This window comes from Diadema antillarum, unplaced genomic scaffold (assembly GCF_040938485.1).
Source record: "Diadema antillarum isolate AM-2024a unplaced genomic scaffold, OU_Dant_1.0 seq00000463_RagTag, whole genome shotgun sequence".
NCBI lineage: Eukaryota > Metazoa > Echinodermata > Echinoidea > Diadematoida > Diadematidae > Diadema > Diadema antillarum.
In genome coordinates this window covers 355,416-427,504 of record NW_027271434.1, presented here as the reverse complement: position 1 = coordinate 427,504, position 72,089 = coordinate 355,416, and the positions used below count along the sequence as shown (strand labels likewise).

Here is a 72,089-nt window from a genome sequence, read left to right as displayed (position 1 = left end):
TTTATCACAAATGTTGTTCCTGACAAGTATAGAATTTGCCAGAGTCTTGCCCAACATAGCGACACTTAATCAGTGTAGACTGGATACAATGTACCTGTCGTACTGGAATGCGCAGTAAGTGGAAGGGGGGGGGGGGTCCATAAATTGGAATACTTTGTTAGTAATCCAGGATATTACATACTTATGTTGTGTGAAGGTTTGTTTGTTTATAAGAGATCATGCGTATGGTGTGTGTGTGTGTGTGTGTGCATGTCTGTGTGAATGTTTGCATGCATGTAGAGAAGTAGGAAGACAAGTCCTGCATACAGTACGTGCAATTGGTGTGATGAGGAATAAAGCTTAACAGAAGGAATGACAAAAGTTTATGAATATTGAGTCGTAAGAGCATGATAGGGAGAGGGGAGACAATAATAATGGTTACATAGAATGCTACAGTTGTATATTCGCAGAAGTGCTCAAAGTGCTTAAAAGAAGAGACTACAGAGACAGTTGCAGAGAGATAAAGGAAAGAGAGAGAAAGAGGCAATACACAGACACACAAACACAGAAACACACAGACACACAGACACACAGACACACACACACACACACACACACACACACACACACACACACACACACACACACAAGCACATGCAATCACGTGCTCACCAATGCACAGAATGTGAAGCACACGTTCCAGGCATTCTGGTGCAGCCTCCAGCGCAATGCTCGAGTGCCCTTCGAGGTAGTGTCATGACAACTGATTGCTTCTCCAATCAAGATGTCACCATGGTAACCTCATCCATCCCCCCACCCTTCCCCCATCCATCAACAGGAAACTAGCAATTCTGCAAGTAATGACCACAAACTAGCTTACGAGCACACGATCACATACATACGTGCCAGCTATCGCCCCTACAAAGCATCAGTGGTATTGCCTCAATTTCCTGCTGCTGAAATACAATGATGCCTTTTCTTCCTCCCTATCTCTCTCTCTCCCTCTCTTTCTCTTTCTTTCCCTCTGTCTACCTCCCCCCCCCCCCCCCATTTCACCTGTGCAACAATATGAGGTTCTACCTGTACACCTGTCCTGGGGGGTGTTTCATAAAGCTGTTCTTAAAGTTACGAATGACTTAAGAACGACTGGAACACGTTCGGATGTGCTATACTTATCAGAATTTCAATAATTCAGCACAAGAACTGATCACCGGTCGTTCTTAGGTTGTTTGTAACTTTAAGAACAGCTTTATGAAACCACCCCCAGCTATATGTTAAAGGATTGTCATTTTGTATACGCCATATATTTAGCGAGTCTAAATTTTCGGCAATCAGAGGACTTCGTGATATGTCCCCGCTGTTTACTTAAGGAAGTCTTGTGAGTCATTGACATTCTGATATATCACAGGTTTTAATGTCAAATCAGAGGATTTCATGAGTGGTTAAATTCACAATCTTGGAGGACTGTACCAAACGGAGAAATTAATTTATGTATGTCACATTTATATTGGGATCAGAGACAATATTTTTGCGCGTCTTTAATTTTGTGAATACATGTAGCACCCGACTCGTGAAATTTGTGAAAATAAAAACCTCGCGAAATATTTGGCGTATACAGTATCATATCGGAGCCCCAAGCAGGCAAGCAGGCTCATGGCAGAGAATTTCATGGCATCTCCAACACACGAGGGCAGTCCTCACTCACCAGATATCCTTGGCTAATGATTCTAATACAAAGGAAACTCTAAAAACACAGGGATAGAGATGTATATGTAAACTTTGTTTGTTCTCTGCTGACAGAAATGTAGATTTATTATTTACAAACACTTTTTTTCTGAGACACTGGCTTTCAGACTGTGAATGCATGCCTAAACATTCCACAGTACATACATACAATGCTCATTTGTGTGTGTGCATGTGTGTAATAAGACTTACAACAGACACCTTAGGGATAGGGAGAGCAGTAACAGAATATACGTCATGTAGAGTACAGTGTAACTGCTAAAAACTGAATGTGAGTAACATGTATACACAGGGACACCTATCGTTATTTGATTTCATTTGAACCTCTGCCAAGGAAGTTATGTTTTTTCTGGCATGGGTTGGTTTGTCTGTTTGAAAAATAACTCGAAAAGTTGTACACAGATTTGGATGAAATTCACATGAAAAGTTGACAATGACACAAAGAAAAGATGTTTTAATTTTGGTAGTACAGATCACAGTCTAGATCCAGGATTTTTAAAATTTTTTGTATTATTATTTTTTTAAGGATTCTTACCATGTTTCAAATAGGGCCAACAAACAAGGGAATTCAAGCTGCGTGTATTTCACATGCATGTATATCAGAGATGCCAAGTTCCCCAAATGTTTATGCGTGAGATTTTCATGACTCGGCGTCCTCGGTGCGGGCGCATAGGCGAGAGAGAGGGAGCGAAGCGACCGAGCCGGGGGATCAGGAGCACGGTACGGAGCTTTTTCATTTTTTAGCTCTTAGTGGTGCGATCTGGTGCATACTTAAGTGACTATTTTTTACTTATTTTGAAAGACACAAGGAATATATACCTTCAATTGCAACTATTACGTTAATCCTTTGACCTATGCTCCCGATGCGTGAGAAAAATGGGTGTCATGCGTGAGATCGTGAGACGGCCCCCAAATGCGTGGGTCTCATGCAGAATGCGTGAGACTTGGTAGCTCTAGTCTGGTATATGCTCTGAGCAAGAGGAAGCTACACTATATTGGTACATGTAGAGACATTGGAAAAGATTCTTTATCGTTGGAAAATGGGGGCATTTTCAGCATATCATGTGTATATATGGGTGGGTAGGAGCTGCTTGGCAGAGGTCTACACTCTCCAAGTGCTTTTCTAATGTTTTGAATGAGAAGTACACCATGTTGGAATTCAAACCTGTGATATATCAGAATGTCAATGACTCACAACACTTCCTTAAGTAAACAGCGGGGACATATCACGGACAACTCGTCATCCAACGTGCCCAAAGACACTTGAAGAAAGTAAACAATCAATTTGGTACGAGAATTAATGGCAAAAAAAAGGACTTTATTTGTACTCTTTTCTTCCAGACAGTTGTCAAAATAGAGATGGTTTACAAAAGTGTACAAGACAATATAAATATCTTCCTAATTTACAACACATGATTACAATTGCATTCAGTCACACTGAGATTTCAGATTATTTCATACAAGAGTTCAACTTACGGAGCCACCATCATCACACTTTAAAAACAACAACAACAAAATAGTGGTCATTGATGGTTTCTTCTTGGTAATCTGATCTAAGGAGAGAAAATTTGCAGTTTTATTCCTAAATCAGAAAACACCACCTATCAGGCAACTTGGTACATGTACATCACAAGAAGGATATCTAGTCAGTTTTACTATGCATCTTTCAGTTAGATATCATCACAAAAGACATACGGGTGCAAAATCGCAGATGTGTAAACATTTTACATAACAGATTGTATAAGTTTTTTAAAGCCTAGCTCTCAACATGTAGACAACATACAAGCTTTCCCCAGAATGTGATCATGCAATGGCAACATTTATAGGTAAGAAAAGACTTCTTCATTTTGTAACCCTGTGGTCCCAATTTAGTTAACTGAAATGGACATTTCATTCTGCTGGAATATTACAAAACAAGATGGGTACAAGATCAGCTATGACACAAGATTACAAGAGATTATTCTATGGGAGGCATTACATCACAGCACTGGTAAATAAAGACTGAAATCCCTGTAAATCAAAGTGAATCTGAACTTACTACATGTAGGTATGTGACATTTGCCAAACCTTAATTCAAATGACTGTGAAGTAATCTGACATGGTGTTCAGTAGGGACCTTGAAATAGCTGCCTTGCTTTGGTCAAATATCTGGCAGTGTTGCCAGTGTATTAAACAAACTTCATTTATTTTGTACCAAAAAAAAAAGATGACCAAAATATGATATTTGTAAAATTATTCTACACACTAAACTTTGATGCCTTGGAATATACAGTAGGTAACGTCATATCTAGTTGTATCCTGAGAAGAGTAGTATTGGGGAAGGAAACACGTCTTTGGTGAAAAATATGAAACTTTAGAAACTTCAGGCACACATTGAATGAAGAGTATTACAACTGCCAAGTCACAGCCATGTGGAAAACACCTGTAGACATACTTTTCAGGAACAGGTTGAACAATGCATACAGTATTGGGGAAATGTATTGACATGTACAACAGATACACTAGATGATACACTGTGTTTCTCTTTTTAGAGATGTTCTTGTCATACAATATTTCATCTGCAGTATATAAATCTTGCCATGGGGTACAGTTTCCTTTACACTCACGTGATATCTACAATGTAGATAAATCTCTTTCAAAGTTTTATTTCTGGCTGACACAGCACAAACATGCTATTTTGTTGGGTTTTTTTCCACAAGTGTAAGACAAATTAGAAAAAGTAGTTGTTACTTGCACTGATGTAAGAACATTCTGTTTGACACACATCTGCAAAATACAAAACTACATTACATCGTGTATATATTCTTTAAAGTTATTACATTGATGTGAATAGTTTCTGATTTGGGAAAAAGAAACTATGGCTTTTAACTCACAAGCTGTGTGGCTGAACTTGGAAAGAGCGCACTGCTCATCTATCATACTTGTTAAATAGATCGGCATTGTTCACATTGTTTGAATTCCTCAATGACAATGAACACTCAAATAAACCTCCAGATGACCTCTTCCAAAACATCAAACCGCTATAAATACTGCACACATCATGTGTGTGTGTGTGTGTGTGTGTGTGTACAATTTGTACAATTGTATGGGGGCAGTTCACATGGGAGGACATACATGATGGGAGGCGTTACTAATCCTGTCTGTCAATTTGATTAATCTTATGTGAAGAGGGGTGGGGTCAGTCCAATCTGCTCTGCTCAGACGCAGTACAGATACCAAGCGTGACGGCTGCACCAGCATTCATTAAAGGTCGTACATTGAAAAGTCATTTCCAGCACTAATACATTCAACATGCCCTTCTACGCAGAAAACCCCTGACAAAACCTTTTCCCTGATCTTTCCTCCATTATCAACTTGTACGCATTAGTTTGACGTGCATGGCATTATGGTTGCGCTGAGGAGGTAGTGCTACTTCACATTTTGTCAAGACAATTCGAACGACATGTGTGATAGCAATCAGATCACAATGAACGGCACTGCAATTTCATCTAGGGTACAACTTGTAGCATACTCCACTCCCTAAATGCAGCTCACAGGAAATTTATCATATCCATAAAGTTGGAGGCATTGTGTTGCCAGGAAAACAAACATATATCCATTGTGTCTATCTCACGGAAATACTCCTTACGAAGTCTGACATATGCTACTTCATATTGCTCCCAAGCTAATGGTCATTTTGCCATAGATTTATATCAATGGGATACTATGTTTTCATAAGTAAAAGAGTAATAGTAAATGTTGGGCCTCCAAAACATGTCATTGACTTTATTTTCTGCTATCAAAACAACACACAAACATGCAAGATTTGTATCAAAAGTGGTCACCTAAAATGATGAAAAAAAAAATCCAACAACCCAGAGTATATAGGCCTGTGCCTAATGTGAGTGGAGATATTACATGAATTATACATCTTTGCTTTTGGAATCATCCTCACTTGTTCAAAAATCTTGATTTACATGTCTTTCTTTTTTTCTTTATTTATATCAAATACCGGTATTTAACTGAGTACCCTGGTACCAGTACTTTCAAATGAAATGTTGTTTGTGATAGATTTGGTATAATGATATTTTGTTCAAGACTTCAGAATACCCTTTTGTAACATTTTTATCTCATACTGTGCAATACATCATAAGAAATCATCTCTTTTAAAGGGAGGGTTGGAATGCAGAAGCTCTTCTCAAAAATATAAACAGCAAATATGTATAGATTATTTGTCATCTATACACAATTTTTTTTTTAACATCAGAGGAAATCAAAATCCAAAGAGCAATGTGTATTGAGTGAAAGCAGTAACATTAGTAGAACACATGAGTGAAAGTTTGAGGAAAATCGGACATTGTACTTCCAATGGCAGGATGCTACATGTAGCTTGAGATCTGATGTCTTGTACAACTGTATAAGCTATGCAATCTTGTGACATAATCACTCCATGGCAACAAAAGCAATGCATAAAAACACGGCCCTGGTTAGACATCACGTGATGTGATATAATCTAGACATCCAGCAATATGAACACTATACCATCCTTCTGCTTCAACTTCAAGGGTTATTCACTCTATGTGTATGTGTGTGCATGTGCATGGCATTAAAACAAAATGATAATAAATAAAAGGAACAAAAAAGCCTAAATGGATATTCCTAGTCTGATTTCCAGACCCTGCATAGGCTGCTACAATTGTATTTGGCAACAATGGTGGCTGAAACCCACATCCTGATGGTTTGGTATCATGGTAACCGATTCTGCTTTGTTGACAGCTGGATAGTTTCTTGGGTAATTTTGTCAACTGAAACTACATTGTAGGGTTGACTACTTTTGAAAACAATTAAACATCTTCTCCTACATACACGTGTGGGATATGCCCTAAGAACATCTTACAGCATGACATTACAGGAGAGAAAGTAAAAAAAAAGATTCGCTACACTGTTCTTCAAACACGAAGTTAATACAGTGCATATAACTGCAATACCATTTCCATTGTTTCTAACGCACTGCTTTCTGATTAATGCACGAACAGTTTCAGTTGCCAAATCTTACAAACACCTTTAACAAAGACTATCATGCAAGATGCACTGTGAACTATAAATATGCAAGAGATGTGTAGCATGAGAAATGTTTACACCTCCAAGATGGGCAAAATATACAAATTTTGTGTGTCTGCACTGCAGCATTGTCTCAAATGTAATCTACACTCCATTCACGCTGTTTGATTGGTACGGCTAGAGAAGAACTACATGTACATGTATATTATAGTCAACACATAGCGTATGCCTTTCATAAACCCTTTAAATACAGGAAAACCATATACACATCATATGCTTACTGTATGTTGCATGGCAAACCATCAATGTGTAACCAGGATCATACATTGCACATAGACTACCAGGAAATCTTTGGGGGGACTTCATAACAAGCACATGATTTCAACGTACTATATTTTATACCTACAGCATTAAACCATTATAGTGCAGTTTTATTTCCACATAAGGCAAATGGCTGAGGTGAATTCTGAATTGTATGAGGATTGAATTGTACATCTAGAGTTCATGATAATGGTTCGGAACAGTGCATCTGACAGAACATATAGCATTTACCATACATAGTAGCACAGTGAAGTGTATTAAGTAATAAATACTTATACCCTCAATTTCCCTCTCAAGCATTCATAAAATCATAGGGCACAGCTGTACATCATGCAGAAAGCAGGGAGTGTCACATGGTGCAAATTCTACCAATCACAAATATTAAATTTGCGTTAAAATAAATACATGTAGGCTTACACTATGTAGTATTATAACCATCACAGTACAATGCAGTGGCTAAAATGCTGATGTATACCAATGAAATGTACATGCGTATGATCTAGCACCATGATGCTGTGCATGTCTACAACCAAATAAGATAGACAGAAAAAAAAAATGGAGTTCACAGACAAATCACTCATGAAGCTTGAGTCTCTATAAATAGCCTCTGAAGCGCAAGGGAAAAAGAGACATCTATTCAACCATGGAGAGCTACCGTGGCTCTATGATTCAACAGTGCTAGACTATGGAACCAGGTACCAGAATGTTGTGTCTCAGAATCCTGGTAAAATTCCATTGGGCGTTAAAGGCATCATTCCATTGTATTCCGAGGCCAGCTTTATTCAAATCGGGGAGGGGGTGGGTGGGGGAGGTGAGATGGCTGGAGAGCAATAATGAACCATGGTGAAAATTACTCAGGCCCAAACCGGAATCCATTCACATGACAATCCAAGCATAGAAACCCCTTACTGTGCAAGCTCTTCCTACAAGTACTTTCAATGCAATTTGAAATGAAGCGCACTCGAAATGGTGTCAACAAACTTTTGGACGAAAACAGCCATCAATCCTTCCGTTGGGCCAAGATTTCTTATTTTGGGAAATGTTTACAAACATACGTCTTCTTTCCGCATTCATTTCTTGGAATGTTAGAATCATCTTCCAGTCAACTCTACATTAACACGCTCATGTCCAATAATAATGTAGAAGTGCTGTATAGAAATCAACATGTACAAAAAAATCAATCTTGAGTGTGGGTGTCTTCTTATCACTTATGACAACAATTGAAGAGTTTGTTCGCAAAAGCCGATAAGTCCATATTTGCCAAGTGGAGATATTTGCGATTAAAGGCCAAGAAAAATAAAGAGAATAATAAGAAAATTTTTGCTTCTTTTGACCATAACTTCAAAAATGTACCTTTATATGTAGTGACCAATATATCATTTAAAAGGTATTATTTTGTACTCTGTGACAAAGACCGTACTTCAAAATCTTTAAAAATGGACTTATCGGTTTTTGCAAACAAACTCTTCAACTATACATACTGTCTCATAGCCATACATGTATCTTTGGTCACATTTGTTTCTTTTTTCTGAAACACTGCAAGTCACTCAATTAAAAGAAATGGACCATGACAGATTAATCTTTTGGTGCCGGCAGGGGCGGATCCAGGAATTCCGTTAAGGGGGGGGGGGACGTGCCCCCCCCCCCCCATTTCTTTTCATGTTCTTTTATTTGAACAAAAAATAAAGAGGGGATATGCACCCAGTGCGCCCCCTTCTGAATCTGCCACTGGCCTGCGTCGCAAAACTTCTACCCTAGCATTTGTGCAGAAGGGTGTGAAGAGAAATGATTCCAAAAGTTTTCTTTCAATTCATTTTTTTTTAAAGAATTAAAAAGCATGGTTCTTCAACAGTTATTCATCTGGTTCACTAGGTTTAAACAAAGATACATATATACACTGTTAGTGTATAGAACCACGCGCCTCGACAAAGACAGTCCTTCAGACAATGTAAGTATGGAATAAGAATCACATCTTCCAGGACACACCTGCAATCTGGCATTCACAGAGAAGATTCCAGTTCACGGGTTAACATTTCAAAACTTAGCCATGAATTCAGCCTTGATTATTTCACCACCACCTGGGGTATAAAGCCAATTAACACAGCACCATCAGTTCATTGTGTAGCAGCGACTCAGGCAATGCTATGCACACAATGATTAATAACCTGTTTCTGGTGGAAATTTACGGACATGCTGTGAGTAACTGGATACCAGCAAAGACAAAGATGGCTAAAAAGGTGTGACGTTCCATCAAACTTTAATGGCTCACCATACTATTAGTGCACAAAGTGTAACACAACCAATAGTTTACTAACGTCACGCAATGCCTATACCATGGTTAAATCTTTGCCTCCTGAAAATGCACTGTATCCAGATATAATGAAAATAATAAGGTATTTTCCCCACTACATCACCAACTGTGAAGGCAATGACGCAGACTAAATGCACGATCAACTTCCTTTTACACAAGACTGACTCCCACTTCACTCAAGTCCTGCAAAACGTATGCATGAACTCCTACATTACAGGTTCACATGACCAAATTAGAAAATCCATTTTATTAATTGCAACACGGATGGAAGCCATGCCAACTCACAAAATCTTCCAGTCACATGCAAATGTAGAAGCATCTGAATGTCAGTCGGCTGCTAGCTTTTACTGGTTTGATTTCATCATAACTCATCCAAGAAACATTCACGAAAATGTAACATTGAATCAAAATTCAGAGTCAATACCACTCTCGGGCAACTTGATGAAAAAAGAAGTGAGTTCATATTCATTGTGAAGGAAATTATCTCTTTTTTTTTTTTGGGGGGGGGGGGAGTAATCACCTCTTCACAAGTTGTTGTCCTTTCAATATCATCAATGTTTTGACCTTACTTCCTTATTTGAAGCAGTTTGTTCAGATGCATTAATGTTTATTAACTGTCTTGCAAGTGGCTGGGTGTTGTTGGTTTTGTTTTTGACGTCCCTGTGAGAGAGGAGAAAACACCAGTTTACTAAGTACTGCATGTCATCTTGATGGTTTGTAATTTATAAAGTCCACTCAATGAATCAATGTTGTTAGTCATGAGTAGCAACTTTTGGTTTCGATTTCCTGCGTATCTCCTCCTGGAAGTGAGAGCTCACATCCTTCACTAAACACAGCTCTAGAGAAAGAGGGGATTCAAGAAGCATACTGCAGCCATGTGTCGGTATTAATTTGATACGCATCAAGAGCACAATTCTGCCATCCACACTTCATGTCTTCCACATAACACATGAATCGCGGGGGGGGGGGGGGGGGGATTATGTCGCCTAGAAATTTTGTGCACACCTTCAACACGGTTTGGTGGTTTTATGTACGAGACATGCGTAACACACTAAAGAAAAAAGAGGGGGTAAAAAAAAAAGAATTTTGATAGCCAAGTGATAAGATTGAGCTTCATGTGCATCCATTATGGTACTCAATCACATGACTAACATGCTATGCACTGCACCATGGCCTGCAGGGCGGGGTGGTATTAGAAGTGGGGGCTGGGGGTAACCCTGGATGTGCACGTAGACAGAGCAGGCATGAAAATGAAGAGTGCTCCAGGTAGGTGAGAGCACCTGTGATATCAATGTCCATTTCATTGATATGCCCAGGGGTAATGAAATAGCTACAGTACAGTGGATACACTCTCCGCTGGTGCCACTGGCAAACTGCATTTCATTAGCTGTGCTACAGCATTGCTAAGGCATGGGTGCTAAATTGGTTCATTTTGTGATTAATCTGTCAGAAAGCAGTACAAGTTATGGCTAAAGGTATACTTTCTTGAATCTAACTTTCATGATGAAGATCAGAAGAATTCAATACCAGAGGCAGATATTTGCAAAAACAACAACTCACAACTATGATTGGCTTATGAAACACAGCTAGATGCGTGTCAAGTCATGTCTAACTGCTAACTTTTCTCTTGAAAAGGGAAACTAGTATAATGTAATCATTTCTTGTTTGCAAATTCAACAACATGTGAATTGTCCTATAAAGCCCTTTTTACACTTGTCTTTCTTAACCCCGGACTTTCTCTGACCCAGGACTATCGTTAGTCCCGTACCAATTTTTTCAGCTTTTTACACTGGCCAATTAGTCCCGTACTATCTCTTGTCCCGGGCTAAGGAGAAAACTGACCTTTTTACACTCATACATGTATTTCTTAGCCCCGGACTTTCCAAACCACATGAATATTCATGATTACGCTGTGTACTGTACACGTACACGCACGCACCGGCAGCACTTGATTACCTCATTTCTGATTGGTCAGTGAGGGTCGGACTTCGTCTCCGTCGCTTAGCCCAGGATTATTTTTTCGTTCTGTTTACACTCACTTGCTTGGAACCGCAATTGCGGTGCTAACCCTGCTATTTTGCAGGGCCAGATAGTACAGGATTATCGGTGGGGCTAGCCCACTTTGGCAAAAACGAGTGTAAACAGAAAGTGGGCTAAGGATAGTCCCGTACCAACGGTGGGGCTAAGGCCCCCCCCCCCCCCCCCTTAGCCCCACCGTTGGTATGGGACTAAGCAAAAATTTACAAGTGTAAAAAGCCCTTTAGTCTAAATTTGCGAAATATACATTTGCAAAATACAATGTATATGACATACATGTATAAAGTCCTTGACATGCTTTTTCAAAATAGACTGTTAATGTTCCCCAATCTGAGAGTTAATTTAAGCCTTAACAACCATTTCTCAACTTGATCACTATTCTCTCTTTGCTGATATCCTGCAGTTTCAGGGGGGGGGGGGGATAAAAAAAAAAGCAAAGGTGATGAATGATATCGTTCAAACACATTGGGCAGCAAATACCACACAACTCTAGATAATTATTAATCAATTGATGAGCCTACTCCACGTACCACCAATGACTGTCAATACCAAATTTGAACGAAATCAAACCGCAATTCATTCACTGCTCATACATTGTACGTGTATGGCCCACAGGATTTCCTGCTGTAATATCCTGCACACAGTTTTTTTTTTCTGTTGTTTTGTTTTTGTTTTTTATAGCTTCAACTAAGGACCCTACGATCTGCATCATTCTAGTTGACAGCAGTGTATATCTTATCCATCTGCACAATACCAAACATCCATTACCCTGCTAGAACCCCAACTGAAAAAAAAACAACTCAACACAACAACAGATCAACCCATCTGTCCTATCCCTAGTGTTTCCAGTACTACAGCTTTACTGTAGCTCATGTGTATTGGGCTGTTGTCTTATACATTTGTATGAGAGACAAATGGAAATTTGGTGCATTCTATTCTACGTTTCATTGTCACTAACTAGTTTTTAAAGATACCACAGAATTTGTATGTTTACTATAAAAAAAAGTTCCCCGTGGTAATCCCAAATAGAGCGATATAATCCCAAATGGAGCGATATAATCCATTTTATTCCTCCTTGAAGAGCTCTGAAAAGGATAGGACACATTTGTATAAAAAAAGACTCACATAAGTGACTTGCTGTAAATGGATAATCTGCATTGTCATTTCCAGAATCAGCTTTTGCATCATGACGTACAACACATATAAATGCTGACAACGTGCATTTTCTCAACTCTTCTGGTTTAACCTTTGACATGTGGGGCTCTATTTGTGGCAATCAATTACTGCGTCTATTTATCAGTGCTAAGTATTTCAAGCTTGTTTATCTCTTCACATTTTTTTCCCCCTTACTGACAATTTTTTTAGCATTTTCTACAACAGTGCAGGAAACAATGCTATGACGAGAGTGAAATTAATTTGGTGAGCCTATAAACCACATCCTGTCATAAAATAGGTTCTCCACTATTAAAATCTAGCCAATGTAGCTCCTCTAAAAAAACAAAACAAAACAACAGCAAAACGATTTAATCCTTTATAGTACATCATTTCTATAGATGGATTGACGTGCCAAGACAGGAAGGAAAGAAAATCTGGAACGAAAACAACCCTGCTCACTCTTGAAAACAAGAAAAAAAAAAAAAAAAGAGAAATCCCCTCTCAAAGTCGCAGGCTGTTAGAGGAAGTACTCATTGACAGCAATCAGAAAGTGACAGACAGTCAACCCTTTCACAGCCAGAGGGACAGCAATTGTATGCAACAGCAGTGGAATCTTATCAACAGAGGCTAGCTGAGGGTTAAAGTGGAAGGGCTCTCTTTCTTAAACACTCATTCTTGCCATGATGTCATATCATGTACAATGGTACTTTCAATTCAAGATTTAATGAGACATAATACAGTATGAACATCCTGGGCTTGTTTTGCAATGAGTATGTGCATTTTTTGTACATTACTGTAAGTTGCAATAATTGTAGTTACTGCAGCAGAACATAAATACTCACAGTTAATTGTTTTGTTTTGCTTTGTTTTTTCTTTGCTACTATCACAGTTACAGGAATTATTGCAGCTTACATTTATGCCTGTGAATGAACTAAGTTTGAAGGTGGTCTAGTTGAAGAAAAAAAGAAGAAAATTATTCCATAAACTGAAATCCCTTGGTACACTATGGAAAATCACAAAAAATCTTCTTCATTTCTTTAATGTGGATCCTTCAGACTGCCCTGATCAAAAAATCTGACACAATATCATTGCTGCCACAATAGTATACCATCTTTGCAGATATTTATACACAAAAATCAGGGAGCTACAAATGTGTACTTGTATGTTGAAGTGTACGCTTGATAAACCTAAAGGAACAATACATTTTGTATGATGTGATTATGGCAAATTCTTATTGGCAGAGGGATTTGGTTTTCCTGCTAAAATGATAATTAATTTCAGTCTCACATTTTCGTTCTTTCTTTCATCTCCCTACCCTGGTGTCTGTGATTATATGTTGTATTTGTTTGTTAATTGTTTGTTTTTACTCACGATACAATTGATTATTCACAGGACACACACAATCTGATACACCATTGTGTATTGATCATGTCTTATGAATCACTGTAAGTGCGAAGAAAAGAAAAACAGTTTGCAGTTTTGGCATATTTGTCACAAAATTCTGTTTTGTAAAGGCATGGTCACAATGGTTCTTTAGAAATTCCCAACCATAGCTGCATCATGCACTGGTACTACGCAGTGTTAGCAGCAATCAGATAGCTACTGAACGCAATACCGTACATTAAACCCAGTATTTACCCAAGCCCCTTCGACTGTCATTACAGTTGCTTTAAACAAATACTGTCATTTCGGGTGGACTTATGGTGTGAGACAGAGAGCTTTGTGAGCAGAGGCAATTATACTTCTCCATTACAAGATAAATAATTGGTTGCATGAAATGCATAATTGATTGAGAATGTACATATTTGGCTTCCTGAATGTTTACCTCAAGCCCTCCCATCCCCCACCCCACCCCCACCCCCCCCCAAAAAAAAAAAAAAATGGAAGCCATCGTAAAAAAAGAAATGTACTTTTTGGTTTGCAGGCATTGCTATTCACTTTACGCAAATTAGTAAATGGCTGTTATCTTCACATTCCGTAACTTCGCGGTTATAAAATGCCATCTCCATGTACAGGAGAAGAGAAGGCCGTGGTTGTATTGGTCTGCATCATTCATCACTATGGGTGGGGACAAAGACTCCGGTTATGAAACCAGATTGGGATGAAATTGGTTGGGCGAAATATGGAAGCTGAATTGGGCCTTGATTGACTGGCTCATAGGATGTCGTCTCGCATGATGGACCTGCCTGTACTCGGCCGATCATTAAACCCTAAACCAATCAAGGCGAGAGCATGATATTAGACCCTAAACCAAGTCGGTTCAGGGCATGGAATCGATTCTACGGCAGATATACCTCACTGCCCTTTATATGGTATTTGTCTGCCTTTATTTGAAGTTTGCGACATCAACCATGCTTACATTGCAATCATGAACTTTCAGTCCTACAGTGTGACAACCCTTCAGAAACTAATGGACAAAATATGGCAAGCTTTGCGGGCTCAAACTAATTTTTTCTTTCATGTGAACTGAATATCAACAGTAGGCTGTTTTGTGTAACATATTACAGATATCAGCGGAACAGAGTGCACATGGGAATAACATCAGTATGTTTGCCCCATGATGCAAAATCAATATTTCATCACAGTAGCATACATGTACAGCTGTACATACAAACTGTATGATGTATATCTGCATGCCGTAAGACTTGTGCAATATATGTCAGCACCATACAGTCAAATATGATGCATGTCTGTTCATGAACAATATTTTACATCTGCTAAAATGTCAAGCTCACTTGAGCACTGCCAAATGCTGCACTTCAACTGAGCCTGCATGCCTTCACTGTTGACTATGTAAAAGTCAGCTGAATGCCTTCACAAAGCAAAATCAAATGCAGCGGTCAGCACCTAAAAGGAGATATTATTTGCGCTCCACGTAACACAAGAATAAGACTAATTTGCTCATCACAATGCACGCAGCAGCTACTTGCGAGTACCTAATACTTACATGACATATAATGCAAATAATACACTGTCTGTGCCAACAGTGTTCAATGGCCCCTTGGTTTTTTGTTTTTTTTTAACACTGCCTTAAAAGTGACTAAGTGTGCATGTTGGCATAAGGATGCAGCAATAAACAATGTATATTGTGACTTTGCTCACTGAATACACAAGCGCCACCTACAATGTAAGCAGGTGAAAATCACAGTCCTCACTGTACTCAAGATTTCTTAACCCGTTGGTGGCTAGTCGCATGAATACTTGTAGGGTAGGTATCTAACAATGAGAAAGGTGTCACATAGCAAAATCAGCATCCTCGATGGGTTAAAATCGGTTCATGTCTGGAGTTGCTGCTCCTGCTGTGATGATGCAGGGGGGGGGGGGGGGGGCAGGAAACCTCTCTTTTCAAGGCAAGCCACAACATGACAACTACAAGTACATGGTATCAATATTATGATTACTTTACAGATATGACTGGAAAGTGTCATGATAGTTTATAGTGTATACATGCAGCATAGCAGTTGTGATAATCACTACGTAACATCAGCTTCACCGATGTTAATCTTTAAATAAATTAAGATTTTTTCCTCAGGACTTTTTTCAAATCTTTATTTCCTTCCCTTTAAAAATACATATTAACTGTTTTGGTCCTCACATCTTGAAATGTTACCATTAGCATTATCTAGCATCAAATTTTTCACCAGTCATTTGTGTCTGTCATTCCACTTTAAAAGCTTCCATTTGAAAATCAGCAGTGAAAATCAGAAAACTTTAATGTCCCCCGACCATTTTAATCGTCTGCTATTCCCGGCATTATAAAATGAATATTTTACAATATCATCAAGGACATAGCATTTTATCTATTAAACTAATTTTCATTTTTGGGTTGTCAGTTCACAATAGACTTACTCTGTACTGTACTTTTGACCCCATTCTTCCTGTGCAGCTGCTGGGATAGGAATCAGGAGAAACTGTCTGAAGGATATAAATATCATGTAGACAGAATACTCCAGCTTACAATGAATGGGTCAGATTTATTGCATGCTTCTGTCACAAAGGTTGCCATGACAACCCTGGCTATAGCTTGCCTAGAGTTTGTGGTTCCTGCGTGGGTTGTCTATGAACACACTGCATGGCATGAAGCAACGCATAAAATATCCCCCCTCCCCAAAGAAAAAAAAAAATCATTCACACAAATCAAATCGAAAGAGGCAAGATGTTACGCTGCATTGCGGCGCAGCGCATCCCTACATCATTTTAACCTCCAACAATTTTAAATGCACCGTGAAAATATACACTATAAGTGCAGCCCCTTCCACACAAGTCTTGAACGAAGAAACAATGAAATCTACAATTGTAGTGCAAAACGTTACTGTAAAAGTGGAAATTTTCAAGGTGTTGAAATTTTGGCGCATCTCGCGCAACCAGAAGCTAGCGCAAAAATAAAAGCACACAAATATTTCTGCATGCCACATGTTCCAGTACTTGATGTCTTGATTCCGCGGAATTAAAAACATGCGAAAGTCTTCTTACACGGCCAAGCACGAAAAATTGGTCACGTGAAAATATCCACTTTTACAGTTAGTTGAAAAGAGGGTAATTGGACCAATTTGTTTCATGCGTGTCCAAACTGCTTCAATGCTATGTGTACGCTGTATGTCCATAACACTGGCTCCCGTAGAAAAAGATAAACCCGAAGATAAATTGTACCATTATACAAAAGATGCAAATCAAGTAAAATAACAACCCCGTCAAAGGTTGAGCAACAAGACAAAATGCATGAATGTCACTACTTACTGTATAGATCTACTGGATCATGCTCAATGTTTACTACAAATGAAAATTGACTTGAATCAAAAGAAGCCCTTTTCCTTGTACCTATCTCTTGAGAATTGTACCATGTTCTTACATACCTCTGAAGACTGAGGTGGGCCTATATACAAATGTACAGTATACTTGTATAACTGTAATATGTTGATATCTTTAATGCATTCCATCTCACAAAGTTTACTAACATGACACTTATGCTTACTACAGCACAAGATAGATGAGCATTCAAGATTGAAATGTCACTGTCACAAGAAACAAAGCTGGTTATTATGCACTGTTTGTAGGACAGCAACTTACTGTACTGTATATGCAGAAACATTACAAGATCAACTCTTTCTCAACAATGAATCTTCCCATACCACACAGATATTCAACAATCTGCTTCTATTCAATACTTGTATTCTCATGGCACAGCTTTCTTTTGAGGGGAAATTCTCCCTCAGACTTGAAACAGTTTGATGATCGATCATGCTACAAAATGTCGAAAGAACAAAAGGACAGAGGATCTAATTGCATCGCATATTCATTTGTGCATCTTTCACCACACAATTGCATGTGCATGCACAAAGGTCAAGATCAAAAATATCAAGTGTTTATCAGTCTTTTTGATCAAATCCGTTTCTCATGAAAAAGGCCAGTCAGCACACGAGCAGAGTGTAAAAATAGACATATTGTATTGCCATCGTTTCAACTACAAGTAGTAATGTGGTAGGCAGGAAATGACAAAGGCACTGAACTACAAGTCACAAAACTAGTCTTATGTCGGGACTGTGGGCTTTTTTAATCCTACATTGAATGGCATGACTGTCTGTTCACTTTGAATTGCATTCTGTGAACACTTCTTTAGAATCACAGACATTAAATTGTACAGTCATGCCAGACAGCCTACAGATGGCTGCATAACAAGAGACTAGACATAACTTAAAAATATACCGGGACTGTGATGTTTCTTTCTCCTAATGAGTCTGCATATATCAAATATAGTTCTATTCATATAAAAATAGTTCCACCCTCTCCCTAATATTCCATCTCTTTCATTCTACTCTTTTTTGTGGCTGCGCATCTAATATATTATGCTACTGTGATGCAATTTAAAGTGAGTCTGGGACTTCCCAACAATTTCATGAGTGGTGAAATTTGCAATTGGGGAGTACAGTAATGAATGGAGCAATGTGTGCTCGTCACATTATGATTACCCGGTAGGTTCTGAGTTGATATTTTTGTGCATTGTTAAATTCATGAATAGCACGGGGCTTGCAAAATTTGCAAGAATCAAAACCTCAAGAATATACAGTTGTATGCCGTATGCATTGTACAGTACTTATATAATGAACATACGCTTGTATGCCTGGTACATGTGTGACTGAGCAAGTGGGGTTTACAAATGTATCCCTCTATACACTAGGATCTATGCCCTGCTCTGCATTACATGGTGTACTTTGGAAAATGTTTTCATCTGCATGAATAAAACCATTATATCAATTAGTTTAATAGGATTCAAAGAGCCCACAGCCCCAGAACTGGATGTGTAAAAGAGAAGACCACGACTAGATTTTTATCACAGGCATGATTAGACCATTTTGACCATTGTCAACAGGAGACGGAAGTTGCAATATTTCCTATGGAATACAGGGCACTCCTATCTCTCAAAGTGTGGTTGGTACAATGTACATTAAACATGGAGGCACGCTGCTGAAGTACCACTGATAAGAAAATACAGTTCAACGACAGTTCAACAGGCAAAAAATAGCGCAGAGTCTGTGCCTGATAAATTACGACTTTGACACACATTCAAAATGTCTACTGTAAGTCAACATCACTGTTCAAGCTTTTAAAGCAAAGCTCCCTCAACGGTCATAAATATTCTGAATGTTCTGTTGTTGTTTTTTTTACACCAAAGAATGCTCCCATTTTTAGGAGCCCAGTATTATCCTTGCCAATGCATATCAAACACAAATAGCAGTAGATCATTCCAAAACAAAAATAAAGATCTCTCCCCTCTACTTTTGTTGCTGTGCTTTTGTGTTTTGAATTTTTTTTTTTTTTTTGCTTTGCTTTTTAGTCTTGCTATATAACTATCATCACTACTACAACAAGAATATCTGTATACTGGTAAACTTAATCCATGGGTAACATCTAATCATATGAGTTGAAATTTGATGATGAACAAAAGGGATGAAGAAATAAACAACAGCTCTGGTCTGCATCAGTTTTCCTTCACACAGTGTGTCCAGTATGAAGCAGTCAAATGAAATGAGAACAATATAGAAAACAATCTCAAATGCATACAGCATGTGGATCGTGATATTACGATGAAGTGTACATTGTATGAACAATGAGCTTTTGGCACAGATGCAGTGTATCACAAATGTTCTGGACTGCAGCATTAGAATTCTGCTCTAATTTCCTCAGACAATTTTTAGGTGAAGGGTGAAGTCTTCATGAAGTTGACTACACATCTTTACACATCACAGTACTATGGTACACTCTCTCCCTTTTACACTCTTTCTGTTGTTTAGTTTTAAAAGGTACATGTACCATGTCATTTTGGATGAATCATATAATCCAGCTATAAAAGCTCTGGAAAACTGACAAATTTTTCCACTCATGCTGTGGTATCTGTATGAACCGTAAACAAGTTGGACACCTCAATGAACTTTGAGCACCTGCCTGCGCCAATCTATATCTGAATTAATCATCTCCTCTCCGGCAGATGTTGCTATAGTCAACAGCCTAAAATCTTAACAGTAGGTCCCCCCTTCAGCTCTGATGTACGCACGTCCTACAATGTATGTCGACGGATGACTTTACACGTGACCTGCCACAGAATAACAACCAGCCATATGTGTGGACAACCGCACAAAAGAAACCATCGACAGGGCTGTCAGTCTGCCCCCATTCACACTGCAGATTTAAGACTTACCTAAAGCAATTCAGATTTAACAACACCTGTACCATTGTGCAAATTTGTGAGAATCCATTTCAGATACCTCCAACTAGGTACATGCATACAAAAGCCATTTAAAAAAAATGAAATCCAGTACCACACATCAGGTGTAAGAATATCCAGGCAGTGCTTTTAAGGCCATAGTAAATATTATATATATATTTTTAAAGACAATTTCTGTCCTTTTTTCACTCTTCTCGACAATATATGTCTGTTCTGATTCAGCCATTATTATCTATAAGTCCTTCTCTTGAGTTCTGTTAAAAAAATTACACTTCTCTTTTAACTCTATACTTTTCATCATGAATTGAATACTTTATTTCCTTTTCTATTCCAATGCTCTTTTGTATTGCCATTGCTGATATCACACAAAAATCACCTTATCCCATAATGATACCAAAGAGCTTCAAACACCAAGCTCCTTGATGATACATGTGTACCCATGTACATGTGAACAGGATGGGCAAATTGACAGTAACATGAGAATTCTATCACAGCTAGCATTGCACCCACAATGGTCTATGAGACATCACATCTACTCTCTTTACTAATTAATCATGAAAATCTACATCAGCAGCTTGGCTCAATGTTAAAAAAAAAGTGGGCTATTGAACGAATGGGAAATTACAATGTCATAATGCTTTTTTAAAAAAAATTGGTGGGTACATTGTACAACAAAACATCAATAATGCTACAAGTTTTCTGCCAAGTATTCCAACTCCCTGTAGAAATTTACTTGCCAGCAGGATCGTCTGAAGCATTTAAACTCTCTTTCGCTGTACAAGCTGTGGTAAAGCCTGCTGTGAATATGCCATAGAGACATACCAACAAAATATCACACTGGAGAAAGTTCGATGTGATTCTTCTCCGCGTCATGACAAGAACATGCCGGTATATTCACGTCCGCAGATGCATTCCTAATTCATCCACGATTTCCAGCACATCCAGAGCACATGCAGAATTCCGCACAAATCTCAAGGACAAGGGTGAAGTGTGGCTGCCACTGAGTTGTAACAAAATGACTTCAATGCTTGACAACACATTGAATTACTCCACATGTTGGTTCCTTACGGCGCCACTTCATTTCACACAGGATACTTTTATTTCCTGTTCATATGACAGCGGTGTAGGCTTGTTCTTATCAAGCTCATGGTTATAATATTTTATCCTTGTCGAACACGTGGATTCCCTCCAAAGTGAAATCCTCACTGAACGACGCACGACTGCGACTTGTCCGGCTGTTGGCATGCCGCCTTGGCAAAACAAATGGCCGACATCCATTCCAGCTGGTCAGCATCATTCGATGCCTGCAAGAAAAATGTCCGGTTATTGTTCTCTGGCTGGAGTTTGAACACATGTGACTTCTGGTCCACACAGGAGTCCGAGAGCGCTGTTCCATCCAGTGGTATTCTCTTGTTCAGTGTCTGTGAAGGTAAAAATTTAATGGCAACAGGTTGTTTGAATTATTGTGTTGATTATTGGTGGTAATGTATGGATGAAAAAAAATAAGAATACGCTCCCCCTCCCCACCACCATAAAACATTATTACATGTACACGATGTACCTACTTGGTATCAACTGTAGTTACGACATTAAAACTAGATATCAAATGGAAGGAAGTCTGATCAAGCACAAACATATAAAGTAAGAGACAACCAAGAACTACAGTCAGTGTGACAAAACTTTGCATTTTTTTTCCTTTACTGCTACTTACAACACAAGCTCTGAGAACGTTTCTCATTTCCCCGTTGATGGATTTATTGCAAGTTGACATGCTCACGAATAAAACAAAGTCTACTCTGGGAATTTATACAGCTGTAGATCAATGATGAAGACAAACAGTATTTCAAGGCATTTGTACTCAAAATAAACTTAAGTTTTAAAACTGTCAGGAGGATGATTCATATTCACTGGATTTACATTTGGCATTGGGGCAATACATTTGTCTTGTTTATGAATTATGATATAATCTGAATCAACTTTAGGCTACTACACATTTATGTTTATTGACATGTCAAATCGGTCATGTTTTCCATATGATAAACAGAACTTGCCATCTATTAACCGCAGCAGCGACCCCATACGGACAAATACGTACTGTGTTACAGCGCCCCGCGACGGGGTTAGCCATCTATGTGATCTAGCAGTCTACAACAAGGTACATGATGTTTTTGTCATCCTTGCAAAAATGAGTAGCAATTATTATATTAAATTGTGTGATTGAGGATTGTAGAAGACTGTGCTTTCAAGCGATCCATGTTTTGATTCTGGATTCCTTCCTCTTTAGTCTTGTTGCTGTTTCTGACTGACTCAGCTCAGGATTCAAGCTGAGCTGAGGAGGGTAGCGAAAAAAAAATTGACATGACTTTTCTACAGAGAACTAAGTAAAGCATGTAACATTACATGTAAGCAATATACGAAATGATTTTTGCCAGAATTTCATCATACATATTTGTCCCAATTGGTGTGTAAAACAGCATTCTTCAGCATTGAATAAGGGAATGTCCCGAGTTTACCTCAGCATCGTGCCCATACATCAGCTCCGCTCGACGTAGCGTAAACCAGCGCTTCTTCCACTTCTTGGATACGCGCGATCGCTTCCATAACCAGCCAGATTTCGTATCGTCCGTGTCGTAGATATCATAGCTGCTTCTCGTACTGAGCGTATTGCTCTTGGATTCCGATGAATTCGACGACGAGGCAGACGATGACATGGTACTGGTGTCTGTCGACGAACAGGAGCCGTTTCTTTCAGATTTGTCAGCCATGGCTGCATCAGCTCATCACGAGACTGAACGCGTTCTCTCTACCCTTTTCTGCTGCTAGTGTGTTTGTCCTTGTGTGTTAAACGTGCAGTACCCGACCTTTACACTGATCCTCCTGGGCTAACTGGGCGCGGGCATGCACACGCCTCGCAGGCTAACGAGGCAGGTAATGTGTGGTACAGGTGCGTCGTACCCACCCGTAGCTAGCTAGCTGTACACTGTACACCAACGCCTAGTGCTCTTTTTGTTTACGTATGTAGCGCCATCTACGAGCAAGGTATTTCGAGGTCTGTGCGATATGCATATGGCATGGGCAGTATGCACAAAATAATACACATACGTAATGTAGCTGTACGTACACATGTGGCTGTTACATGTGCTGCATGGACCTCCGACGGGTGAGGAGTGGGAGCGAACGAAGTCGAAAAAGAAAATGTTTCCGTCGATGTTGAGACTTGTTAGCACTTGCACAAGGGCTCTTTCCTGTTTGACAATATCTTGCAAGGTAATGCACAGACATTTACGAGCGTATTATGTGAGCATGGTTCACACAACGTTCACTTAGCTCACCGGCGATGTGGTGCCGCCGGTGCGGTGGTGCGGTGTTGCTTTGACTGTAGACACTACTTGGATGTAATACCCGTATGCACGCATGCTGTGAATCTAATTTTGTGTGGTCCCATTCATTCATTTTTCTGAGAGTGACCCCGTTTGAGCGCACCGTTTGCTTCTTTTTCTTCTTCCGATAAAGTGCTGCTTCATTCCTTAAGATTACGCTCTATGTGAGTGTCCGTGCGCGTGTGAGCATTATGTATGTGGCCCATATTGTGGGTTCTTGGCAGAAGGATTTCATTAATTTAACTAGAAAAGCACTCTGCTGAGAGCGCAGACCTCCACCAAGGGCAAGGCAAGCAGCTAAATTTAAATTTACTTCATTTCCACCAATCGATGATCTTGCTCTTCCACAGAGATCAGTGATTTCCACCCATACGTACAAGTATGCATGCTGAAAATTGCCCTATTTCCCAATATACAAGCCTTTGTTGTGTCATAAACCTTCAGCTGCGCGGCGTGCCTTGCCTTAACAGAAACTAGAGCATGCACGTGCACTTTAGTGCGCATGCCTATAAAAACCTCAAAAATGTGCAGCTTGAACTCCGAAGTTCATTGACCCTACCAGACAAAATATCAGAGATTTCCACCCATACGTACAAGTATGCATGCTGAAAATTGCCCTATTTCCCAATATACAAGCCTTTGTTGTGTCATAAACCTTCAGCTGCGCGGCGTGCCTTGCCTTAACAGAAACTAGAGCATGCACGTGCACTTTAGTGCGCATGCCTATAAAAACCTCAAAAATGTGCAGCTTGAACTCCGAAGTTCATTGACCCTACCAGACAAAATATCAAAAATCCTTCATAAAATCCATTAAAATTTCCGGATCACTACCAAAATTGAATCATTTGTTCCTTGTGTCATTCTCAACCTTTCCTGCAAGTTTCATCTAAATCTGTGCATAAATTTTTGAGTTATTTTGCACACAGACAAACCATCGGTCATGAAAACATAATCTCCTCCCTTGGCGGAGGTAAAGCAAGTGTATGATAGTAGGCCAAGATGTCTACACATGTTTTAATTTTACTGACAAATTGTGCTGCTAACGTTCGTAAAATTTAACAGATAAATTCAGTCTAAAGACATCAATCCTCTTGACAGTGATTGAATAGGCCTTTCATTCATAGGGTGCTTGCCATGTTAATACTGCACTACCACTGGAACATATACATTGTGGCAATACAATAGAATCTAGATTAACTGCAGAATACCTGGTGACTTGCTGAATATACGTACATGGATCCATGTGTACTAGCAACAAGCATGACAAGGGGTATTGTATTTATGTAGAGTGATACTAGAATTAGTATTTGATGCCAGAGATATTGTGACATATTACTAGAGTTGTCTTTATCTGAGGCATGATGTGAAGCAGTGGTGAAAAAATGAGCCAAAATGCATGTCTTTGTTTCCCCTGCAGAGCCCTGGGATAGTTGCAGGAAGAATATCCCATCAACATTTGCATCAAGATTGGCCAAAGCTGTCAGGATTTCATAGCGCGCAACCAGCATGGTCCGCCTACAGACGTGAGTTTGTGTTTTGTTTTGTTATTTGTCTTCTGAAGATGTGGAATTCTTGCTAAGTTCTTGGTTCCCGATAACCTAGGATACATGTAACATACTAATTCAGGTTTTCTCCTGATCAATGAACCAATGTGCACACTGAATCTCCAGGAAGAAGACTACTCGTTCAATTTCCCCAGTATGTGCTTATTGAATGTGCCTCATCTACCAAATTTACTGCTAACTCATAAATTGCTAGTAAATTGATGTGCCCTGTATTGTGTACTTAAGTATAAACTATTTAAGCCAAGGTTTGACACAAAGCCAGTGGTCACGTCTGCCTTCTTTATGCAGAAAGTTTAAATACTAACATAAATGTCCGGTGCAATTATGGCCGTGACATTAAAGGTAGTTTTCATCACATGGGTTTGGATGCTGGGTATTCATACTTGTGTTTCTGCTGATATTGTAGAATACTCGGATGAGCATACACCACAGCTACCAGTCATCACCCATCGTCCACTGACGCACTTTGACCCTGACCCCTGGACAGAGATCCCTCAGGCATGGCTGGAGACCCTGAGGTCAGTGGAGGACACCAAGCTCGGTCTAGTCGATCTTCATCCCGACGTATTTGCCACGTTTCCCAGGTAGGTCACTGAAGCAGAAAGTGCAGAACATGCTTCACTATATGACTTCTGTGAAACATAAAGGCCCGAATTCACGAAGGTGATACAATCTTGTCCATGGATTAAACCATGGACAAAGGCAGTAGTTTTTTATGGGGCGCCAACTGTCGCATGGCCTGTTTCGTTACGAAATTAGTCATTTTGTCGGCGAAATGACCATTTCATTAACAAGATGATAATTTCTTCAACGGAATGTTCATTTCGTTACGAAATGTTGTCATTTCGTTACGAAACTGATTTTGTAACAAAAATGGGCCGTGGTTCAAACCATGGACAAGATTGTACCACCTTCGTGAATTCAGGCCAAAGTGTGAGCTGCAACCAAAACATTGATATGAGCACAAAAGTTGAGAGTTAAGGAGAAACTACCAGCCAAACACAGTAAATAAGACTCACAGTATTAGCAACAGTGGACGAATTATCACAAAATTTCTACCCTTTGATTCTATTTAGATTGCTGTGCCAAAGAAACTGCTGATAGGCTCTTTGTCATATGGTATAAAACATTGAATGTTTTCACTTCTTTCATGAAGAACAAGTTATAGGTAGTGGAAATCTCTCTCTTAATCCACACAAGATTATTGTGATTCATTGTATCAAAAATGCTAGCTTTTATTCAGCACTTTTTTTTTTTTAAATGATATCTCCATTTTGTTCAGAGTTTTCCTCAAAGGTAGAGACAAATCTTTTGCCTATGGATCTTCAACCTAAATTCTTGTATTTAACCCTTTTTTGTGTTAAAGCTTTCGACTGATGTTGGTGATAAATTGATTTTATTTTCTTCTCATTTTGCAGGGTAGACATCTTACACCAAAATGTTGTGTGGCAGAAAACTTACAAGCGAATTGTAAGTAGCAATTTCTTCTGAGTATGTTCATCATGTTCATGATGAGTGCTTTTTTGAAGTGTTTTTTTTTTGGAAGTACTTATGATAGACACAAATTGAAATGCAATGTTAAGCAACATTTTGTGTAGATGTTTTATACCAGATTACTGATATTGCTGCTCTCTTTCTCAGAGACCTCTTTATCACTTTCCTCTTATACATTTTCCTGAGTAAGTTTCTGTGCTAATTATAAAATGCAAGTTTCCTCATAAAAAAAGCACTGTAGTCTAAACTGCTACATTGTATGTGTGTGTTTCATATCTTTAGTGGTGTTATCTTGTGATAATACTGCCACCTCAAAAGTGGGCTTCCAGATCAAAGCCAGTTTAGTCACTGGAGTATGATTATTATACCCCCGCCAAACGAAGTTTGAAGGGGGTATATAGGAATCAGCGGACGGTCGGGCGGTCGGTCGGGCGGTCGGGCGGTCGGTCGGGCGGTCGGTCCGTTGCAAATCTTGCGTCGCGAACTACTTCCTCAGTTTTCAACCGATTCCCATAAAACTTGGCACAGATGTGTGCCTTGGGTTGTAGATGTGCAAGACGTATTTTTTGACAGTACCCAAAAGTACGTTGCCATGGTAACGGCATATTATGGGCAAAAATGGGTACAAATCTTGCGTCGCGAACTCCTCCCACAGTTTTTGATCAATTTTTATGAAATTAGGTACAGATGTTCATCTGAATATGTTAATGTGCAAGACACATATTTCCGCAGTGGCAAAAAGTGCGTTGCCATGGTAACGGCATGTTATTGGTAAAATATAGGGCAAAATGCTTCATGGCAAAACTGCTTCATCAGTGTTCTTCCAATTCTCATGGAATTCATATTGAATGTTTGTCTTAGGATATAGGTCAGCATGACACATTTCTTGACAGTGACAAAAAGTATGTTGCCATGGTAACAGCTCACATATTATGAGCCAAAATGATGGAAAATTTTGTGTTGCAAACTACTTCCTCAGTTTTTGCCCAATTTCCATGAAACTTGGTACAGATGTGTGCCTTTGGTTGTAGATGTGCAAGACGCATTTTTCGACAGTACCCGAAAGTACGTTGCCATGGTAACGGCATATTAATGGCAGAAGATCAAGGAAAGATCTTGCGGATTTAACTACTTCCTCAGTTTTTTGACCAAAGCTTATGAAATGTTGTTTTGACCAAAGCTTATGAAATGTTGTTTGGCGGGGGTATAACCAGTCGCTGTAGCGACATTTCTAGTTTTGTACTGCACCAATGCTTAGTTGGGAAGATCTTTTCGATGTGAAAAGCCACTTCATATTCATATAGGTCAACTTTAATAGATAGAATAAGATTAGACAGAACGGTAGAAATTTTAAATTTAAGGTTGACATAAATTAAAGATGCTGTGGAATCATGTTCTTTGCTGTTGTGATTTTTGACCAATATCACAACTTTCGAAAACGGGTTAATCTTCACAATTTCATTACTCTTATTTGTCTCCTATTCTCATGAAATTTCTACTGATATTACCCCAGTTCTTCAAGTCATATTGAATGTGGAATGGAGGTTCACTCTGAATAGTGCATAATGGTTCAAATAACAAAAAAAAAGAAAAGAAAAGCTGCACTGCGGTGACACCCGTGGCATTTCTTACCCCATGATACACAAACTGCATTTCATGGCATGCTTGTAACCTACCAATTAATTACCTGAACTGTTATGTAAGTTAGGGACAAAGAGTGTGTTGCAAATCGTTTTTTGCACATGTAAGATTTTGCTTGTATAAATATTCCCATGAAAACTGGAAGCAAAAAAAATTTTCTCTTGACAGAGTATGGCCTTGGCTAAGACTAGGGCGGAGCTACGCGGAGGGGGCAGGAAACCATGGCGACAGAAGGGGACAGGGAGGGCCAGACACGGCAGTCGGAGGTCACCCATCTGGATTAAAGGTGAGCTGCACCCAGGGCCATGGGATCAACTCTTTTATAGCTTTTATGTTTGTGGGCACGTATTAGATGCTCAGACTTAATTTGAAAATAATCGAGACATGACTGCTTCTTACTGGAGTCAGAATGCAAGTGTCTTTCTTTATTCAATGTTCTCCAATATATTCCAACGCATTTACACTGTATATCAGGTGTTTACAAAACACTTTCCAGTGACTTTCCAGTGGTTGTTTACACTTGTACACATTGACTACATTATGAGATGTGGTGAAGACATAATGGCAGGGGGAGCGGAAAGGAAGTTGGAATAGATTGTGATGTATCAGCATGTCAGAAGATTAGTTGATCTTGACCAGAGACAGAAACCAGAGAACTGATAAGGAGCTTGCCTGTGGAAGGATGGTCGTGAGATGGACGTAGAGTCTTGGAAGGGTGACTATGACATAAATGATACATTTTATTTACAGCTACATCATATAGATACAATATGAAACTTATACAGACACAATAATAGCTCAAAGTTTAAATTTTGATAAATGTATATAGATGGAAACTGACCAAAAAGATATATATATATATATGGCTTTGTATATAAATTTATGCAAGGATTTTATTACAGCAACAACTGCATGTTGATTTTCCCATCTCATTTGTAGGTGGCAAATCCCACGGTCCACGCGGTCCCAAGAGCTACTGGTATGTGCTGCCCACCAAGACCAGGGCCCAGGGGCTGAGGGTGGCACTGACCGTCAAGTACACCCAGGATGACCTTCACATAGTGGACACACTGGACATTCCTTCCTCCAGCCCCCAGGTATGACGTACACATGGGAATATTGACTTTTGGCAGAAGTAATGAGTCAGGATATCTATACTCCATGTAAACACAGAGACAGTTCTAAACATTTACGCATCCGGAAATCCAGCACACATCACAGTACATACGTATGCACGTGTGCCGCATACATGCACAAAAAAGGCCAGTAGGCGGCCTGAAGTGGAAGTTGTTTATGGGATTGAGAGCGCGTATAGTAGCGCTCACGCACTTGTAACAACTGATTGAGTGCGCATTGCTAGTGTAGACATTGTGACTTCAGTGACCAAGCAGTTATGCTTTCTCTGTAATGTCCCATAGGGTAACACGGCGTCTTGTTATGACTTTTTGTACAACACCTAAAAAGAATGTAGCTATCTGATTGGTCAATTGCCCATCACATGACATTTAGTTAAGTTCAGTCGCATGCTTTGGCTGTCAGCCGTGCAAAAAATGGATAGCGCATGGCTGACATCACCCTTACTATACACAGTCCAATCGCTATAAAAATGTGACAGGGATGTACCGGGATGGTCCACCACACAAAGTAAACACAAAGCAAGCATGTCGATTGCTTTGAGTTTTGATACTTGACATCATTTTTGTCACCTCGAACTCATTAAACACAATCTTTATTAATTAGACTTCATGTCTATGTTATCGATATTGACATACACAATTCACGAGTTACTGAAAACGAAGATTATATGCAGCGTGTGCAAACAGTACATTGTCTTTCACTGATGGCCATTTTGAATAATCGGGAGTTCACGCGATCGGAGCTGTACTACGGTCGACAGCGTGACCTTTAAAAGTGATGAGAAGAAAAAAACTTTGCTTCCAATGGGCGACCAATGATTAGAAAGCACTGTGGAAGGGGATATAGGTTGCTCTTCAAGCCTGTAGTTTTTGGCCTGTCAGAGCATGTATGAGAAAGAAAGAGAAACAGAACAGAGAAAGAAATGCATTCTTCATCTGGCCTCACCTCACCATGCCCAGTTTCTACCCTCCTAGATATGTGTCACCTTTTTCTGAGAATCTCTAAGATTGTAAATGTAAGTCTATCCTCAACTCCTCTGAGTCAGCTTTTATGTATTCGTTCCTGAAACTTTCAATGTGCAAATTAGTAGCTGAATCTGTATATTTCTGGATGGACAGATTACCCTCATTTGGCATCATCTTTGTCTGAAGACTGATATCAGCTGTAATCAATTTGTAGAGTTTATAAAGTGCCCCCTTCCCCCTTGTCTCCATATACCGTAGCTGAGGAGCCGATACTAATGTGTCATCTTCCGACAATCATGTTGCGTTTTTTTTCACATTTCTTCCTGTGCAGTATCTCCAGGACCTGTGTAAGGAGCGTTATTGGGGAGAATCTGTCCTCTTTGTTGACAAGTAAGTGCAAAATCACATATTCTCCTTCCTCACATACAACTGTACAGGCTTCATTGATGATTGTCAGTTTCTCAGGGTTGAGATGAAGGAACTCTCCCTTTAAACATTACCTAGTGTAATTCTCAACTAACTTAAAGGTGGAATTCAGCGTTTGCGAGATTTTAAATTTCCACAAGGCTGCCATCAGAGTGATGCCATTCTGCATATGAGCAATATGTGTGAGGTGCCATTTAAAAGCTGCATGTTACCTAGGTTGTGATACCAAATGTCCAGCTTTTATTACCTCCGCTATGAAGGAAAGAGGTTATGTTTTCATTGGCATTTTTGTGTTTGTTTGTCTGTGTGCAAAATAACTCAAAAAATTGTGAACGGATTTGGATGGAACTTACAGGAAAGGTTGAGAATGACACAAGGAAGAAATTATTAAATTTTGAGAATAATGCAGGAATTTTTATGAATGATTGTCAATATGTTGGCAGGTAGGGTCAATGAATTTGAGAGTTTAAGCTGCTCATTTTTGGGGGTTACGTACATGCACTAAAGTGCATGCTTTGCTTAGACGAGGCACCGTGCAGCTGGAAGCTGATCACATAACAAAAGGCTTCCATTATTAGGAAATCAGAGATTTTCAGCATGCACACATGTGAGTGGAAATCACTGATATCATTTAGAGAACAAGATCAATGGTGGAAATGAGCTGCTTGGTGGAGGTCTGCACTCTCAGAGTGCTTCTCTAGTTATGAATAAAAAGAAGAAGAAAATGCTTTTGTATGAGATTTGTTGACCTAGCAGTCTCTAGGCCAGCCTAAAATGCATTTTGAAGAACCCTTTGCCTCGTGCATTGGCATTCATGTTTGCATTCCCAATTATACATTGAGTTATGGCAAGGATGCCCAAGTGAATCAAAATAGCCAAATGCTGTATGCAACGACAAGTGAGCACATTTAGCAAGCATACAGTTCCAAACAGACTGTGATAGTACTACGTGTACATGGGCAGCAGCTACTGCAAAGCCAATTTTTGCTGCATGGATTCAACATAGTGGAGCAGATTAGCAGTGTACCATGCTCGATAAAAGCCCATTGTCTCAAATACTTTCTGCAGGAGTATTTTTGGGGTGAATATTCAAAATTCTGTAGGGGATTTACTTTTTACTCTATTTTGTCTAGAAGCTTGAAGGGTTGTTGTCTCCTTGATTTATTTTGATACTGCTTGTGCTATCCTGACAACTTTGTTGTGATTGCAGAGTAAGATTAACGGTGATTTAAAATTGAACAAGTGCTTGTATCGAATGATTTCTGAATTCCTCGTAGACCTTACGTGAGTAAATGTACCGCTTTGGGCATTTTACCACATATTTCCTGTGCCCAATAATGCTGATGAGTTTTTTTTGTTTTTGTTTTTGTTTTTTTTTAAATTGCTCCCTCAAAATTACTTGGCATTTGCATGTATAATAGCTCTCATTAGTTCATGGTATTGAGTTAATTAGATTTGAATGCATGGGCTAGCAGTTTTACATGTTCAACGGATATTTGATATGTCCTTTGGCCTTTGCTTCAGACTTTGTTTTTGCGCACTTTTATGATGGTCAATGATTTCTGTTGATTTGTGCTTGTTTGTTTGTTTGTTGTAGTTTTTTCATTTCATCTTATCTAAGTGCATATCTGGTAGAATGAGTGTCTTATGATAATGCAGTGGGGTAGTATTATCAGTGTACAAACAAGGGAAATATATGAAAGAGGGAATGTGTGGGGGAGAGAGAGGGAAGAGATGTAAGCATCTCAGAAGGGACACAAAACAGCAATAAAAAATGCCTAATTATTGGAGTGCTTCAGTCAAGCAGATATTATGAAATAAAAAAAAAATAAATAAAAGTTCGACTGAACACTCCTATGCCAGCAAACAGGTTGTTCTCACAATCATATTAGCAAGATAAAATTCATCTACAGTGTACATCTCCATTTGCAGTGTACCCTTACATCTTACCAATAATACAATATGGAAAAAAAAAATTGAATTGCATACATAGGACTTGCTGTTGTTGCATTGTAGAGTCATCAGCAGATTATTTAGTTTAACATTAGCTGTGCATTTATGATTTTTTTTTTTTTTTTTTGCTATATGGTATGTGTACATGCATTTGTTCTCAGTTCTAGAGTAACTGTACAGATGTAGACACAGCCTCCAACCAACTGTGGGTATGTTTGTGCTAAAGCTCTCACAAGTGACAGCCATTTTCCCAAAGTGAGCTCTCGTATAGATGTATGGAAACTGTTGGTGCCTTGTGGATTATTCTGGGTATGAGGTAAAGAACACAACTCTCAAATCTAATATCATACCGCAGACAGGCTTTCAGACTGAAAGCAATATTTTTCAAAAACATCAGTTTTATCAGGTGAGAAAAGATATCCCGCACAACCTGACCTTATTATATTGACAGTATTTTTTTTTTCATTTTGCGTAAAAAGTGTAATCTGATATGATATGAAGAATTTTGTTACCATTTCTTGAAAGCACATTGCCATATTCAGCTAGTCCCACAGTTTTGATCAGCCTTGGAGAGGAATAGGATGCATCTTGTTTTATGTTTTCACTTTTTTTTCTTTCTTTTTTTTGTGCTTAGGATGATCTCTGGGAAGTAACATACTCATCCATGTTACTTTTGTAAATTTTAGATACATGTGGTTTTATGTGTCTCGTCAACTGTTGTATGATGATATCATGTTGGAGTAAGGTAGGAAATTTACCAATATTTCAGCCCTAATATGTGTGGAGTTTTCTTTTGAAGTATTGAAAATAGAATCCACTTGTTTCTCTGTTTCTTTTTTTATTGTTCAGAAGCAAGATTTCATTTCAGGATTTCACTCTAGCTCAAAACTGCTGTAAAGGCTGAAATTTTTTACGATGTTTCGCAAATAGTAGACCACAAAACACAAAATCAACAACTTGAAATGATCAGCTAATCAGCTGCCGTTGGCTAATATACAAATATCTATGTGAAAATATCAGCAGTTACAGTATGTAGAGCATCTTGCCGTTTTGTAAGGTCTCTATGTAGTTTAAAGAAAGGAATAGAAGGATTACGATGCAGCTCCTGCATTGTTAAAATCATCCACTGATGGATATTTTCCCACTAAATCCTAACAGAGAAGTGGGAAGGAGGTTTTTATACAATTAGTCATAGAATATGGATGTAACGTTACAAACTGAATGTTTGTTGTAAGGTGTGAGTTTAATAAGAATTGATATGACAGTGAAGTATTAATTGTGGACAAGAGAAAAATGTATTCATCTCTCGTCGTTATAAATGCCATATTTTCCGTATGTTTAAAAAAACCATTAGGGTCAGGGGGGGGGGGGGGAAACACCTCAAAATAATTATGATGAGCTAGATATCTATTTAAAAATGTGATCTGTTCACCATGGTGAAAGAGTGCCCTCTATTGGCAGCTGGTGTATAGTTTCAGTGAACTGAACCCCAACCTTGTGGCCTGGGACACATCACACAGCAGGTGGACGCCAGTGTTGAGACTCTGGCATCATGCTGGAATTCAGGGGTCGCGACCCCCCAGCTTCCAGTCATGTGATTGGTTAAAGAAGGGCCCTGCTAGTTTTCTTTGTTTGTAAAAGTCTTATTTTTCTTTTCTTTCTTATTTTGTTTTTGGTGTGTGGGTTTCCTGTTCCATCCCTTTTTTTTTTGCCCCCTCAGTCTAACGCCCACTCATACTGCTTTTTGTTCTTCTTGAGATTTAGCAGCTTGGGTCTGCACCAAACAACTGGAAATTATTCATGAAAATATGTGTTCCCCTGGTTTTGAATTTCTTTGCCGCTTTTGATTTTGCGGGGATGAGGAATTCTGGTTTGTACGATGTGCCATGTAAGATGAACCTTTGCTTTTTCAGAGTTCTTTTTGTTTTCTTCTGATATTTTGTTCTCTGATGGCTTTAACCCTGAATGCTAGTATAGAATCCCAGTTCTGTATTTTACTTCCTTGGGTTTTGGGATGTGTGTTTTTTTAAAGGGTGGAAAGGTGTGAAGTAAGAGCACAGAAGTATGCACCATCCAACAGGTGTTGGAAATCAATAAAAAGAATGCATATCACTGTAGCATTTGATAAAACATCTTCTGAATTTATTGCATTCATCGAGGGAATAGTTTGAATTAAAGTAGAATCTATGAAGAAAAAGAAAGAAAAGGACAGAGAGAATAAAGGGCTTCCAGTGATTTATGCAGCGGAACAGTCTTGATAAAAATAACGCAATACATGTCTTGCATGTAGACCCACATGCTTTGATTTGAGTAATCCGTTCCACTCTTAGGGTGCTTGTGCTTTCTTGAGTCAGATATGTCAGTTGCACTAGTAACATTTGAACAGCAATAATATCACATTTTGGCCATGTAATGTGTTCATCATTTAGTCACATTATAGACCTACATGTCATTTATAAAGATGTTCCTAAATAGCCTAGTTTTTCACTGCATAGCACATATAATATACAAATATACCAGGCCTGAGAGGCTCTAGTTGAAACTATGTGCATGAGGTGACTTCAGTAGCACTATTTTCTGAGGGGCGCAGCCCCGAAGAAAATAGTGCTACTGAAGTCACCGAAGGCACATAGTTTCAACTGGTGCCTCGAACAATGGCCTGGTATGTTTATTTTATATCCCTCCCAATGAATTTAAGAGTATTTGACTGCTGGTATTCTGTAATTTACCCCTCTTTTAGGGCATCTTGCTTTACTCTTTTCGAGAATGTATTGACAAGTCATTCATGCTGGGGAAAGCAGCAGGAGGGCAGCGCGTACGTGTACTATGAAGAGACAACTGCGCGCTCAGCTGCTAAAGTACTCGGTGCATTGCTGTATACTATACTGGTAAACATGTGCAAACTGCAAACTCACTACGCGCTTCATACATGCAATACGCCTATCCGGTCTGTCAACAAGTACCGGTACGTTGGTGATGTGCGTGCTCGAGCTGATCGACGATGTGACTGTGAGCTGCAGCTGATTGTGTTTTCTGTCATCTTTCTAGTGTTTTCTAGCTGTCTATACATGAATATGGACTATCCTTTCCTGTTGAAAATGCAAGTATACATTGTAAATTTGGGTAGAACATTCAGTAACAGCGAGTCTAAGGTTAGATTAGGCACTAGAAAAATTCTAGCCGTAAGCATCGAGTGCCACTGTAAATTCGTGTGATTCGTGTTGTAACATTAACAACAGTTAACAAGTTTGATAGACCCTAACTCATTAGACGCTCTGAAAAATAATCATTAGATGAGATTACGGGAACTAGCTGTTAGACAGGTAGAACTAAGCTTAACTAGATCTAACTTATGCTAGAAATAATTAAGCAGGCCTACTATCTACTACAGTTTGTCAACATCTATTCTAAGTCTTTGGATAGGTCACTTGAGTATAGTGAAATGCAAGACCAGATTTCAAGCGGCGAAGCATGAACTCTCCAAAATTAGACAGTCCTACACTGGGATAGGCATAGACACTATCTCAAATCTAGCATACCGTAGTTAGGGGATCATACTTTCTCATACATTGCTCCAAAACCTTGGAACGATCTTCCATTATCTCTACGACATGCATCTTCAAAACCCAAATGAGGCCTAACCAACGTTAGATTATTAGAATAGATCTAGGCCTACGGTACGTCGTAGAGCCCTAGCTTGCTTATTGTTGTTGTCTAATTATAGATCTACGATATCGCCTACTCTGTTGTAACGTAAATATTCTATTCCACAACGCCATGAGCATCTTTTTAGTTAGAATGAGGGCTTTATAAGAATCTCTCTGAGTCCTATTTTCTCTAACGTTACATGTATTGAGCGTATTGTCTACAGTGTGCGTGCCATACTCATTCATTTGTACGTAAAAATTGACTGTGTGGTTCTCGCGAAGTGAAGGCGCCGCGATATTCATTCATTTGTACATGAAATCTCTCGCGAAGCGAAGGTGCTGCGATACCTACATGTATTCATTTACAAGTGAAATCTTTCGCGTCGCGACGCGAAGCAAAAAAGGCGCGAATTTCACCAGTGTGATATAGTTTTTTTACTATTTCCCTAGGGAGAATAGCGAGATGCGGATTTGTATGGTAGAATTATGTTTTGTTGTTTTCAGTGCTCTCAACCAATCAGAGGACGAGAAGCAATTTGTGAGGGATATAAATAGAAATATTAAAAAAAATGAAAATTGCCCCAAATGTCAATATGTCATGTGAAATTCAGGTTTTATTATGTAAGCTCTGATTCTTCTTGGTGATGAAATCAAATTGTTTTTCGAGCTTAGGACATGTATCAGTCAAAGGCAACAGCCTTATGTGTCCAAGACAACCTATCTTGTATAGACATGCAGCAATCCCCTTGAAAGAAGTGTACGTCAGAATCTTATAAAGAAATGCAGGAAGTATTAATGTCATCCATTTGTGGAGCACAGATTGAATTATGAGGAATGTGGACCGTGTTTGCCCATTTGAATGTTGTTACAGATCTGAAAAAAAGAGACGTTATTTCCAGGCAACTCTCCATTCTAAAACAGGAAATCTTCATGGATTCAATTAGAGGGATGTGTTTTCGGGATGCACCAGTCTTATGGAATGGCAAGGAAACAAGAATTATGACCAGAGCAGGCAAACAGCAGGACCAACAGTAGCAGAACTGAGCATAATGTTTACAAAAACATGTTTTTGTCCAGTACCCATGGCATGTAAGGGGACTTTCCCCCGACCCTTAACATTGACCCCTTTTCACACTCATAAATTAAGGACATTCTGTATGGAAGCCTGGCTGCAGATGTTGTATCAGAACCTCTCCTTGTTTGTATACTATAGGTTGAGGCAAAGTTTGCTGTTACAAGGTCATCGACGACATTTGCTATGTGCATTTCTTTTTCGTATTTAGGGAGGATTTCACTTGCCCTTTATCAAGACTTTGGTAAAATTCGTGCTCAACTACATTGTATATCTTCTCCTTCAATAAGACCATGATATACTTGTGACTACAGCTGCATCCATGACTACAGGATTCTTTATTCTGGCATTGTACTGTATGTAAAAGTAGTATCAAAAACATATTTTTGCACTTCTAGACCAGCTCCTACTGAGAAAAATGACAAAGAGCTTCCAGATGGGCTCGTATCTTTACATGATTACATAGTGATGTTGCTACCAATAGCTTCACTGCCAAGATCTACCTTGATTTATGTATGTGAATGGGGCATCATCATTAATATAGATGATATTCAACTCGAACAGATGTCCCGCCAACATTGCTGTTGATTTATTGGTAAGGATTGGGTAACACATCTATAGATATTATTATACTCAAATTGGATTTCCTGCCAACATTGCTCTCAATTTATGAGTGTGAACTGGGTCTTTCACCTTTCATTGCTGGAGAAAAGATTATAGAGATGAAAAAGTAGTCCATAAATATGTCAAGCATGGACATCCTCCCCTCCCCACCCCCTTTTTCCTGGCCATAAATCAGTCTTGCATGATCCCTGTCACCCACAAATCTTCAAAAAAACACTAATATTGACTCAAATCATATCAAAGTGGATCAACAACCAGCTAGGAAAACATGATGGAGATGAACGAAAACAAAAATACATATTACTTTTCAACTAAGTCAAATTCGTCGTGGATGACTCAGGATTGTGAGATATACCTGTCACAAAAATAATTGTGAGGTCCACAATCTGTGTAAAATGATAAAAAGCAGAAGAAAAAAAAAGGACAAGACAAATGAGGCTGGCATAACAATATTCTTGGATAGTTTCCCAGTGTAAAGTTCAGAGGTTATGTTTGGACAGTGGATGATCCAACACCTTTCTTACCAAATACTTTCGAAATAATCCAAGACAAATATGGCTCTCGACAGTCAAGGCACATTTTTTCAAGTGCCTTGGTTAGAACTAAAAGAGCATGTGAACACTTCAGTATCTTTGATTAATATCATACAAAGCTCACATGCATCAGCATACTTGATTTATGTGACGTATCTGATGTGTACTGCGATCTGGGATCGTACGAGACTGAGCAGTCTAAATTTAGATTGTGTCGTAAAGTGACTATTCCCTTCTACCATTCCTGTGTGACATTGAATTAAGAGGTAGACATCGAAAGGAGGGGATAAAAGAGGTTAGAAAGTGAGGACATTCTCTTCATATAAACCAATTTATTCTAAATATTTCCTGCAAGTTGTCAAAGGGGATGTTATCTGGTGCCAGCGTGGTGTTTGTACTCTAGCGGGCTCCGAGGGCGGTATTCGATCTGAATTGCTTTCCCTACATCATTGACGCATCACATGGGAGGATGTTAGAAACTGCCCCCGGGGTTCCTCATCTCACCATCGCCACGGAGACAAGCGATGTCATCCATTCTTCCCACCAAGCTCCATCAGTGGCGCGGCCTGGCGCTCCTACATGTCTCCATTGACGGGAGACATCAGGATGTTCGTCAGCTCTCGTCTCATCGAAACAGTCGTACCCATATATTTTCTTCCCTCTATTTTTGTCCTCGCTCCCCTGACCAATGAATGTTGACTTTGTCTCCAGGTTAGGATAAATGTGGAGTCTGGACTCAATCTATATTTATTTGTTTTTATTGGGGGGGGGGGGCGATGTGGTGGAAAAAGAAATGCTGTAGTATATAGCCAGTGTAACTGCTTTGTCATTATTTGTGGTTTTGTCGTTTTTGAAAACCCCAAATCCCTAGCTTATTCTCGATAATAAGTCGATATTTGAAGAGAATCAGGATAAGTTCTTCTTAGAATGGTTAGGTATGTATGCAAACACCTGTACCATCTTGAATATTTTGGTAAGTGAATTTGACATGACAAGAATATATTGGAGATTCATCATTTGTACAAATACCCAGTCAGAGTTGAATCTGTGTGGGAATCAGTGTTGCTGTGTCTGCCATCTCCAAGAACTTGTGTAATTCAGTCATCCAACATGCAAGCTAGAGGTGTTTCTGCTGTAAAATTTCCTTGAACGTATAATTTTATGTCTTTTCTCATAGATTATCAAAGTAGAATAGATTAAAACGATATCTGTCTGGTATTTTCTGAATGGCAATGAATACTGAAGTTTAAACCACCCCTTACCAGAAGATCTAAAGCCAACCTTTCCCTTACCTCCATCCCCCAAGTCCGAAATATTTGTGGGCCACTTTCCTGACGGATATTTAGAGGGGTGTTTGAGCCCGCAAACAGGGGGTTGCAAGGTCCCTCACTCACCGAGATGATTAGCCATGTTTGTCAGGGAAGTAGTCTGTTGTAACTCGTCGCCACAATTTGGCTGGCGGGATGACAGACTGGCCGAGCTTTCCCCGTCTCATCCCTGCCAACTCTGGCCGGGCGTCCCATAAATACGGCGGGAATCATGTTATCTCTTCCACATCCCCCTCCCCCCCCCCCCCCCCCCACCACCACCCTTCTTCCTCAATGTATCAGGCTTTAAAGGTATTTAAGGTTGTAGCACTCATCAGCCTGCAGCATCATATTTAGGATGTCAAACAGACGTTTGCTAATTTGTGGCATGAAGTATTGCTCATTGCATTCGTCTCGTGCATGTTTCACAGTCATTAAATCGTTGTTAAATATGTAATTTGAAGTCATGTTTGTCTAGACTGTGTCCCTAATAAAGCTAATTAAGTGGCTTTTGCTCAATCCTTCTTAGAGCTTGTAAAAGGAATGATGCGTGATTTTTTTCTTTAATGTTATTTTAGTTCAGAAATGAGAAAAAAATCTATTTCCACAAATTTTTGGTCTTTGTTAGTACTTGTAAAGCTTGCATATACAGGGCTGTGCAAGGATGTTAATCATCAGATGAATTATAAAGACAGTGATTTGGTTTTTGAGGAGATGGTACATCGTGATTTGTCAATTAATTCTGAAGTGCGTCTTACTTTTAATGAAAACCCACTCCTTTGTTGTCGATGAGAGCTTTCAGCCATGATGCAATTTAAGTGATCTTTTGGAAATTTAGCAATTTTGTAACTAAACTGGGAGAGCGAGATAGAGGGAATTAAGAAAAAAATTCATATTCATGGTAGATCATTTTAATTTTAGTTAAAGGGATCATATTGTTTTGGTTGAGACCTAATTTCAGGTTTCTAACATATTTTGGTGAGATAATGAGAAACCTCTTATGAAATATGAAAGAGCGTGTAATTCCATGAGGAATTCATCGTTTATTTGATGAAAATTGGTTTTGAAATGGCTTAGATATCCAAAAAAAGAGCGATTCTAATAAAGTGTGAGACCCACCTTTTATCACAATCGCTTTGTTTTACTTTGTTTTTGGATGTTTCAGTCATTCCAAACCCGATTTTCATCAAATAAACTTTGAATTCCTCTTAAAATGGTATGCTCTGTACTATTTCATAAGTGTTTTCTTGGTATCTCGCAAAAAGTTAAAAGCCCAATTCTCATCTCCACCAATACTTTACCATCCCTTTAAAATGGGTGGTGGAAGAGAAAATTGAATGTCATTGAGCAATTGGTGTCATGAACTTGGCATTTTCCTGATTAAATCCTCTTATTTGCATCATCCTCAAATAGACCGAAACTTTTACTTTAATTTTTTAATCTTTTACTTTAAATGTAAATATTGTTTCTTTGACTTTGGAGGATAAAATGAGAACATATAAGATAGCCATGATATACACTGGGCAAACTCATGAGGAATATACATTGTTTACAATAAATGTGAAATTACTTACTTTATAAGCAAAGCATATAGAGTGATGTCTTAATCACTCAAACAAGACATGATAGAAGACTTACTCTCTTTTACACATCTATAATCCCTTTGATCTTTTTTTTTTTAAAGAATATTCAAAGTTTCATCAGTCTGCCATGCGGACTGGGCATCATTACAAAAACTCATCGTCAATTGTTCCCATGCAGTAGATTCTCTTTCAAGTAATGTATTTTCAATTGTGTTACCAACTCAGTTTTCATTTCATGCCAAAATTTTTCACATGCTACATGTATACTCAGAGCAGATGAAAGTGCAAATGAAAAAGTGCAGTAATCAGGGAGGCTTGTGAAAGAGGCACTTGCCTTTAAGGAAAGGGTTCCTAAAGAACAGAGAAAAAGAGATAGGGAGAGAAAGATCTTTCTCTCAGAGCCAGGAGATGCGCCTCAGAAATTCTTGTCTCCCGTCGCACGTCGTCCGCGATTTTGATTCATGACGGCTACTCCGGAGCTTGTTCCGAATCCCATCCCCCGCATCAGTGCCCACTTATATCAGGGATTTGATGTAATCGTGTAATTTGTCAGGGATGCTCTCATCCTCCCATCAATAACTGGAAGGAGGCTGGCTGCTTGATACCTCCTCCCAGCACCCTCCCTCTGCCAGAACCGGTGCCATCCCTCCCTGTCACCAGTTTGCCGGAGACGGTTAACGACGAGGATGGTGACTTCAGGGCTGCGATGATGAGGAAGAGAAGGAGGATGATCGTAGCTGGCGAAGAGTAATGGCGTCGATGATTACGACGTGGGAAGATGGACGAGATGACAAGAGCGCATCTGAATGGGGACAGTAATGGAGATTGATGTGCAGATTATCGTTACGCCAACAAAGATGGACCCTATTAATAGCAGCAATGACAGTGCAACACATTTGGACAGCATGGTGTACAAGATGCTGGCCCCTATGTGCATTCCAGCAGATGTGGTAAAAAATAGAAAGAACTTAAAACATCCAGATTTAATGTGACAGCAGCCCAATCAACATGTTATTATCTTAAATTCCTGGCGGGATTATGATTAACGTGGCAATTAATTGATCTCAATGAGTTTACAAAGAAAAGACCCTGTAGAACTCCCAGTGAATAGTGATGAAGTTTAAGCATAAAAACTTATCAGATTCTCACTGTTAGACATATTCTTTCCAATCACCATCATTTACTCATATCAGTGTATTCATAAATCATTCTAAGTGAAAAGCATTCTGTAGGATATGTGATAATGAGGGGAAATATGTTGGAGGAAGAAGAATCAAACCAGCAGTGACAGAATACAAGGTGCTTTAGTATCTACTCATTAAAAAAATAGCGAAAATGCCATGAATGATAAATAGTACATGACTAAAATGTTATCCTTGAAAGAATTGATTGTATTATCTTCAAGAAAAGCAGGTAAAAATGTAATCACTGTGCACGCTTATGCTTCATACTGGTGACACTAATGCACAGAATCACATCTTTGTATTGTGTGTGTTATGCGTGCTCTTTTCATGTCAGCTTCCAGTACAGCGATTTTGCTTTTGAGCACTCTCTTGGCGCAGTACAGATATGGTACAGTGGATGCTTTTGGACCACATCGTGACGTGGTCCACTTTTGGACTGGTACTCTTTGGTTCTGTTGCTTTGGGAGCATTTGAGCACTCCTTTCACGTTGGTTTGGTAGAGTACAGTATGCTTCAGATGAATGCTTGAAAAACATCCTTTGACACAAAGCCGTTATGTCACAGTCAAATCATTCCCCAAACACATGGCACACAACGTCAGAGTTGCCAAGTCTCATTGATTATACTGTGCCCCATTGTCTCTTCATGTCCTGACAATAGAATATCAAAATATCCCTGATTTGGGGATTATTGTTGCCAGTTGAGATGAAAGTAACATGCAAGGATCTCCCTTAATAGATTCATTTTAATGGATGAATGTTGGTAGCCCCGTAACATACAAACAATTGTGCATGTATGACTTAGAAATTGTGTATAATTTACCTAAATTTCTGCTATCCGACACTGATATGAAGATACTGTGCAAACAAGCAAAATCATTGTTAAAGTAGTTGCCAGTCATGCATTAACTCAATTATCGTTTGCAAGATTTAACATATCTGTGTGTGTGTGTGTGTGTGTGTGTGTGGGAGGGGGGGGGGGGGGTCATAGTTTGATACTTGCCAGTCTGATATGAAGCTTCCTTTGGAAATCTGTATACTACCAAGTATAAACATGTGTTTGTGTGTGTTGTATACTTCTTTAGATTCTTGTCCATTTTGTTATCTGTGTACGAGTTGCTTAAGTCATCTCACAATAGACTTAAACTTTTAGAGAAGTGTGGTGTGCGCATTGACTGAATATGAATTTTACTGCAAAACTTGAGCAACTGTTTTATTTTTCTCTTTTTTTTTCTGCATGAATACTGTATTTTCTGAGATGGATGTGGCTAACATTTATCTATTTGTAAAACCATAAATTTTTCCATGCATGAAACTTTGGCAAATTTTGCGAGGAGCCAAGATTTGCCAAAGTAAACTGCATGTGAAAGTTTTTGCCTACACAATCACCACTGAGTGCCAGTGGCAATTCGTGAAAATTTTAATGTGACCAAAAAGGCCGGCAGCTCCAATTCACAAAAGTTTCATGCCACGAATATTTCTGATTCTACAGTGTCCTCAAGGCTCTCAGCTTAATTTCAATTTCTTCTCTATTTCTTTGTCCTTCACTTCTTCATAGCATAAATTACATGACTGATCATGTTTTTGTTACATTCATAAATATGCAAATCATTTTTTGTTACATTCATAAATATGCAAATCATACCTGATACATACTTTTCTGTGGAGGGAGGGTTTATATTCTCATTTCAAGGCTGTTTAATGATAAACACTCTCTGAACTACAAAGACAGACATTTGGGGAAAAGTAGCCCACTGCCTGAAAGTTAGGCCAGCCTTACACTTTCCACACATCCATCCACCCAGGGCACCATCGGTACAGTTTTACAGGAATGTCTTGGGGAACAACATACTCTGCATGACATAAACAAACTAAGAAAGAACAAAAATCCAAAAACACAGGCTTGTCTACACAATAGAGAAGCTGCCAGGGTATTGAAGAGCCGTGTAAAACCAATGAAAAATTTGGAAACTGACTGTACTTTCGTACCTGCCTGCCATTAGTAGAATTCAGTAATTATTTGTAATTTCAGCACGAGACATACTGTTTTAGCCCCATAAAATTCTGCATATTAATATCCTTTTAGAGAATTATGCTCTGTGTTTCAATTCAAAACAACCCATTATTAATAACTTTCGTGAGAATGATTAGTTCATTGTGCACAGACATTGTGTGCACAGGCTATGCTGTCAAGTATGCAGAATTTCTAGTATTGAGATTGACTTTGTAGTGAGATGTGAAATTGATAATTCATGGAAAAGAATTTATTTCATTGAATAGGGAAAGAAGGGTGTCTTGTTATAAGTTGTATACCAGGTATATTTTGGAAATTTCTTTGTTTTAATCTACAATATACATGTATGTCATTATGAAATAGTGCTATAGTCATCTATGTGTTAAAATGCAGTGCTATGCTCTTGATTGACTCTTGGAGAAAAAAGTGCGAACGTGCTCTTCCTAGTCGCTGCATTCCATCATGTTTGCTGTGTTATGATTACCAAATACCAAGGTGAGTTTCCACTGATTGATGTGCTGGGGAGACTCTGCCCTGTTTGGTTCAACACCTGCCCATGTTTGGGCAGGACCAGTACTCCTGGAGCCCCCCAGAAAACCCAGGCCTGGGCACGAGCTGTGCAAATAAATCACGAATGCAACTGGAAAAGAAAAAGAGAAGGGAATATAGCATTCCTAAGTTTGGGGATTTATTTTACTTGCAGGGAAGCAAGGCACTGGGGCTCCATAACAGAAGTCCATGTAAAAGAATGGAAAGGAGAGCTGAAATCTTGGATTGGATTTACTGTGACAGCACTTGAAGTGCCCTCCTCCGGCCTGTCTTGCAGATGGGTGATTTATCTGATTTCTCTGAAAATGACGTCCCATTTTTTCTTCAGCGTGAGCGCGCCAAATGTTGTCGTCGTCGTTGTTGTTGTCGTCCAACGGACAGGGCGAGATGGATTTTGATGGGCCCCCGTTTATTTTTACCAACTTTATCCGAGGGAAGTGTTTTCCTTTCTGTGGCTGCAGGCCAAGTGATGTGTTTGGAGACAGGAGATGTTCTTAGAGCCATGCCCAGGGACCGCATCAGATGTTGACTACCATCTTTGCTCTTCTTCTTTGAATACTGTTCTCCCATGTTCAAGTTGACATTCAAGTTGACATTTGATGGATAGAAAAGATCCCAAGGAAGAGAATCATGAGAGCTGTATTAAAACCAGTCCCAAATAATGAAAAGTAAGGAATCTTTAAGTTTTTTGTGGCATTCACAAATAATGGTATTTGGTACAACCACATTTTTATATGCAAATAAGATGATGTAATGATATCACAAAGGAGAGATTTTATCCTACAATATTCAGCTCTTTGATGCTAAAATGTTTGTCATATTTTTGTGATTCCATAAAAGCCTCCATGAATTTACATATGTGACTAAACTCCTGTCACCGGAGTCTACTGAAACATGGACTGTATGTCCTCTTTGATATTTGGAAGAATGCTATGAGGTTATGACCTTTGTTTGTTTCTTTATTTTTTCATGCTTTTGCCATTTTTCCAAGTTCGTCTGAAAGCAGGGTTTGATCTGAGGATGGTATGCATTAAGTTTTAGCACAAAGGAATGCAAGTGAGGAGCGTTGATGGAAGATGTAACTTCGAATAATCACATATTCAGGACTACCCCACCCCTTCACCCTTCCCTGCCTGTTGTGAAACCAGTTAATTTTTCAAATAGATGTGACCATATTTTGCTATCATCTAGCTCCATCTTGAGTTGCAGTTCCATGCTTAGATGATCCATTCTCTCTCCCAGACATGTCATAGAGACTTTATTCCTTCAATAGTCTTCCATTGTGGACCTTCAAAAGTGTGAAAATGAAATATGTATTTTGCACCCATCTGGAATTAATGATATTTGCTGACCATGTTCACAGTGATTATGTTGATTGCCTGAGGGAGGTGACTCCCTTGACAGAGACTCAAACTTCATGCAACTTTATACAAGTCCACGGTAGTCATGGAAATTAGACATGACATTTGAAGACTGGATTGACCAGTCATGATCCTTACAGTGAGGGATGCTAAAGGGATGATATAGTTTTGGTTGAGATGGAGTTCAGGTTTTAACTTTTTACGAGACAATTAGAAACAACTTATATGAAATATAAGAGCATGCAATTTTAAGAGGAATTCAAGGTTATTTGATGAAAATTGGTTTTGAAATGGCTGAGATATCAAAAAAGGTAAAACAAAGTGGTCGTAATAAAAGATGGGACCCACCTTATATTAGGACCTATTTGATTTTGGATATCTCAGCCATTTCAGAACCAACTTTGGTCAAATCAAATAAACTTTGAATTCCTCTTAGAATTGTAGGCTCTTTAATATTTAATTGTAAGATGTTTCCAATTATTTCTTAAAAAGTTAAAACCTGAATCCCCATCTCAACTAAAACTATGCCATCCCTTTAATTTGTGGGCAAAGGTGTTAGAGATGCTTGTGACTAAGTGATTTTTTACAGGAAACTCTTCATTGTTTCAGGGGCTCCAGAGAAATATCAAATACATTGTATGCTGGTAAGATACAGAATTTTTTCCCAGTCGTAAAGACGTAAAGACTTCAATGTTTTCATGAGGACGCTCACTCTTATTAAGGCAAAGAGTTGCTACGTGCATTTTGTTCCATTTGACAGTTGTCATTCCATTTGAATTTAATCATAATGAATACTATGGTATAAGTACTTGATTTCTCAACAGAGCATCAAAGTATGATACATGAAAATTCAGCCAACAGAGTTTTACTTTGTGCAGTTTCATAGTTAACCATGAAATTTCTTCAGACCTACATTACTTGATATTGTGTTCAAAAAGAAAAAGCAAGCCAGCAGCAATAATATAGTATGAAATCAACTGTCAAGAATAAGGTCAAATTATTTCTGTTTTGTAAAATCCCATATTGTACACCTGATGATGCCTTTAACACATAAGTACATTCTCTATTTCACTCACATTATTTGGTTGAAATGTAACAATGCCTTCAGGCATGTGATAAGAATAATAGCATTGTAAATTGCGTGTGTGAAGAAGTAAGAGTCATAACTTTTAAATCACACTGTGCACGTGATTGATATAGTTTTCTTCTATTCACATTTAGGTGAGATCAATTTCTTCATTCTCTGTGGAAAGAAAGAAAGAAAAAAAATCTGCACTGCAAATGGAGCACGCAAGGATAAAAGTTTCAAGTTTACATTTGTAATTGTGTTGAGAATTAAAGCTTGGCGGAGGCCAGTGTATCAAAATCTATACGCCCATCATGATTGGAATGCGATATCCACTCACAGCTAGCATTTTTGCATGTACAAGTAACCTTTCCAATATGACCAACTGTTAACCAGAAGATTTGACCCAGAAAAGAGGAGGTAATTTACTCTTATTTTCTGTATTTTTCATCTCTTTTGGTGGCCCTGGCCCTCATGTTCACTTACCAAGAGTAAACGTGAAATCACCTTGAACTACTTATGCCAGACTTGTCCATGTTTCTTTGGGTGTTACCATCAAGGGTATATGTCATTATTTGTTCAGGGACTGTTTGAATTGCTTTCGCAATGGGCATTCAATCATTTTGTTATTTTAATCAGGTTTTAGCCCTCTGCCCTTGTGTAACCAGCTAGGATTTTAATGTTTCAAACACTAGAAGCTGTCTCCCCTCCCCCTCCAAATTTTCTTTTCTCTGCTACTTCCCCCCCCCCCCCCCTATCGATCCAGTGTAAGTATAATGCATTTCAAGATCAAATGCTACTGCATGGAAATCAAGCTCCACAGTTCAAAACTGAATTGTACTCTAAAATAAAGAGGGACTTTATTATCACAAATTGTTAGATAGCCATATCACTCTGAAGCAGCCCAGTAAGTTCTCTGCAACAAAAACATTGTCATCCAAATATTACTTTACTAGATTTTCCTCTAGTTACAGGGGATGGTATGGTATTGGTTGAGATGATGATTTAGCTTTTGAATTTTTGTATGATACCTAGAAAACACTCTGAAATGTTAAAGAGCATACAATTCAAAGAGGAATTCAAAGTTTATTCAATGAAAATCAGTTTTGAAAGGACTGAGATATCCACAAACAAAGTAAAACAAAGTGATCCTAATAAAAGATGGGTCCCATCTTTTATTAGGATCGCATTGTTTTTAATATCTCAGCCATTTCAAAACCAATTTTCATCAGATTAACTTTGAATCTCTCTCAGAATTAAATGCTCTTCTATAGTTCATAAGAGGTTTCTCATTATCTCACCAAAAATGTTAAAAACCTGCAGCCCCATCTCAACCAAAATTATACTATCCCTTAAATTTGTAGTCATCAGTAAATCTTATTGTTGTTGTTGGGTTTTTTTTTAATTAATTACTCTTCTCATGGCAAGCATTGCCTCTCCAACCTGGGGCCTATTTCTACAGGGGTCCTTACCATACTGTGTACATAAGAAAAAAAAAAATCTGACATTGTATTCGTTAAAAACTTCATAACCATGGATGTAACATGCAATGCACATAAAAACTGTTTTTTTTTTTTTTTTTTTACCCAGCAAAACAAAGCACGAATTCTAGGGTCAGTGCCATATTGTGAAAAATCATGAAGAAAAAAAAATGTGTAGTTGCTTTTAAAAAAGTACTGCCATATGCCAGTCAATTTGATGATTTTTTTTTCCAAATGTCAGCAGTAAATACACACACAAGTTAGGCAGATTATATTCTCAATGTTTCCAAAAGTGTGCAGGTTTGATGTAGCAAAGAAATGATTATCCTTTATTTGTGGTTGTTAGTGAATATAATGACTTTAATATTGTTAGGATTTGTTTGTTTTGTTGCCAGGTGTTTCATATTAGGTATATGACCTTTTTCATGAACTTTGACAAACATGATCAAAAAGCATTGCGGTTTTTTTTTATATTATTATTATTTTTCAAGCCTCTCATAACATTGGCACCCAGTGAGGGGCTTTGGTGTGTATTCTGTTTTTAAACCATTCCTTCCTTTTCATATATATGCTTTGGAATCTCGTCACTTGTTTTTGTGGATGGCATTCAATTGTAGGGCGAGATCCAATCAGAACCGTCTCCCAACCTTAATGAGATTGGTGTTTGGTGTCCCTCTGTCCTCAGACTCTGGTTTCGTGCGCTTTGCCTCCAAGCCCAACCTCCCACCCAGACCCACGTAGATCATTTTTTTTTTTTTTTTTTTTTTTTTTTTTTAGGGGTGAGGGTGAAGGGAGGTATGGGTAAGATTTGAAGGGGGGAACTTGTCCAAGTAAAAGCGAGCGAGTGTTTGAAACAAGCAGATACGTGAGCAAATACAAGAAGAACGTATCAGAAAGATTTGCGACTCAGGAAGAGAGACTGATGTGCGTACGGTCACGTCTACGGAGTCATGTGTTCGTACTGGGAGCTGGGAGGCGCTTTGAGAGTGATGAGATCGTGTTTCATGGGTGCATAGTTTGATTCAAGTCCAAGTATTAGAGAATGGGATGGAGGGGTATGAAAGCTCAGTCGTATGGTTCTTCTAGGAATGTTTGGACAAATATTGATTTAGGTGTTTTTTTTTTTCCTGCTTAATAAAAAAAAGAGAAGAAAATATGAGCTTGCAGAGTACAGAATGTACTAGATTTTTGGAATTTCATGAATAGTCGTATCTAGACCCCATGTTACAGGTAGTTTCCCTAGTTTTTTAATATGTTTGGAGATGTTAATTGTATAACATTTTAATGGCTGAGTTTCAGAAACGGACTGACTGTGCTGGCCAAGTTGTATGATGATGATGTTCACTTGCACGAGAAAAAAAAAAGAAAAAAGAAAAAGAAAGCTCACTCCAGCATACAAATGTTTTGTGAGATCAATACCAAGACATTTATAGACACATACTGCCATTGTAATAAACTTTTGGGAAATAGCTACATGCATTTATGTTATGTCCTATTACACCAAAGGTAGCTTATTTCCCACTAAGAGGATAGCTGTTGTAGTTAGCTGCAATGTGCTTCATTCCACTTGAAGGCTGGCAAGTTACCAAGAAAGAAAGTAGAGCATGAAGTTGCAGTGTACACAGAAATGATTTCGGCAGGCTGTCTTCATTTCAACTGTTATGCAGTATATGCAGCCAGAGCCATTAGCTATGATTTCATTCTTCTTCTTCTTTTTCTTTTTCTTTTTTGTTAAAATATTGCCAAAGGATACAGTTATGGTCATTTTATAGCAGTTTTAGAATAACAAGAATAAGACATATGTCTTTAAAAAATATGATTGTACTGAGTGGACAATAACAATAATCAGGATCAATAGGGCTATTTGCATAACCAAGACGACCCCCTGGGCAAGTCCAAGACCTTTATCTACATAGTATAGCTGAATTCCATTGAAATGCAGGTTGTACAATGACAAAACAAGGGTGAAGTCCTTTCAAAGCTAAACAAAAACACCTTGCCTGTTGATTCTGTGGTAGTTAGGGTTGGATTCCCATGGGAAAGGAATGTCTTGGCCCCTGCCTGCCTCCCCCCCCCCCCCAAAAAAAAAAAAAAAAGAAGTAAGAGAAATGAGTCCTGCAATAACCATATGAATGAAGTGAATTTGACACAAGTATAGGGACGTGTGGCTAAGCTGCATAGCAAAAGATTTGTCACAGCTGTCAATCACCTGATATCCACATTTCTGTCAAATTCCAACAGTACATGGCAGATTGTACTATTCATGGGACAAAGTTTTACATGAAACTGCTACCCACTTCAGAAGTAATGAATAAAGAAAAAAAAATCTTCAGTCATCCTAGCTGAAATATAATTGTATTCCTCAACTCACATAAAGAATAAAATGCATCAATAAGTTGGTCTACCTCTATACCAAGCTTACGAAAGTTTTTCCTCGGAGAGCCTAAGAAAAAACTTTTCTGTCCACCTGTATATATTCAATGCATTTCAAATCTTTGAATGGACTTTGTGTGTATTAGTTGCTATGCTGGGCAAGCCACATGCAGGCTTTCTAATTAGATGCTGAGAACAACCTTTGTTTTTTGAAGGACTCTAAAACACAATAATTTTGCAGCATGAAATTTTTGCGAATGGGATCCGACGGCCTTATTCGCAGCATGAAATTTTCGCAAGTTGCCTCTAACATCTTTAACGTGCATTTTAATTTCACGAAACTTGGCTCTTGCGAAATTCGCGAAATTAAAATGCACGTGAACATTCCTTGCTTTACAATACTCATAGCATTTCAATGTGTAATTTAACCAGTCTATATTATTATGGAAAGAATGTGTGATATTTGGATAACTGAAAAACAGTTTTTGTAGTCTGTATCTTTCAAGTCTGCTGAGTACATGAATTCTGCATGGGACTCTTGAAATGGTGTGAACTTATGAAGGCTTTAAAGATTATGATTGTGTCTGTAAAGGATGGATACCACCATCACAAAGGAAGCAGCTTAGAGCTCTGAGTTTCAGAGCTACATTCTCTGCATATACCCTCGGAGTCATATATGAAATGACAGCCCCCATTACAGAGGATAAAACCATTGCATTTACACACACCTACACCCACACCCACACACACATGAACTTACCATCAAAAGGGAAGGGTTCTGATGATAAAACTGTGGCAGGCAATTCAAACTTGCAAAAACATGGTGATGTGATTGAAATTACCATCAGACTAACGAGCAAATAAAAAGAAAAAGAGAAATGTCATGAAGAAATTGTCCTCATTGGCATTGAGACAGATTAATCATGGAAATGATGGGCATCCTTCTCTGGCCATCAGTAGAGGCTTGCATGGCCTGACGAAAAGCACCAGGTGGCGCCAGAAGCTCTTTACAGACCCCATAGTGAGCAAGGAGAAGTAGAGAAGGAGCGGAGAAAGAAATAAGAGATACGGGCAGACAGATGGACAGACAGGCAGACAGAACAAGAGGGAAAGGATGGAATTAAAAGGTTTTTTTGAGGGGTGTGGAGGAGGAGAGAGGAAGTAAAAAACAAACAGGGAGAAAGAGAATCTGGTGGATGGAATTTCAGTAATGACAGTAAAACAATTGAATGAGCTTTTCCCATACGATAGAAAACAAGGAGAGATGGGGAAAATAAGTGTATGAGGATAAACAAGTGATTTCAGAGTGTCTCAGCAGCACAGAGAAGATTATTTAGATATTTGTGTGGAGTTATCATGATGGACAAAATGTCATTTGCAGTTATAAGCGGTCAGCAGGGTGACTCATTTCAGTGTATGATTACACAGCAACGCCTGCCTAGTTTGGAATCACATTTAAGAAACGTGATTATGGACGAGTTTCTTTGTATGTCTGAAACCCCTCAGTGACTTACAACTTATCTTTCCACCAAAGACACGCTGGAACGCAAACCAAGTTTGGAGCATGTCCAGCACCCACAATATTGGAGCGTCGTTGTGCCGAAGAGGGGGGAAAGTTGTATGTTCTGTGTCAGGTTTCGCTTGCTCTTCTTAGCGCGCACTTCAGCATACCACTCTTATCACATTTTCGGTGGTGAGCAAAGGCAATGCATTAACTCTTTCGGTGCTGACTTGGCCCTGCCCCACCCCCATGCATCCCAATACACATTCCTTTTCTTTTATGCCTTAGCGTAGCCGCACTCCAATATTCCCTCAAATGTAAACCAGGCATAAAGGAGTAAGTAATAGAAGACAGGAAATTGGCAGGTAATTGATTCAAAAGGGTGTAAATTGACTTCAAATGAAACAAGTGCAAACAGGAGGGGAGCGGGCAGAAAAAAAATGCAGGGGAAGAGAAAGAGGAGGTTGAGGGTTCCGGTTTCATGTCGGAGGCAGTCCCCCTTTAAGGCAATTGTCTAGTAGGGGTCAGATTTGTGTTTTGTGCTGTTGGTCAAATTTCTTGCACACACTTCCACCCCTTTCCAGCACGCATTTTCATCTTCCATCCTCAGCAAATGAAGTTCTCTGCAATGATGCAGAATGCAAGTGGTACCGAGTGGCGAAGTTCTCTTAGTGAAATGAAGATGAATTTGATTATCCAATCTGCTCGAAATGCAGAAAGTAATGTGGTTAATCTCATTTTATGTGTCTGCTCGGGATGATGGTGTCCGTAAGTAGCACATTTTGCAGAAAATGAGATGAAGCAGGATCCATGTTGTTGGTCATCATGTTATCAAATTACCACTGTGGGCCATGAATGAAACACTTGTCATGCACAGCACTTCATATCTTTATGACAAAGGTCAAAGTTCAAAGGTTACCATAAAACTTCAGCTAAAATTGTCACATTCCAGCTGTAACTTCAACTGGGAAACTGCTGTGGTGATATGACTTGATAGGAAGCAATTTTAAATGTAGATATTCCTGTGAAATTACAGGAATAAAAAGGTCTTGAAACCTCAGGGTCAAATGTCAAAAATTTTGTTTTTAGCCAAAACTTCTGCCAGGAAAGACCACTGCAAATATGATTTTCTAAGGATAGAGATGCTTTAGGAGATACATATTTTCCTTTTTTAAAGAGGTCAAAGGTCAATCTCCATGGGTCAAAGATAAAGACCAATGAACTTTATGTAATCTGTATGTCTGTACTGATGATACTGATTGGTGATTGCTTGAGAAGGCAGAGCCATCCCAGCCAGTGTGGATCAGAATTCAAATCACTGTTGTTGCCCATACTTTGTTCACGAAAGAGAAATTACTTCTCCAAATCAAGCTTTATCGTGTACAGTGCACTCCTGGTCATGACGAACACAGTTGTAACAAAATATCAGTTGCAACAAAGTAAAAATTCAGGTCCCTGAATTATCATCTTTATATCTGTGTACATACATTATTTGTTCGGTTGTAACAAAATTTTGATATAATGAAAGAAATCTGCTGGTCTCGAGGACTTCTTTATAATGGGAGTCACCAGTATGTAAGTGAAATTAAGGAAAATCAAGAAGCCAGAGATGAAGAGATTGATGGATCTAGATAAATAAATAGATGGAAATAGATAGATAGATAGATATAGATATAGATATAGATAGATAGATAGATAATAGATAGATAGAGATAGATAGATGGATAGATAGATATAGATAGATATAGATATAGATAGATAGATAGATAGATATAGATATAGATAGATAGATAGATAGATAGCTAGATAGATAGATAGATAGATAGATATAGATATAGATAGATAGATAGATAGATAGATGGAGATTGATAGGTAGATAGAGATAGATTAATGGATAGATAGGGATAGATAGATAAATGAATAGATAGATAAATAGATCTATAGATAGATAGATAGATAGATAGAGATCAATAGATAGATGGACAGAGATAGATGGATAGATTGAGAGATAGAGATAAGTAGATAGCTTAAAAGAATAGAGAGAGTGAGAGGGAGAGGAGAAGGGAGAGAGAAGAAGACACCATCAGGGTAAAATTGAGATAAGAAGTAAGAAAGGGTTGAACAAATTTCATATTGATTGAAAACAGGGAGAAATTCCAAGGCATCGTATTTTCCTTCATTTAGCACTCAGGTGACTGTTGGACAAACAAGTCCAATCTCCCCATGTGCCAATAACAAGGGGCCGCGCCTAACTGGGCAAACATGCCACAATTAGTGATGGGAACCAGCCCTCGAGGACGCACGACTGCCTATCACTCTTTCATCCGATTCAACGACGACGATGGACTGCCGCTTTCAGCCATCCAGACTAACTTGTGTCAGAATTTATGCCCCATTTGTTCTCAAAGAACGGATCCCAAGTGAAGAATATATTTTAGGATTTAAAAAAAAAAGACATAACTGACGCTGTGGCAATATCTTCAGTACATATTTCAGTCAGAGCAAGAAGGGTGGTATTGCTCTATGAAACAAATGAAACTAATCCCTTTCTACGTCTTAGCGGATGATATGTCTTTCACCTACTGTAAGATCATACCAGTCCCTGTCACTCTCCCTCTCTCTTTTGCTTTCTTTTTCTTTCATATTTTCTTGTCTCTCCTTCTTTCTATTTCTTTCCCTCTCTCTCTCTCTCTCTTTCTTTTTCTCATGATTTTTTAATTTATTTTTTGTATATCTTCCTCTGCATGCAATCTGCCAGATCGTCATTTTAGTCAAATTTTTTACATTCTTCCGTCACAGAAGATATAACTGACAGTGCAAAAACTTTCTGTAGATACAGGGTTTGCTCAACCTAGCAATGACCCAGGTACAGAGGAGCACATTTTTATAAAAATGAGATGAAATGAAAACCTCATCACTTGGTGTCGTGGATGGAAGCTTTAAATATTTGGTTGCATATATTGTGTTTTAAAAAAAATTCATATTGACAGTGATACTGTCATTTTGATTTCTTGGAACTTAAAATTCACTGGAATATTTCTAAAATTATAGAAAGTGTAAAAAAAGGACAACTGCAGTACTATTATGATATGATACATCATAATGTGTAGATCACATGATTTTCTATTGGTATCCTCAGTTCTTTCCTCTATTCTAATATTTGTGTTTTTCAGTAAGCCTTTGGAAGAAATGCCGATGAATTTCCTTGAAGCCGTGAACGGGATCAAGACTTTCAATGTACTCTCAGCGGAAGGTGAGCCAAACGTTTCATTTCTTCCTAAATTTTTGCAATAATTTGTGCTTGAATGTGTACTGCTACAAAGTGTACAGTATGACAGCTCTTTCAGTGTTTTATTATGCTCTATACAGTCTTTTATGTGTGCAGGGGTCATTCCATAATCTGTGCAAGCTGTAAGATTTGAAACCCATGCCACTAGTTAATGTTACAAAACAAATTGACAGTAAATTGGGTTTGCTTTTTGCAACAAAACTATATATTCAAAACAAGAGCGCAATTTAGTTAAAAAAACAGTGAATGCAGGTATTGTTATTGTGGTGTCCACTTTTACAATGGGAATTAGAGATCTGACTTAAAGACAAAAATTTATATGGAACTGAAGAATTTGTTTGTGAAAGACTCTGAAAGAAGAAGAAGAACAAAATTGAATTTACCAGTTTCATCAGTATGTGCAAAGCTTAACATTAGCTGAGCAAATGAAAGGCAAAGAATTTTTAAAAAGCAAATAAAAAAGAAACTTCACAAGATAGAGAGAGAGGGAAAAAAAAGATGTATGTGTAGGCGAGTATACAGAAGCATACGTTTGCGTACCCTTTTTCTTGTAGTCTCATAGTTAGCTTGACGACCATGGCAAGTAGTGCCCTCTCGAGCTCATGACTGACAAAAAACCCCAAGCAGGCCCGGCTCACTTTCTCAATTACCAGCTCGGCCTCAAGGGAGGGTGTAAGAAATCCTGTCGTTCGTGCCTCTCGTTGAGTAAGGATGAACGAGGCACCATTCCATTAACCCAGATTTTCTGGTGTCATGAAGAAATGGAATTGCAATTAACTTAGATTTGCCATAATTATTCCTCTCCGAGCACAAACATCAGGTTGTCGGCATGTTTTGAGCCCCGCAGTCTGAGCGGGAAAGAGAGTTTGAGAATTAATCTGGTGGAAAACATGAAGCAGCGTATGTCATCATGTTGCAGATGCGAGACACATTTTGCACAACCAGAAATTTCACTGTGTACCGCAGCGGTATCCTACCGCCATATCTCTGATCATACCTATTAAATTATGATGAATTGGGTAAGTGAATGAAGTTGTCATATTATTTTTATGGCAAGCAAGCAAGCAAGCAAGCAAAAAAAAAATGTGAATAAATGGATGGCAATTCCAATTCATATTGACATGAAGTACTATGTTTGAGATATATGGAAATATGGTTTCATCCCTTGACCATCTGTTTATTTGAATATTATAGCTTTTGATGGGAAGATATATACAACCGTGTGTTCCAAGTTGAAACTTATCTGCACATCCAACATTGTAGGAGTCTTAATATGTTTCATATACTGCATCTTGTCTGTCAGCACAAACTCTTAAAGGGCTGTCGTGCCAGCACACTTCCCCACTCATCCAAAAATCACGTCCAGATATAAATCTTCCCCCCAGCTGTACCTGGTTACGTTTAATCCCCCTTTGAAAGTCACGCCATGCAATAAAACTGGGATTCATTCGTCCATTTTTTAAGTGGAACATGGAAGTTCCCTCTTCGGAGCTGTGTGTGTGTGCGTTTGCCGGCTAGCTTTGTACCAAATTTATTGGGTAGCCTGTTTGTTGTTAGTGACACCAGTAATTTGGCGTAACCTTTTACGTCCATTATCGGAGTTAAAAGATATTTCTTGTTATTCTGTTTATGTTGTTGATATCAAGGAATTTGAAATGTTGGGGGGGGGGGGGGGGGGTTGAGGAGTGGACCAAAATTCTATCTTTCAGTACAACCCTTAGTAGAGTCATTTTTTAGATTACCTGCTGTGATGTGCCTTGCAAGGAACATTGAAACGGGATGTAAAATAAATGTGACTGTAACAATAAACAGTCTCGACAGATCTATGAATCAAATTTATATGGCGTATCATGTTTAAGCATGGAAAATACAAAGCTGTTTATTCTGATCATGTGACATGAAAATTCATACCCAAATTTTGTATCTTATGAATGAGAAATCATACAATAGCCACTACCTGGTTGGTAATGTATACAAGAGCATTCAAGGAAAATTGCGATGAAATCAGGACAAAATTTCCAGTTGTCTCTCCTTGAAGTCGGGTGCGAGGTAGAAGGTGATATTCACTGAAGGGATTATGATGCTGTGCCAAGATTTATCAAAGGATTATGTGGTAGATTAAATCTGCTACTGTCAGAGATTAAGAAGTGCAGCGTGAATTATCATGGACAAAACTTAGCCTCCTCCATACCTGCCAACTGTTCAGTTTTAATCTGAATATTGAGATTTTTCACTAAAAGAAAATTCATCAATTTCAGTGTGTTCTGATTTTTTTTTGAAATATGTGTTAATAGTAAAGTATAATACATTTATAAAAGTTCAGATTTCTAAATAATTTGTCTTTGTTTGTTCAGATTTATTACGTCTCAGGGTTGGCAGGTATGTTCCTCGGATGTCAACTGCAGTTTCCCCCATCTGACCCCAACCTGCATACACCTTCTGTCATCGCTCGTAATATTTTGAAATAAGAGCACAAGTTTGCCACATTTGTCTCTCCTGACAGTGTTCCCCAAACTTTTTGTGTGCTCTAAGAAAAAAAAAATGAAAGGTTCTTCTCTCTGAATGGAGTGGTAACTTCAGTATATAGCAAATATCTGTATATCTCCTTCAAGGAGTGTTGTCTTCTTCTTTTTTTGATGATGCAATGTCAAGAGTGTATAATATAGATACAAAGTTACTCTACTATGGATACACAGCTATTCCACTCATATATTTTTGCACGTTTGATCATTGTCTCAAGTGTGCTGATATGGATAGGATGACCTTATAAGGGGGCTCATTTCCAAAGTCATCGCTATCACGGCTGTCTAGCGTGGCCATTGAGATTTATGTCATGTCCCATGTGTATGACAGGGATGTGATTCTTGTGGTAATGGGGGGTTAAAGAACTGCGGAAGATGTAACATTTCCTTGGCAAGTATCTTTAAGGCTGATCTCTTGGTTCCAAAGGGACCACCGGTGGATCCCTGTTGGACTCTCAGCCCCCCCCCCCCCCCCCATGCAGTCAGCATCTTGATCCATCATCCATGACCCCACTCCCTACACCTTTCATCATGACTCTCTAGCCAAAAGAGAATCCCCATGGCCCTTTAAAGGGGATGGCTAGTAACTGATCAGTTTAATGTTTCCAGGTAAGCGTCCCTGGTCAGTGACGGGGCATTAATCTGCACATTACTTGAATATGAGACCGTTCTGAAGCAAATAATTTTCACACAACAGTAGATATATAATGTACTCTTAAATGAACCCCACAAGGATTGGAACAATCATCCCTCAGCATTCCCACTGATTCCCACTGATCGGTTACTAGCCATCCCCTTTAAGAACAGATTGTGCATTATTACTTCTACTCTGAGGAATGGCACGTTGTTCATCTCCTACGCTTTCTTTCCCCCCTTTGACATCTCGTGGTATCTGAATACAGCGGAAGTCCTCCGTGGAGTCTTCCTTGTTGATTGATGCCAAGAAAAAGGGGACAGAAAAGGAAAAGATAGATATCAAAGACTATTTTTGAGGAGTGCAAAGTTCTGGTAGCATCTCGCCCCTCCAGAATCCAAATGTGTCCCTACCACATCTTAATTACCTCTTAACTCTCGGCTCTCTCTCTCTCTCTTCTCGAGTCTTGCTGGTGCAGTGATGAATTGGTTCCTACTGTTATCGCAAATTGATCGTTTACGGTATCTAACGTCTCCCAGGAGAGAAAAAGAGGCAGTGCCAAGGCAGGAGGAACACTTTGGAATGTCTGATGCTATACAAGGCAGCTTGTATTCTCAAGGTTTTAAGTCTTGAAACCTCCCTTCTCTCCCCCCCTTTTTTTTTCAGGCAAAACAAAATAGAAAATGAATAACATCTCAGAAAGAAAAAATGTGTTTATCACATAGATTGAGTGGATAAGTGAAAGGATGAACTCTCGCTCTCCACTCTGCCTCAGGTTGTTAGCCGCAAGGTGTTGTTGTCGTCACAGTTTATCGAGTACATTTTTTTTTTTTAATGTGATGGATGAACCTATTTGTGGATACAGTGGGCATCATAGTGTCCAAGATAAGACTGTGACTGAAAAGAATACAGTCAACCTCGCCTAAGTCGAATCTATTGGAACCGGCGAAAACACTTCGACTTACGCGAAATTCGACTTACGCGGAAGTCGAATTTTTCTTCGACTTGTATTTCCAGACGAATTTTCATAATGCAGTGTCTTATCATGTTTTTAGTGGCCGTGAAATTACAGTAGACGGTAGTATTATGTTGTAATTAGTATTTTTGTTTTGTTTATGTTTTAAAAAAGAATCCTAGAGCTCAATTATTGGACTGTGATAGTCGAAATGCGTTGCACGTAATTTCTGCAAAAGATCGCGAAACGAACGCGGGAGTTCGGGGCGCCGTTATTTGTTCGGGGATGTTTTTACTTCGGTAAGAATTTGAATTAGATATATATATATTTTTTTTTTTTCAATGAACTTTTCCTTACAATGCGTCATGATCAGGTCGTGATTTGCTTTTGAAAATGTCTTTACTGTCTCGACATAGCGCTTGACCTTCGCCAGTGCTAGACGTGCGCGATGTTCGCAAAATCTTCGTGAAACATCGAACAGACCCCGAAGCTTCTTCGGAGAATGTCTCGTGCATGTTTCCCGATATTCTCCGATAAATTTTTATAATGCAGTGTCTTTTTATGTCTTTATTGGCAGTTGAAATGCAGAAGACGGTATAGCAATACGTATAGTGTTTTTTGTTTTGTTTTGAGTTTTAAAAAATCAAGAAACTTAAGTTATTGGACTGTAATAATCGAAATGCGTTTCATGTATGTCAAAGGGATCATTCGACATTTATTTTAGCATCTTCCGTAGCTGAATGTTATTGCTATTTATTTTCTAACGTAAAAGCAAACATCCGGCATTTATTTTATCATCGTACGGAGTTGAATACTATTTTTATTCATTTCTGAACATCAAAGCAAACATCAAACGTTAATTTCCGCTGCACCATCGAACGCATCATTTTGAAATTTAAAAGCAAACTTCCGACAGTTATTTTAGCATCGTTTGGAGCAGATTATTACTGTTATTCACGTCCGGACGTAAAATTAATCATCTGACATTTATTTCAGCATCTTCTGGAGCCGAATGTAATTGCTATTTACTTTCGAAAGTAAAAACAAGCATCCGACATCTATTCTATTTAATCATGGTACAAATACGGTGTTGAATATTATTGTTATTCATCTCCAGACGTATAAGTGACCATTCGACATTTATTTTAGCATCTTCCGGAGCTGAATGTTATTGCTATATTTCGAACGTAAAAGCAAACATCCGGCATTTATTTTATCATCGTATGGAGTTGAATACTATTGTTATTCATTTCCAAACGTGAAAGCAAACATCAAACGTTAATTTCACCATCGAACGCATCTAAATGTTACTGTTATTCATTTCAAAATTTGACAGCAAACATCCGACAGTTATATTAGCATCGTATGGAGCAGAATATTACTGCTATTCATTTCCGAACGTAAAAGCAATCATCTGACATTTATTTCTGCGTCTTCCGGAGCCGAATGTTATTGCTATATTTACTTTCGAAATTAAAAACAAGCATCCGACATTTATTCAATCATGGTACAAATACGGAGTTGAATATTATTGTTACTCATCTCCGAACGTCAAAGTGACCATTCGACATTTATACTTTAGCATCTTTCTGAGCTGAATGTTATTGTTATTTACTTTCGAACGTAAAAGCAAACATCCGGCAGTAATTTTATCATCGTACGGACTTGAATATTATTATTATTCATTTCCGATCGTCAAAGCAAACAATTGACATTCATTTCAGCATCTTCCGGAGCCGATTGTTATCCTCATTCATTTCCAAACGCAAAATCAAATATCTGACATTAATTTCAGCACCGTACGGAGCTTAATCTTACCGTTATTCATTTCCAAAAGTATGAGCAAAGATCCGACATTCATTTTAGTATCATACGGAGTCGAATATTACCGTTATTCATTTCCAAAATTAAAAGCAAACATCTGACATTTATTTTAGCTTCTTACGGAGCCGATTGTTACCGCTGTTCATTTCCAAAAGTAATGGCAAACATCCGACCTTTTTCGCGGGCCACCTAAATCTTCATTTCTGAAATTTTGGTTTTTATGTTCTTCTCAGCTGGACATCAAGGATTCAAGGGATATTAGGGTTAACTTGTATTCGACCCTTGGGAGTATTTTATTACAAAAGTAGTGGTTTTTTTCCTTCGCTTATTTATCGAAGAATGAAAGAATGCTTCACTCAATGTTTGAATGACGTACGGGGAAAAAAAAACTTCGACTTGTGCGATGAAAATTACATGTATTTACACAAATCTGGACTCAAAATTATCTTCGACATAGGCGAAATTCGACTTGTAAAACTTCGACTTGTGCAAGATTATTTTAAAGAAATAAATAAAGAGAAAATCGGGACTTTTCTGGAGCTTCGACTTGGCCGAGTTTTCGACTTATGCGAGGTCGACTTAGGCGAGGTTGACTGTATCCCAGCTGTCTCTTAGTCACATGTAAGCTTTTCAATTTCATGAGGAGGACCAGAGCCGGAGAGTTTTGGGACCAGTCTTGGCTTCATCACCATTCCACAGCCAGAGAGACTGCATTTCAACAAATAGGAATTGACATGAATTAGATAAATGGAACAGAGATTTGTGTGCAGTGGAGCCATTGTATTAATCTTCTCTGTATTTCTCATTTAAAAAAACAAACAATAAATTAAAACCATTCCACTGTTGGCTCATACAAAAATCAATTTCATTTGCCTTCTACACATGCAAAGAAGAAAAAAAATCACCCGCTGTAAGGTTGTAAATAAGCTGCAAACTGTGCATGCCTAAACATTGACCAGAGCATGACCCTGGGCACTCAAGTGTAGGGATCTGTTTGTGGCAAATTGCATTCTGAGATTGAAAATACGGGGGTTTTCTTGGTGTTCCATTTACATGTGCCGTGCTGGGCAAATTGTTGATAGAGGTGGTTTTTTTTTTTTTTTTTTTTTTTAAAGGTAAGCTTGATTGATTTTTGTATCACATTGTACATCGCAAGAGTTAACAATGTTTTTGTGTCCACACAAGAATTAACAGATTTTTGTTTTGCCTTATAAACACTGATTTTTAACAACCGGTAATTTCAGATTTGTGTGACACTTAAATCAAGTAGGTACCCAATGGTAATGCAGCAAGGTGCTATCCTCCTAACAATCTGTATCAGCTTGTTTTAAAAATGTATTCCTGCTCCCTCTCTTTATTTCTCTTGGCAGGTCTGAACGTCTGGAGCATGCTGAAGCACAAGACTCTAATCCTCACACTGGACACCGTCGAGCTCCTGGAAAGGAGGTTGCTGCACCATCTCCATAGCTATGGCGACCCCGTCCTCAACAAGAACCTACCCATCATGAACGCCCAGCTCGGCATGGACCCAAGTTGGGACGCGGCGAAGCGCAAGCGGTGGTTTGCGGCGCAGGAGACCGAGGTGTAAAGAGGGTCGGCTGGAGACTTGAATAGAGGCAAAGAATGGAAGAAGATTCGCTGAACGTGACCAGTGGCCAGATTTTTAAGCAGATGGATAGCTATTTAAATGACATATAAAAAGAAAAGGTGAGAGAATGATGAGGGAAAACCCAAAACATTGCACTGAATGGGTTGGAAAAGAAGGGTAGCACAAAAAGAGAACAAAATCAGAGTTGGCAGATTCAGGCAAAGGGACACAGGGACAGTAGACCATCAGTTCTATGGGTCCAGGCAAGCAGATCTCTCGCTGGTCCATTGCTCTTACTGTAGCATTCTGGTGGTTAGAGACTTTCATCCTAAAGCCTTTACAACACACCCCAAACCAAATGGTTATGAATCACCATATGACTTTGCTGCACCCACTGGAGCCATACGAGTTGGTGTGATGTAGAATTCATAAGTCTCTGTGAGGACAAGAAGGTCGTATGTCAGAGGTAGGAAAGTGAAAACCTTGTTGGGATCTGTAATGAGGGATCATCTCTCAATATCATGTCACATTTAATTCATGATAAATGTCCGGTGTACTCATGCAGGGTATTACATTGTTTGACCTTTGAGATATACAAGAAGACCCCTGGAGCACTCAAAGAAAGCAAGTCTAAGGCAAAGTGAAGGGGAAAATTGTTTTTCTCAGAGACAAGCCGGGTAACAGTCTGATTTATGATATAGCTGGCACTTCCTTCCCTTGATACAAGTTTGTTTTTAGAAGTAATGAGGACTTGCATTAGATGGCTACTGCCTTTAATGCTAGTGTAAACCTGCAGGAAAATACCCACCAATTTTGTACATTTTGCTAAGGATTGATTCATCTGCAAAAATGTTTAGGAAAAGGGAGGGGGGGGGGGATTAAAACTTTTTTTTAACCATATACCATATGGTATTCAAGGTTTATTCACTTGTGAGTCATAAAGTGGAAATTTTTTAAGTAGTTAAGAAGTAAGATGAGTTGATGATGAGCCAGTTTATTCACACCATACAGTGTATATTTTACTAAATGCTGAGGAGTTCCACGGATAGAAATGCTAATTAAATGATGCAGAAAATTGACGATACTTATACTTGAGGTTGAGAATCTTGTACTGTCTGTCATTGATTTACAAAATTAAATGTCCTTGTAATCTAGTTTGAAAATTAGTATGTTGCCACAGTGTGGAGTGTGTATATTTGTGTGTGTGTGTGTGTGTGTGTGTGTGTGTGTGTGTGCATGTGTGTGTGTATGCATGTTTGTGTGTTTGTGTGTTTGTGTGTGTGTGTCTTTGAGGTGTAGAATTCAGAGTAGAGAAAGATGGGGAGCAGAAGAGAAAGAAGAGCAGACACTACTGACAGAATAAACTTGAGAAGAAAGTCTTATATACCAAACACTTGACTGGTATTAATGTGGCAATGGTAACATAAGAAAAATCTTACCAGATACAGCCATATAGGTACCTATACCAATCAAGTGTTTGGTAAATAAGACTTTCTTCTCTGATATACCAAATACTTGATTGGTATATATGGCTGTATCTGGTAAGATTTTTCGTATGTTACCATTGCCACATTATGAAGTGTTGTTGAAGGAACGTTATCCAGCTAAGTGTAGTACTGGAATGGCAACAATGCACTATAAATCTTTAATGTTAACAATATCCTGATCTTTTGCCCTGACAGAAACAAAAACAAGCCATTATTCCTAGGCCTACATTTATGGGTTGCAAAGATGTATGTCACTTTCTGTTCCAGCAATCATGTGAGTTTTGATGCTATCACAATATGTATAAACACACACAAAACAAGCAACATTTTATGACGTTATTTGTGAAACTTCCATTATTTATTATTGCAAAACCCTTCTCATACCATTGAAAAACGATTTGACCCGCAGCAAATTATATGATTGTGAAGAAAATCTCCAGTAACATTTTATGCATGGGAGTTTTCTTCTTATGATATGATCAAAGCGACTAGATCTTCCAAGACACAGGCAGTATTACAGATGAAAATTCAAACCATTATTTGTAGTATTTAAACATGCCTAAGCTGAAGCAAGTGTTTTATTCTGATAAATTGGATTTATCATGTATCTTATTAGTTATAACCTACAATTGTGCTTCATTCATTTGCCTTTTTTTACTAACTCCGGTACAACTGCTAAAAATTCTAACCTATATCTAGGGGCAGTTTTCGTAGCAGCCTCTGATTAATGATAGTACTAAATCTAATCAATTGTTTGAGTCTTTACAGAGACCAGTCAGACAAACATTTCCTTCTTTTTTTTCCTTTTTTTCCCTTCATTTTATGTAGGTTGCAGGGGAAATGGGGTAAGAAGGAATAACTGAAAGGGGGGGGGGCAACAAATTAAAATGCCCCTCCAGGGCCATTAGAATTGCCAACTTAATTCTTTTACTACTCGCCTGGATGTTTGTTTTTACTACTCCCCATACACATATTTTGATGTCGGCTGGAGCAACAATGATTGAAAACACACAGCATGCATATTTCAGTCTCCAACGCTGTGTAATGATCCCAGGACAATTCCTCTACCTCATAACCTTGCCTGTTTGACCCTTGTTCTTCCCGGTACTATGCCCACTCCAAAAAAAGACAGCAAAATTGTAATGTTTGGTGACACTCTACTACATTTTGCCTAAAGTTTTAATGAGCCATTCTGCCACACATTTCTGTAAAATCGTGGTGCCCATTCCCCCCCCCCCCCTCCCCACTTCCCCAAGGCAATATCTCAAAATTGCATTACCAATTTACGACCTTCCAGTCTTGGCGTGAACTATTTGAGCTGTCCCACATCTGTGTGTATTCTATCCCAGTACTATTATACACCCATCAAGTCAGCTATATATATATTTTTTTTTTCTCTCTCTCTCCTCTCTTTTGTGTACACTTCGAAGAATAGCAGAGGTATACATGTACACTGTATATTGTATTCCCACTTTCTGTGGCTCAGTGAATAGGGCCACAAACTCACAACCTTTAGGTCCCTGGTTCAAGTCCAACTAGCAGCAGAGGTTGTGCCTTGATGTGAGGCGCTCTGTCCTCATTGCCTAGTTCTTTGGAGGGAACTCAATGTGCAATTTTATGCCATTTTAATGTCAACTTTGATAAAAAGAGCAAGATCAGATGAACAGAAAATGGCGTTAAGTTTCGTCAAAATCAGACAAAAAAGCAGTTGAGAAATTTAACAATTAGCTTCAAATTTTCACCGATTAATAATATTGGTCATGAACTGGAAGAGGTGATCACATCACCTCACAACTCTATTCCCTTATAAACCCATTAAAATCTCCTTTAAAATTCATTGTTGCTAAGTTACAAGACCAAAAAAAAGTTGATGTGAAGGATACATCACATTCCTATTGATTGTAAGTCAAAAATGAGGAGTTTAATGAAAATTTGTGTTCATGACAATGGGAGACTTTAGGCACCGACATCATCATCGTCGTCATGTCGAGTATGTGGCTGGACTTACGTATCGCTAAAAATGCAGGAAACTTTAAACAGTCTAGCATAGTTAGCTTTTCATCAAAGTCTTGACACCTTGAACGTGGTGCGAAATGACTTATCAATGTTGTCATTCACGTTAGCCTGCTCGCAAGTACTTTGTGCTTTCTTCAGTAGTTGTCACGCAAAGTAAGTAAAACGCATTAAAGGACAAGTTCACCTTCATACAGCTTGTGCACATGTGGATTGAGTGAATGTAGCAATATCGTCCATAGAACACATCAAGAACAAGAAACCCGGGGGTCTCAGGCTCACCTGAGTATCACAAGTTCACCTTCCATGCATTCTGGCAGACTCTTACCAGAGAACATTAGAAACTTGTGGTGGGGTAGCTTTGAGAGCTGGGGGCATGGTGTCCATTTGCATATTCCATCACACTGGTAAAAATACCTGCAAGGTACACTGTACTTTATAGAATGTTGGACTATGCAGTTAAAAAAGAAGAAAAATACTTAAAGCCCTATCACTTTTGATTCTAGAGAACAATATTATTGAATATTCCTTAATTATTTCGGAGGTGCGTTTGCCTCCCCCCCCCCCCCCCCCGCCGAGTTTGGAGGGGGGGGAGGGAACTGCAATGAACAAACGTGGAACTACAGTCATCAATGTACAAACACAAAGTAACTTTACTTTATCAAGTCTGGTTCTAGAGAAGAATTGTAAATATTCCTTAATGTGGGGGGGGGGGGGATTAGGCCCCCTCGGGTCCCCAAAGGGGAGCATGGTGCCCTGTTGAACAAATTGAGATCTTAACTCCCTGGCATGCAACCTGTCAAGTTTGGTGAATATTCATCAAGGGGTTTTTCAACGATTATGAACACGTACAATCTACACCACCATTTGGACCCATTCCACCCCACTCCCTTGGGTCCCAAGAGGGGGTCCCAAGGGGGGAAGGGGGACCCCTGATTCTGCCATGAACAAACTTGAAACAACAGTCATCATTATACTGACTCATTGTATTAACTTAGCTCAATCACTTCTGGTTCTAGAGAAGAAGATTTTTAAAGATTCCTTAATTTTGGGATGTTTGGGCCCCCTGGGGCCCCCTGGGTGGGGCATTGTGCCCATTTGATGGAATTGAGATTCTATCCCCCTAGGGATGCTACCTGCCAAGTTTGGTGAAAATTCATAAAGGGGTTTTCAAGAAAAAGATGAAAAATTACAATTTAGGCCCCACTTTAGGCCCCCTGGGGCCCCCCAGGTGGGGCATGGTGCCCATTTGATGGGAATGAGATTCTATCCCCCTAGGGATGCTACCTGCCAAGTTTGGTGAAAATTCATAATGAATGAATGAATTGCTTTATTATCCATAAAGGAAATTCTCTTTTCACTGGTTTTTTTACATGTAGTCCACATAATGAACAAGACAAAAAAATGGCATTTTCAAGAAAAAGATGAAAATGGTACAATTTGGGCCACATTAGGACCCCTCCCCATCCCCCTCCCCTGGGTCCCAAGGGGGGCACCCCTGATTCTGCCATGAACAATCTTGAAACTACAGTCATCAATGTATTAACTCATAGTACTAACTTAGCTCTATCACTTCTGGTTCTAGAGAAGAAGATTTTTTAAGATTTCTTAATTTTGGGGGGTTTGGGCCCCTCTGGGGGCCCCCAGGTGGGGCATGGTGCCCATTTGAACAAACTGAGATCCTATTCCCCTAGGGATGCTACCTGCCAAGTTTGGTGAAAATCGGTCATGGGGTTCTCAAGAAGAAGATGAAAATGTAAAAAGTTCACGCACGACGCACGACGGAGGCCGGACGAAGAGCGATCGCAATAGCTCACTTGAGCCTTCGTCTCAGGTGAGCTAAAAATCAGACAATCCATTCAAATGTTCGAATTTTTAAAGTTTCTGTGCAGTCACTGCTGGATGGGAAGACAACAGTGTACTACAGTTTGTGATACCACATGCGTAGAACGATATAAGGAAAATATAACGAGAATTCTTTAAAAAAAGGTACACATTCCCTCAACTTGTTACTGACAAATGTTAAGGGTAATATCTCCTCCCCCCCCCCCACCTTCTGAAAGAGGCAAGTCAAGTGCTCTTTTATTATGCGAGGAAAGTGAAAATATGTTGAATTTTCTTTTATATCATTCTACGCATGTGACATCACAAGCTGTAGTAGTCTTCTCATCCAGCGATGGTGGCAATAATACTTCAAAAACTCAACTTTTGAACGGATTGACTGATTTTCCCCTAACTTTCACTGATGTGTTCTACGAATATTGCTGCATTCACTCAATCCACATATATATCAATGTGAACTTATCCTTTACTATACTGTATGCATATGTTTTGCTGTGTTGTTATTTCAGTGAATGTGCAATTCAACTGATATCAGTGATATTCCAAAAATATTACCTTTCATCTATAAATCCCTCCAAAGTGGAAAATCACTAATAAACTCCTCTCCTGAAAAGGAAAAGTACTTATTTATTTATTCCGTCACTGTGAGCTCCATCACGAATGCAACCACTCGCATAATTGTCTAACAAGTCACAATTCGCGAATTACACTTGCGAAATATATGGCGACATGCACACACACACACACACACACACATACAAACAAACACATAACCTTAGACACCATCAATACAGCCTTTGCACGTTCAGTTGCACTTCATATATCAAATGGCAGAACTGGAGTATATGGACAGCATCAGGCATTGTTCTTCTGAATGTTTTAATATGAAAGCTTTCTTTGATTATAATGCCACATTTTCCATCAATTCCTGAATATCACATGATGTTGAATATAACCATGGAAACGGTAAAAAAATAGGAAGAAATATTACCAAGGTAAATTACACTGGATGGTATTGAATGGGAAACCAGATAATGTCATATGTATGAGGACAATGATTTCTGGCATTCCGTGAAAATGAATTTATCCAAAATGAACCCTCACTACTTTGTGAGCAAGTAATTCACTCTTTCAAAATTTCATCAAGATAATTGAGCAACAGAATTCATTAGCCCCTGGATGTCCACAAGCGTATCAATGCAAGGACTCTACAATATGCACATGGGCAAGCAATGCCTCTAAGTCATGCAGCTAGTCTGTACATTTTGCAGATAACTGTATCAAATTTCTAGTGTTTTGGCAGTTTTGCTTTAGCAGTTTTGGAGTGGAAGCTGAGAAGACATTATCCTGAAAGAGCAATTACAGAGAAACCCTGTTATAACAAAGTTGCGAGGACAGCCGATTTTACCTCATTACAACCAATACCTCGTTAACGTTCTATAAAAAAGGCCAGCTAAATATAGTAATGGAAAATAGGAACCACTGAATTCACATGGTCAAAAGTAGTACATTGTGGCAAGTGAGCTTGTTATCACGGGGTTTGCCTGTACTTTTGCATGTATGCAACACAATGCAAGACCAAAGGCAGAATCGAACATTCAAGCAAACTGGACAAATATGAAAGTCACCATTTGAAAGTTATCAGTGTTCAATTACCTGTGTATTACTGTTCACATTTAGAATACAAATTGGCGTGCTGAGCAGCTCAAAACATATTTGCAGGTTCATAGGATTCTGCAGTTTCCAAAAACATAAACATGCATGCCTCATGCACCCTCTGGGAGAGAAAAAACAAAAACAAAAACAAACATTTTGACAGAACATGTAATAAAATTACCTCACATGTGCTCTGGCACATAGGGAATTACCTCCTCATCCAAAGAGATACATATAAGCACCATGGCACTTTTTCCCCTCTCTCTCTCTTTGTATATACAGGTATTGATGATTATGCCCAAGGGTGGGGTAATGGTCTTACAAATCAAGAAATACTAGTACTTTGATGCAATCATCTAACTCCATATGAAAGGGTTTACTCACATTCAATGTAATAGGTTCGTGCAGCACCACAGCTTGTTTACAACTCAGATTCTACTCAAGCTTTCCTTAATGTTGATTCATCATTCCTTATCTCTCTCTGCCCAAAGAACTTCCATTTTTGATGAAGTTATCCTACACATCTTCTCTTTTAATACACACTTCAGTGAGAAATTGCCTTCAAACCTGTCTATGTGTTTCTGAATTTGAGGAAGAATTGAACAGGCTAAAATATGTATCTATACATCAAAACTTCAAAGATCACACAGCAGCGAGAGCAACAATGATGATGTGGTAATCTAGAAACAAATATACTGTGTAATCGAATAATGACAACTTTTGTTGCTGAAATCTTTTCACAATTATCAGTTTCCAGTACAATGATAGCAGGCTGTCTTTATCAGGAATGATGGTAGCTGTAATGATACAATAAATGTTACACTGTCACGTATGATACTTTAAGTTGCATATATGCAAAATATGTCTGAATAGCAGCTTCTTACAATCCAGACACTTGATGTACAAAATGGGTAAAAATGCATTTTTAGTAATTTGTGCCAATGAAATACTAATACATATAATATGAGTTTTATTTCAATGTACTTAAATATTCTAATAGTTTATATGTTTATATTTCATATTTCAATGTCATTAATATATGACAGTCTGTTCGGAAGCAATTCTTGTCCATGAAAGATATTACATCACAGAACATTTTAACAAAATAGACATTTTGC

At 38.7% G+C, this 72,089-nt stretch overlaps 2 protein-coding genes across 2 annotated transcripts; one reads left to right on the top strand and one right to left on the bottom strand.

Annotated features, from left to right (window-relative positions):
• Positions 1 to 20,971: 20,971 nt before the first annotated feature.
• LOC139733241 (differentially expressed in FDCP 6-like) lies at positions 20,972 to 23,136 on the bottom strand. The gene is made up of 2 exons (XM_071644080.1): positions 22,820 to 23,136; positions 20,972 to 21,727 (listed from the first exon to the last, which is right to left on the bottom strand). Exons 1-2 carry the CDS (start codon positions 23,069 to 23,071, stop codon positions 21,509 to 21,511), a joined length of 471 nt encoding a protein of 156 aa, XP_071500181.1. The 5' UTR covers positions 23,072 to 23,136; the 3' UTR covers positions 20,972 to 21,508.
• Positions 23,137 to 23,429: 293 nt separating this feature from the next.
• Positions 23,430 to 64,199, top strand: LOC139733225 (large ribosomal subunit protein uL4m-like). Its single transcript, XM_071644064.1, has 9 exons — positions 23,430 to 23,573; positions 25,104 to 25,209; positions 25,658 to 25,835; positions 26,670 to 26,721; positions 28,555 to 28,672; positions 29,326 to 29,483; positions 30,820 to 30,878; positions 56,335 to 56,414; positions 63,756 to 64,199. The coding sequence occupies exons 1-9, from the start codon at positions 23,430 to 23,432 to the stop codon at positions 63,971 to 63,973; spliced, it is 1,113 nt and encodes a 370-aa protein (XP_071500165.1). The 3' UTR covers positions 63,974 to 64,199.
• Positions 64,200 to 72,089: the final 7,890 nt, after the last annotated feature.

What these genes read in the sequence shown, in the direction of transcription:
- LOC139733225 (XM_071644064.1), top strand. Translation starts at nt 23,430, where the DNA reads ATGTGGCTGTTACATGTGCTGCATGGACCTCCGACGGGTGAGGAGTGG. An exon ending in GTTTGACAATATCTTGCAAG is followed by an intron (nt 23,574 to 25,103) that starts GTAATGCACAGA and finishes TTTCCCCTGCAG; the next exon opens with AGCCCTGGGATAGTTGCAGG. An exon ending in TCTGTCCTCTTTGTTGACAA is followed by an intron (nt 30,879 to 56,334) that starts GTAAGTGCAAAA and finishes TGTGTTTTTCAG; the next exon opens with TAAGCCTTTGGAAGAAATGC.
- LOC139733241 (XM_071644080.1), bottom strand. Translation starts at nt 23,071, where the DNA reads ATGGCTGACAAATCTGAAAGAAACGGCTCCTGTTCGTCGACAGACACC. An exon ending in TGTATGGGCACGATGCTGAG is followed by an intron (nt 21,728 to 22,819) that starts GTAAACTCGGGA and finishes TTACCTTCACAG; the next exon opens with ACACTGAACAAGAGAATACC.